Consider the following 72,089-nt stretch of genomic DNA (forward strand, 5'->3'; position numbering starts at 1 on the left):
TTTTCATCGACAGTTTCCATCTCATCCCCTTCTACACTGTCCTCTTCTTCCCCATCACTGCTCGTCTGAATTCTGATTCCATCGTTCGAACACATAATCGAACATCCCAATTTGCACAATAGGTCTCTCCCTAACAGTGCTATCGGGCTTGAGTCACATACCACAAATTTAAGTGACCCTTGATAGTTACCAATTGCGACTGGTACTGGATCTGTTATTTGGTTCGTCAGGTGCCTGTTTGCTACTCCCACCACTTGAACTGTCCTCCCTGAGAGTGGCAAACTTGGTACTTCAATGCTCCTAACAGTTGAACGTGTGGCTCCTGTGTCAACCAAGAATGAAACACTATGACCCATAACTCTTCCCTCCACATATGGACCCTTTTGATCAACTTCCAAGGATGCCGCAAGCACACAATTTCCCTCCTCATCTGAACTTTCACTCTCCCATACATTGTTTATTGCATTCTCACTGTGTAATGGGAACTGTTGTACGGTGCCATTTGTATTCATTACCTGACCCGAGACCTGTGGAGGAACCATCACTTGCTGCTGACTCACTGGTGCCAAAGGTATTTGCATTTGCTGATTAGGTACCATGGGAAACTGCTGTTGCATTGGCTGCATTTGCGTCATCTGCATACGGGGCATCTGCATCTGCTGCGGCTGCATGGGCTGTAATCCCTGCAGCTGATTTATGGTCTGAAAATTTGGGTTTGGACCTCTCATTTTCGGTCCCCTCATTGTCTGGAATGCATTGACATCATTGTTTTGCTGACCAACACCTGCACCTACCTGCACCACCATCGGGCACTCGCGTTTCCAATGACCGACGATTCCGCACACGTGACACGGCATCACCCTTTTCATTGCCTGCACACCATTCGGAATTACAACAGTGTTCAAATCCGGACCATTACTCCCAAAACCTCCTCTGCCTCTGCCTCTCGCCTGTGGCTGAAATACCATATTTCCCTGCGGCTGCGGTATCTGCTGTTGGAACCCTTGCAACCCTTGCAGACCTGTCTGAGCTGCTTTAAGTTGCATCATCATCACTTTCTCTTTCAACCTTTTCTGTTTCACTTCAATTTCGTCGCTACAGTATTTCGCGTAATTCAACACCTCATCAATAGGTTTCGACTGCCAACAAATCAAATGCGTCTTTATCATCTGACTTATCTCTGGTCTCAGCCCTTCTACAAATCTAAACACAAAATGAAGCATGTCCTTCGCCTCTATTGTTTCCGTGCCACTGTAGTTCTTGAACGCATTCAACAACCTCTCATAGTAACCATGAATCGACTCTTTAGCCTCTTGGGCAGTTCGATCGATCTTCTGCCAATACACATTTTTCGAAGCAACTTTCGTCTTCAAATGCTCAATCACCTTATAGTACAAGCTCATCACCATAGGTGATGGTGCATCCGTATCCCTGTCTCTCTCTGGTTCACTTGTCGGCCAACCTACAGCCCTTTTGCAGTCTTCCCACAAATCTGCCGGAACCACAATCTCAAAGAGGGTGTTCAGGTCTTCCCAGAGACATTTTGCAAGCTTCACAAACCTATCAGTCAGTTGATACCATTCTATTGGTTTCTCTCTCAGTTTGGGAAAATCATCCGTAAAAGACTGAATGTCGCTCCTGTGCCACGGTACATGTATTAATTTTCCCCCTGCTGTCTCCCTCATTGGTAACATGGTTATTGCATCACTACTCTGTGGTCTTTTCTCGTTGTGCTCTGGGACACTGTCTTTCCTCTTTTCCTTTCTCTTTACCCATCTGCTTTCCCATTTGTCTAAGCACCTCCACACTTGCGCACTCTGCAGCAATTCTCTAAGGTGTGTCTTCATGCCTGCTGACCTCATGTGTTCAAAGTCTGTGGTCCCGAAATCCAATCTATAGCTCCTGCTCAAGTGTTTTGTCTTGTCTATCTCCACCCCGTTTTTGTCAGCTATTTCTTGCAACCTTCTATGTACCTTGTTCACTTCTCTCGTAATCCTAGGACATAGATACCTCAGCTCTTCTTCCGAGTAGGACTCTAACCTATTCACACCCATAGTCCCTTCCACCAATTCTACTGCTTCCATGTTCAACCTGACCCTATTCAGATAGTCTTCTCCCTTCCCACTGGCTGAGCTTTGTGTGGAATTCAGACTGTTGAACCACTGTGTCAGCTGTTGCGCATTCAACCCCATCAGTGTAGCATTCACATCGACTGCCATTGATGGTTGTGGCAACTTTTCAGTGTTCGATGATAGCGGTATCATCAGTGGGGGACTCGACCTCACCATTGTTGACTGAGCACATATGGGACTAAACTCCATCAAGGGCCCAGATCCAGTTGGCAGAGCCGCTATCGGAGTTGTCTCTGGAGTGTTTTGAATGCACCTCCTTTCCATCCCACTCTGCACCATTGATCCTTGACCGCTCATACCTGAGTTAGGCTGAATGTACAAAGGTACCGGTGGACCTACAGTAATGGGTAGGGATATCGCATCTGCGTTCTGTCCATTCCCAATGTTCTGAGGCATGTTCATTCCCACACTATGGGTCATCATTGCCGGCATGCCCGTCTGACTCCCCGTCATCTGAGCATGTGCGGTTCCCCCCTGCATCTGCTTTTGAGGCATCAAAAGCAGAGTTGATTCAGCTTGTGCCAATGTTGGGTTGCGACCATTCTGTACTCCCATTACGGTTGGATCTAGGGTCATTCCCGTACTGTTGTCACTGCTGTAGTACCTTGGGACCTGCGGCTGATAATTTTCTGCTGTTTTCAGTATAGGCACATCTGGATATATTCTCCTAACCTGCGGTACAGTATATGCGGGGTGAACAGTAAACTCGGGTCCTTAGATCTCGATGGCGTTCCTGAACTCGGGGTTTAATTATTCTGTACCGGTGCCTGAGGGGCAGAACTGGTACTTGGACCTCGTCCACTCTCTGCATAAGGTGGCAGACGGTCGTTCAGCAATTGCATGATTAACTCCTCATCCTCTAACTCCTCTTCTCTCCTTAACTTTTCCTCGTCCTCTCTATCTTTGGAACACCTCCTGTTTGTCTTACAGGTAACTTTCTTGCCTGTCGCCTCTTCTTCCTTAGTAATTGCGGGAAATAATTTTATCCCCTGCAATACATCTGACCTCCACACCTTCTGTGCATTATCCCACCTAGCGTCCGCTAGTGTCTTTTCTACCTTTCTTATCCTGGTCTCAAACTTATTTTGCTGTTGCTGTCTAGCCATTAGTTCCCAAATCGCTAGAGCCTCAAACTGTGCTGGCCTTGGAGGTACCTTCATGTCGTACATCGCGAATCTCAAATTCTCTAGGATCCTTATATTGAATGTCCCATGGATCGGGAACGCTACGCTCCCATGTTTCTCTGTCAGCTTGTGCCATTGCTTTAGCCAATGTAAGCTGGTGTACCTTCGGGCGGCATCTCCTCTCCTACGCTCGCTTTAATGTAAGACTCCCCCTTCATCGCACTTTTTAATGCTTTAAAAAATTTCATTTTCTCGTCTTTTATTTCACAAAGTTTGTAATCAATAAGTGACTTTAATTCCCGGAATACTCTTCGCTTGCCTTTCCCCTTCCAATCGAGCCCCACGGACTGTGTCCAATCCGTGCGCGACCCTTCTTTGCAACCAACCTATCCCAGCGCGGCTCCTAGCGACGTCACACTCACACACACTGCGGCTGAGAAAGCCTCGCGGCTTGTCCTCCTTCACTCAGCTCCTCTCGTAACAACTTCTGGCATGTATCGCGAGCTACCAAAAAAAAAAAAAATAATAATAAAACAGATCTGTCGGTTTACTACAGGAAGGGTAACACAATCGCTTCAGGACCTTAGGGATTTTTCACTAGCCTCAGCAGTTATTCCATCTTTCTCGGTCCCCACTTTCGCAAGCAAATCTGACCCGCAGACTCCGCTCTCAACTTGTCAATGATCTATTCTAGTGCACTTAGAATTTGTCAAAGCCCGAAGTCGAAGTTTTCTTTCACTCCCTTAACACACGTACCGACTCGTTGACCACGCCCGGTCAACCTATTAAACCGACCAGACCACAACATAAGTGTCTCATACACTTTTCAACATACTCCGGAGTCTCTTGACGTCGCAGGGCCCGTCTAAACAACAACAACCACGTGGACCTTTTTCCGCACAAAGCGCCACATGCACATGAAGTTCGACGACTTCCCTACTCTCACACTCGGAGTCGCACCTCTGCTATTTTCTATGAAGTTCGACGACTTCCCTACTCCTACACTCGGAGTCGACCTCCGCTATTCTCTAAAATCCTCGCAACCTTTTCAAACAATCTGCGGCAATAAGCTGTGCAAGCGCAAAATCCTAACTTCACTCATACCGTCACTAGTACCGCCAACGCCGATCTCACACCTCCATTCTCTCCATTCGCAAGCTCCGAGATCCCGGGAAAGTCGCAGGGGACTTAGCCCATCATCATTCTCTCAATCTGTTTTACCCAAGAAAAATCTAATTCAACACCATATACCTTTCGAGTGGGGTCTCAAAAGTCTAAACCGTCCTCTGCTACCATCTACTGATAGAGCGTTCCTCCCTAATAATTTACCTGTAGTTGGACGCTCTTCGGGTCGATGAATCTTTTGACTAAGTGGGACTCTCTTCACCCGAGATCAATCAATTTAATCAAATCAATAATCAATAACGAACATAAGCAATACCCTGATCAACATAACACTTAACAATTAATCCAGAAAACATTTCGACGAACCATGACCTTTCGGCCATGAATAACCACACCAGTTTATTCAAAGTTAATGAATTTATTTCCCTATCTTAACAAAGCTAGCACAATATATATGTGTCTCAACACCAAATGATATATGTAAATGAACATTAATAACTGTCCATAACGGCGGAAAAGATGCAATCTATGCAGCATTTGAATAACAATGCATTAGATAATAGCAATGCAAATCACTAAAACTATAATCTGTAATGAGCTAATTGCATACATTGGTCAGCATAACAAGGTCTCAAATTGCATTGTGCCACAAATGAATCCTCATCTAACCTCAAATTAGCATCTGCATGTGGGACTTCATGCAAAAACAATTTAGCAACATTAATTTAGAAAACTCCTAGCTAGGGCTCTTATCAAAATCAGCAGTTGGTTACCTAAAAGAAACACAATGCAATTGTACAATTTCCTTTCATATTTACCAATTACAATCAGCATTCAAGGAAGTCTTCGTCTCACAGGTACCGGTTTCTCGATCAGCATGGGACGGGGCAAAGGGGCAAGGTGGACAGGGCAATTGCCTCACGGCGGCAAGATAAACTACTACTTCATGCAAAGGGGCAGTTCAAAGTTAAAGTCTCTAGGGCAAGAATTTCTTAAAGTCTCTTTCTCTCGATTAGAGAAAGCATCAAAGTCTCATTCAAAATAGCATCGGACATCAATTGGCATCGTAGAAGATGGCAAAATGACGAAGTCGGCAAGATGGGCCATAATGGCTGCAATGTCTGCAATGGCTATTGTCCAATGTCTAATGGCTGATAGGTAAATGGCTCGTAAAAATGGCTGGTAAATGGCTGCTTTCTTCTCGTGCACCGGGTTTAAATAAACAACAGTTCAAATCCAGTAGGGTCTTCCATTGGAGGGTTCATAGGTTGGCTTCAAATTGTCCAATCAAAAACAACAGTTCTCAAGCTTCTACCTAGGCATACATTATCCTTGGAGACGGGTACGTAAGTTGCAACATATTATACCAATTAACTCACTTTCAGAGCTTCCATTGTCCGCACCAGCAGATTGACCTTGGAGCAAAGAAGAAGATGCCAGGCTGGCACGAAACCTTAAAGATAAGCATGTGAACCGGTCTCACTGGAAAAGTACAGCTTCAAGCAGAAATACACGTTTATTAGCACATTAGAAAAAACACGAGCATCTAAACCGTGAGACCAGGTAACTAGGCCGAAGCCTCCACTAAAGTTATGCTAAGCTAAAACATTTCAAACAAGCAAATCATAGCACACGTTTACGGTTATGTCAGATTCGTACAATTCTAATACATCACGTTATATAAAGCACGCTTATAAATGTTGGCAAACTACTCTGAGGGCACATTTTGTCCCCGTACAATCTTTATTAATTCGGTTAAAGTCACACTTGATTATTGCAGCACTACGTTTATGCGCTAATAAATGTAAAACCTTCATTTCCGCGTCATCACAATCGAAAGAAGAAAACATACAATTAGGAAGGTTCTGTCTTGAGAAAATAGAAACTGTCCTTTCTTCCCCAGGCGTTTTGAGGACTATGCCACAAACTATTACAGTGAATCAATTCATAGCTTCATAAAGTTATAAGAAAATATGCATTTTTCGTGAAACAGGGTGCCTCATAAGGTATGAGACAATGGAAGTATGCATTGTGTCAATTACAGTTGTTCAGCCCCTTTCTGTGTCCATCTTTATTAGGTCTTATGTCATTTTGTAATATCAATGGAAACAACGCATTATCTTTAAAAGCGTATTTCAGAGTAGGGTAAACCAATTCACAGTGCTGGCAAATGAGAACTCAAGCACTGTGAAGAACACTACTCCATAGAAATAAAAGGGTTTTGAATTAACCTCAGTGTTCTGAGCCATAAACCTTATGGTAAATATTGTAGACGCAGAAATGCAACGCAATAACAATAAGATCCTGCAACAATAGAAATGTGGATCATGGCTGCTGACATAACATTGTTTGTTTCCAGGGGCGTAGCTTCGCTGGTAAGATTTGAGGGGGGATGAACTTCAGATTTTCCAACAATAACCCTGACATATCTTGTTAAAACACATTACACATGGGCAGGGCGCATAAGAGGGGCTTAAGGGGCAATTGAAGGAAGAGAAATGCAGATTGATAGGGGAATCAAGTGAGGGAAAAACAGTATTTTATACACACCATCATTTTGAAGCCTTTCAAAACACAAAAAGTGAGCGTGTGTGTGTTTTTGTCCGTGTGTATGTAGAAATTCCTTTTCAAATCCAACAGACACCTCACCATACCTAACTGTAAGCACCTGTACCCAACTATTTACTGGAAAATAAATTTATTAGGGGGATGTAACACCCTAAGCACCCCTCTTGGAGCTACGCCCCCGGTTGTTTTTCCACTTTAGATTCCATCATCATACTCATATTTCATAACTGTATAATTGATCATCCATTTCAAAGCCGGCAGATTTACTCAAAACAATTCTTTAAGGTATTTTAATTTTGATCTCCTAGGATCGATCCAGTTTCAGAAACCGTATGAACTGTAAATTCCACTTTCCAGACAATTAGATTCAAAGACTTGGGACAAAATTTATAGTAATGCGGTTTGTAGTTCGTCAGTCAGGTTGTCAAAAAATATTATGTCTGTCACCCCTTGTGGACTCCCTTCTGCCAAATTTAGAGATCACCAGAAGCCAAGCTGTTATCTCTGCAACTTGAGGGGAACTACAGTCACATCAAATCTGATGAGGGTACCAAAAGTCTGATGATCGGTCACCATCAGTTTTGATGGCCATCCATAAAAACAGTTGTTTTAAAAACACAAACAGCTCCCTAAGTAGAAGTTTATTTTTAAAAACAAAAATAATAATGACACCACTACTGCTGTCGTAGTTTGACTCTTGCGCAAGGCAAGACTGCTGTTTTAAGGATGACCGTTCTTATGTTTGTAGGTGACTAAGCCAATTCTACAACAAGTCGCAGCTGTCACAGCTCACAAGCAGTACCTCACCAAAAACCCAAACAGTAAAAGATGATTTGAAGCAGCCTTTCCGCATGGACTCAAGAGCGCAACATCTCAGGGAGATTGTGGTTAAATGGAGATTACCCTTTCTCACATGAGCAACATATCTCAGTCATACACTGCATTGAAGGAGATGCAGTAAAGTTTTTAATAGGCTTTATTAACAAGATTGAAATCTACAATAAATTGCATGGGCTGCAATGATAAGGATAATGAACAATGCAAGAACCATATCGGAAAAAAACGAGAGTCATGAGTACAAAGACTCCCACCATCTTGCAATAACATGAGATACGTAATAAACACTAATATCCTAGCATAATGAACCTAATCTAAAGAGAGCTAAGTGTGTGTTAGAATTGGCATAGTCTCTCCTAACTTTTTGCCTCTGCTTCCCAGGTTGTTGGTGTGTGTTGGACTCTGTTTTTGCTGTTTCTGATACTCTGGGCACTTTACCACTGCTAACCAGTGCTAAAGTGCAGGTGCTCCTATGTAAAATGTATGTGTAATTGGCTTTTCCATGATTGGCATATTTGATTTACTGGTAAGTCCCTAGTACAATGCACTAGAGGTGCCCAGGGCCTGTAAATCAAATGCTACTAGTGGGCCTGCAGCACTAGTTGTGCCACCCTCATTAGTAGCCCTGTAAACATGGGTCAGACCTGCCACTGCAGTGTCTGTAGGTGCAGTTTTAAACTGCCAATTCAACTTGGCAATTGTACCCACTTGCCAGGCCTAAACCTTCCCATTTTATTAATGTAAGGCACCCCTAAGGTAGGCCGATTGTCAGGATGCAGTGTATGTTAAAGTTGGGACATGTACTTGTGTGGTTTTACATGTCCTAACACAGAAATATTGCTAAATTTGGTTTTCACTGTTGCAAGGCCTATTTCTCTCAGAGGTTAACATGGGGGCTGCCTTTAAATATCCTTAAAGTGCAGATTCCCTTTGAGAGTAGATAGAAAACTGGAGTTTGGAGTCTCAGAACTCACAACTTAAAAGTACATCTTTTAGTGAAGTTGGTTTTTAGATTGGTAGTTTGAAAATGCCACTTTTAGAAAGTAGGCATTTTCTTGCTTAAACCATTCTGTGGTTCTGCCTGTTTGTGGATTCCCTGTCTGGGTCAGTGTAGTGAAAATAAGTATGTTTGACCACTGACTGTGTTTCACTACTGTGCATATTAGCTGTTCAATGTTCACCAGTAGCACATTACATTCTGTATTCAGTTTAGCTGCCTATTGGCTTTATCGTGGCGTAAGATTTTACATTTTGTATTCAGTTTAGCTGCCTATCGGCTTTATCGTGGCGTTAGACATTGCAGTTGAGACATTTCAGATGAGCTGTGTTTTTCCACAAGGTAAACTAAGTTTGTGTTTTCGTATTTTCTCTTTCCCAACACGATAGCATGATAAGGAAGCAGATATTTTGTGTTTTTCTTTAGTGCAGGGAAGGACTCGGCCTTGGGAGAGAGAGCCTTGAAAACTTGGCCAACTTTCAACATTGTTTCTTCCAACTCTGACCTACAGTAGCCAGCATGTTTTGAATATTCTATAAAAGGTGTCCCTGGGCAGCAGCGAGAGGGAATTTTCCGAGATTGCAGTCAGGAGTGGACGTCAACTGCCTGACCTCCCATGAGGGTGGAAAAACTCTTTCTCGCAGTTGAACAGGGGTCATCAACTTGCAGGCATGAGAAAGATGAAGAGCAGTGATGAATTTTGACTTTACTCTTTTTTTTTGCAGTTAAGCTATAATATAATCATATATATTTGCTGTGTACATTGCAGTTGAGAATCACTTTGATATATTTTCCTTTCATTACTGTGACTATTTATAAACGTGTGCCTCCAACCTACTAATCTCCTCTCTCAGGAACCTCGTGGTGAAGTAATAATAAATGTCTTCTTTAAACTAAGAAGTGCATTCCAGAGATTTTTGTCAGTTCAGTCATTAGTGAAAGCAAAACAGTCAGTTTGACAGTTGGGCTGTTTGTGAATCCCGTCTAGACAGTGAGACAAAGGGAGCTGGGGTGTAGTCTGCATATCCTAATGAGCCATCTGAGCTAGAGTAGAGGGATGAATGGTCACTTACAACTGAATGGGCTGTGCCTGCCCTCTCACAATGCAGTCTCCAACCCCCTGGTGTGTGTCTGGGGCCTGGCCTGGGCAAGCATGGTCTTGCAAACAAGAGAGACTTCCCTTTTAAGTTTACCAACTCCAAAGGCAGAAAGGGGTATAAGTATTGGACCCAGAACCCCTGAAATCTAGATCACTTCTGGAACCAAGAGGAACCTCTGCCAAGGAGATGAGCTGAAGAGATGAGGAGAAGTGCTGCCCCTGCCTATAACCGGGCTTTGTTAGGCTATCCTGCAGTTGCTGCTTCTGCCTGTGAAAGGGGACAAAGACTGGTCTTTGTGGTTTTCCTGTTTGTTAAGACTCTCCAAGGGCTTGAACTGAGCTTACCTCCTGTTTTTAAGTCTCAGGGCCAACAAAGACTTCCTCTGCCAGCACCTGGACTCTCTGCTGAGACTCCTGCTCTGCCAAGTAGTGCCCTATCCAGTCCCTGGGCCCTTAAAAGGTGAAGTTGGCAGCTGAAAATCCACGCACAGAATGCCGTGCAGGGGAACTTTTGACACACCATCTGCAATGTGGCTGATAAACGATGCTTCGCTGGCTTTGCAGCTGAAATCGACACTGTACCTGCAATGTGGCTGGGAGATCAACGCATTGCGGCTGGAGAAACTACACGAAACACCCGCTTGCAGCTGCTGATAATGAAGCAAACCCCAAGCAGCATGGCTTTGTAGCGCTGTGCGACTGGATTTTCCACGCGTCATCCCTGGGCGTCAAAATCATCTTGAACCTGTGCAGATCTGAGGTGCCCTGTCCGGAAATCAACCCATCGCTCCCTTGTGAGAGAGAAAAATGACACACCGCTGACCCAACCAGAGAAGAAATGACACATCCTCCCTTGTGAGGAAGGAATTGACGCTTCGCTGCCTTTTCTGACACACGCTCACCTGTGTGGCTTTATTTGTGATGCTAACCAGGTACTTTGTGTAAAATCATTGTTTCCATTGTTTTTTATGGAGTGAAACTCTTATGTTGGATTTTTGTCATTTTGTTCTTGTTTGATTTAAATAACTATTACCTATTTTTCTAAACTGGTGTGGTGTCCATTTTGTAGTGTTTTCACTGTATTACTGTGTGTGTTGGTACAAATACTTTACACATTGCTCCTGAGTTAAGCCTGCCTGCTTGTGCCAAGCTACCAAGGAGGTGAGTGGGGGTTAACCAGGTGTGTTTCTCCTTTGTCCTGCCTAGAGTGAGGGTCCTTGCTTGGACAAGGGGTAACCTAACTGCAAACCAAAGACCCCATTTCTAAAAGTGTGATAAACCTAATCTGCCAGTACCATGTCCATGAGAAGAGCCCCCTAACCTTCATTACCTTGGAATGAGGTCTCTAGATCAGACTCCGTGGGGACACGAAGGCTGGGTCTATATCAAGGCAACGTGTAGCATAGTTAGTGTTGATGACATCTGGTAGGAATCTCTCCGATTATCTTGTCTGTGTGAGATGTATTTATACAGATCTGTTAGGACCCCTGATGCAGGTATGTTCCCAAACAATTAATAAAATGGCATTCTTAGGGTGGCAATTATATAAACAATTCCCTGAAAAGGTACATTATCGTACTCTCACATGAAAGTGTGAAAGTACATGATGTGAATACCTACGTATTTCATTTATCTTTGGCGCTGATAGTGACGCCTTTACAGAGTGGTACTGATAACTTAAAACTAAAACATCTTCCTAACTATAAGCATGGCAGCCATGTTGGAAAAAGAATCCTGATTCCCATTAAAACTAAATAGGATCCACTACACCTTCCCCATTGTCGCAACAAGTATGACGTCATAACGATGATGCCAGAAAAAGTGAATGAACCCAAGCTAAAATGCTCTGGACTCAAACAAGGTAAATTCACGTTAAAACATACCTAAAAGCTAAAACATACAAAGAGACACAATGTGGATCATGACAAGCACAACAGATCCATGCTAAAGGCAATTTTGGCAAACTTTTAAAACTTTAGAATGGGCCAATGGTCAAATTTATTTAACAGTAGTCATGATCTTGAAGAATGTCTTTGAAGCCATCGAAAGAAAGGGCATTCAGGAAAGAGGCCACATTGTCAGAAGTTAGAACATTGACAGGTTTGGCAGATGGATCCATGGAGCAGTAGTGAGCAGTATCTTCAGACAGAGGATCTCCTGCAATGGCAGCACCATCCAAAATGCCCAAAGGAGCCAGACAGTCCACCAAGGCAGCTCGTAGTTGGCCTCACGAATCAGCATCAGTCTCATGGGGCACAGCTGTGAATGAACCCCCATCGGGAACATCAGGAGTTCTTTGCCTACAGGAGGCACAGGCAAAGCAGCATGGCACAACAAAGGTAGATGTTCAAAGCGGCACCACGTGCAGTGAAAGACTGGTTGCACACACCATAGGACTGGTCGGAATGACAGTGACCAATCATGCTCCAATTCTTCCAGCAATGGAGCAACAAAGAACTGTACCATGCAATCATGGTACAGCTGGGCTGGTGGTAGTAGCTCCATCACTCTGCTTAGCTGAGAAGGCACAACCACTGTGTATCAAGAACAGCAGCAGTAGTATCCCACCAATGAATGCCAATTCACAGGGAAGCGGCCAAACACACTGGAAAAGAGTGAATGGATGGTTGAAGGAAGGACTCCTAAGACAGTCAGGAAGATAGACACAAATCCAGACCCAACAGCCTTAAAGAAGTGCACAATCCCTGTAATGCTCAAAGCATTGAAAATTCTGGGTACCAGCTCTCCATAATCTTTGGGGAAGTTGGTATTTAATAGGAATTGTATTTTGGCTGATGATCTTGCTATCTGTAGAGCATTTGGAGAGCAGCACCTTTAGTCTACTCAGGTTGTCATAATTACATTAGTAGTATCATTGTGAGGCCACATTTCTGCTACCCTTCTCTCTTTTGTGGGAGGGAATAAAACAATGTCGCAACACATTACGACCTTAGAGAATTAAATTGTTTAGTCAATTCCTGGTCGCATACCACAACAGCTTTGTTGTTCTTTCAGCACCACATAACTTCCATTTGAAGTACACGAAAGGCAGGATGGATCAAAGGGACAAGAGTATCCTTCAGAAAACAGGCCAAGTTTGTGACCCCCGCATTGCAAAGGCCATAAAGGGACACCTGTTTGCAAATCATTGAATGACTAACAGAAGTCTCACCTTCGCTTCCGCTAAGAAAGACCTCTGTTTTGCCATTCAGACATTGATATTCAAAGGGCACCTACCCACTCTTCTGTAATATAGCTATCGTCTAGCTGCTCATATCTGCCCACAGCAAGATATTTCAAGCATCTCAAAAAATGAAAAGTGGAAATGGGCAGGTTGATAATGCCATGTACTAGCCATACTATTGATGGACTTTCTGAAACTGCGAAAGGCAACTTTTCTATTTAAAGCATAGTGAAACTCGCTTCCCTTTTAGCCATTGTCTGTTGTTCCCTGGATAAATTAAAAAGCAGCAAACAAGTTATTACTGTTAATATACTTCCATGGAAGGCAGACATTTTTCAAAATCTATAGCGTCCAACCTAACTGCATTATGGAATGCAGCTGACTTTGTCCATGGTGTAAAAAGGACATGTCATTCTGAATGATGTCAATCTCAGATGACGCTATGTTTTTAAGGGAACAGATCCTGTTGGACAGAGAGTTCATGTCCATTGTCGACAACAGCTAAAGCCTTTTCCAAATTCTCTTCATCTAAGTGCATCAGTTTCCATTTGAGAAAGCTTCCAGATCTCATTGTGTATGGCATAGATAAATCTCTTTGAGCATGGCCTACGTGGACCCAACAAGAAGTCCTGTAAGTCCATATCTTCAGAAAGAGTATTAAGATGTTCCTTAACTGCTGCTAAGTTATTAGTCTGTAACCACTGTTGGCACAGTTTACCCACACTGTATGTAGTAACTATACCAGAGTTGACTCGAAACAAAAGCGAGGGTCCGACCGGCTAATCTTGAAACCCCCTGAGCAATTCACAAAACGCACCTGACACCTATTTGTGTCAATTGGCCACAGTAACCGCCCATCGGGACTGGAAAGTGAAGAATTATAGGTACCTGCCTGAACCATTGTATCTAATTCTTCCTCAGTGGTGTTGAGGAAAGACTGCCAATTGGTGAATTTTGCCAGTGTGGGGATACTGGGCGCATTTACTTCCTTCATGTTTGCTAACCCTAGACAGGATGTCTGCTGAATTGTGTCATTTAAAAAGATAATTTGCAAAGTAAAAAGGCACGCTCTAAATAAGGCCTCCCTACCCTGAGTTTGCCAGTCTTGTGTTCCCCATAAACTCTTTACATCAATAGTGTTTTTCCAATATTCGTAGCCTTCAACTGCAAGTCAAGAAACAAAGGAATCTGAATGATAGGTTTTGTGTTAGCAAAATTTTCCTAACTTTAGACAGTGGTAACTTAAAATAGTATGTTTCTGCATTTTTAATGTCATGCCCAGAAAAATATGTGAATTTATCTTAATAATGTTTTGGGCTGCCCACAGGTGAAGTTGAACAGTGTTTTCACTGTGTGTAACTGCATACTGATCTGTGTCTAGTTGCACGGTGCAGGTAGTGATGTCCATTGTTATTATAGCACAACATTTCCCCATAATTCTTTGTTAGTGCATACATCATCACTTTCAAATACAGTGTTATCCTTCATTTCAGCTAACATGGAATCAACTGTTTGATCATCCCAGTCATCGGAAACACCAGATGTAATTAGATTTAAGTGTTTGTCAATTCTCACAATTACAAAGCATTGCTGATTTGGAGAGAAGAAAGCAACCTAAAATCAATGTCAATGCATTAATTAGTCATAAAATATTCAGCAATATGCTCTCCTGGTACAAAATAAGTACGTTTAATCATAGGCTATAAAGTTGGTGACAAGAAAAACGATATAAGAATGTGAATTGAATAAGTGTTGTTTTATTATGCACATTCTAATTTGCAGTTACTCTTACACTACTCCTTATTCAAGACGGAATTAACATTCTAACCTTTTATTATTGTAAAAATTACACTGGTTGCCTGTACATCCAAATGTAATATAAAACTCTAAAAATGAGATTGGATTTCTCAAAATTGCCATTATTTTACCTCCTCATCTTTTTAAATACTTCTTTAAAACAACTATAAAATTGAGAGGCATATTCTCACATATTTGCTTAAGAAACAACAAGAGCTGCGAGGAATGTCACAATGTGGGGGAGTGATGAGGTATCCCCTTCATCAAGCCTGCAAATCCTTCATTATAATTGGAGTCAGAGAGCCAGATCCAGCAAGAGCCAGTGGAAACCTTTGACCAATGGCCCAATTGGCCCTGAGCCGTTCGACCGAGTACCTCAGATCATATGCCCTATTTAGGATGGATGTTGTGACATATTTCTTGTTTGGGACTACTGGGTGAGCACATAAATGACCCCAATATACTTGAAGAAACCTCCCACCGTGTCAAAAACATTTCATTTTTGTTGTTTAAAAACAAACTTCTGAAAATTTGTTTTCAAAAAGCAAAAAACTGTGTGGTGTGGGTGCATTGAACATTGCTCCCACATAGAAAGGCTTCAGGGCCAGATGTACGTAGCTTTAGATTTGAGATTTCCCAACAGATTATTTGGGATTCACTATTAGGAAATCGCAAACTGCTATGTACTACAGTGTGTTTAACACTGTTTGCGATTCTTAAATGGGTCACAGGGGATCATTAATATTCATGAAGCAGGTCACAATTTGCGACCTATGGGGAATTGCAGGCTCCACAGGGATGGTGACGTGCTGGGTTCAGCAGACCACCATGTCTGAATACTTTAAATACAGCATTTCTTTTGCAATGTAGCCTTTTTTCCTAAAAGGAAAATGGTATGCATTTAAAACAATGAAAAGGCTTTTTCATTTTTTAGAGTGGGCAGTGGTCTGTGGGTCCACTGCCTGCTCTGAATAAATCTTGGCTTTCCATTCACAAAGGGGAAGGAGTCCTGTGGGACCCCTTACCGTTTGCAAATGGCTTACCACCAATTTGAACTTGAAACTTCACACATCTTGCCCTCAGTCATTTAAATTTTAAAGGCATTTGGAATTTGAATGACCTCAGTAAGCCCGTATATATAAAATGGAACTTTATCCAACACAATCCCATCAGGAATCGGTACCGCTGAAATGTTTACAATGGACAATTCTCTTTGGACCATATGCGAGGGAAGATATGGAGTTAGGACTTCATCCACAGGCTCAACAGAGGAGCATTCAAGAAGGTAATGACCATTTAAAAACAAGAAAAAAACAGTCACAAAACCAATCATAGAAAAAATGCAAGCAATGTCAGAGATAACCACAGATAGTTCCATGGATAAATTAGTTATTTTTAAGCCATATGTACAGCTTATGTGTCCTTGAAACAGTTTCAGTAGAAGGTGCGGATGAAGTCAACAAAAAGTCATCAGGGTTGATGAAGGAACTGGAAGCAGTTTCTGCAAACACAGGAGCCGGTGGAAGGATCCACTTCGTAGTAGAGGATGTCATCAGTTTGTGTAGTATTGGAATAGAAGATAGCCACATATATGATGGGTGATGTTGAAGTGGTAACAGGAATCAACAAAAGCTAATTTTTCTCCCTCCCCATGCTCAAGGAGGCATTTGTAGCATTGTTGGACATGCTTGTGTAGTCAGAAGTGTTTTTGTTCCTTCTTTTAAAAGGTATGTCTTGTTGGGAAGTGAGCAGGGACCGGGAACTACACAAGGGACCTCTGGGTCTACTGTGCAGCATCAGCCACATGGTGAAGTTTAATGTTGTCAATGAAGATGAATCTGTGTGCTTTGGAGCCAGGCAGCGGCAGTAGGATGACAGTTCTGGTAACTTGTATTCCCAGGACTTGGACCGGTGCTCTGTAGAATGGGCAGAATTTCTTCTTCACAGCAATCTTCTCACGAACCAGATCCCTGACTTTAGGAATCCAGCCTGTAGAAGTTGTTGGCAAATCCTTTATTCCTAAGGTGGCAGCACTAGTGGATGATTTATCCTCACAACATTGCTGAAGCTCCTGTAAAACAATGAGATGTTCATTTGTATCAAAAAGTGTATCTGCTGACACAAACCAGGGCCATCTAGATCTAGGACATTCTTCGGTATCCCAAAGAGAACCTCATAGGGAGTGTTTCCCCCAAGGACCTTCTTGACAGATTATTATGTGCTCTCTGGACCCCATATAGGTGATGAAGCCAGCTGCAGCTGGAACCAAATACTCTAGCTGTTAAGGACTGCTTTCGATCTCGACTCCTCTACAACCAAACTACCCTTGGGATGGTAGGATGAGGAGTAATGCAGTTCAACACCCATCATCCCCATGGTGTCCTTGAATGCCTTAGAGGCAAAGGCAGGGCCCTGGTCTGAATGGAATGCTGCAACCGCAAATATACCAATAAAGATCAGCAAGTCTTTCATAACAGCTCAAGCGTCAGCTGACCACTGAGGCCCTACCAACAGGAATCTCGAACAAGAATCTACAGTGACTAAGATGTATTTGTATACACCATCAGGTTGTAAGGGACCACAATGGTCCAGGTACACACTGTCGCATAGGCTCTCATTCTAATGAGACTACTGGATTTTGAGTGGCAGAATCGCCCGTGGTGTGGGAGACTAAGTCTAACCCACTGCGGGTAACACCTGTTGCTCCACTCTGGGTTTTGCACCAGCTAACTAGCAGTGCCTCATCTCTACCCAAAGATAGAGATGACTGGGCAGCCGAGCGCATGACATACTTGGCTTCTCAGGGAAGTCGTGGTCACTCAGGTCTCATCCATTTCTCTCATTTACAATTCAGTCTCATATATAAATGACAAACGGAAGCAGTATATGTTTCAATAATGAGTTGAATAAAACAACGGCATCTTATATAGCAAAGCGTGAGCTGCAATAACCAGGATGACACAACATGACAGTATTAAAATTGTGATGAGAATAGTGAAGCATAAGAACAACGCTATCAAATTGTCTCTGTAGTCAATGGACTAGCTCCTACCTAGGCTATAATAGAGCACAGCATGTTAAGCTCTAATTCTGCCGTTCAGGTTCCTCTGGGAAGACATCATCCCCCATACCTGAGCAAAGGCCTGCGGTCTACGTTAGCATCTGCAGCAAAGCATTCAGCAATCAGCATACAGTTGTGATTCTCTGGCTGGAATCTCCCTCTAACATATAAGGGACAAGGAAATGTTTTTATAACAGCAGATGTTCTGGGAAAATGTCCCAACATAAGATGTATTTTCTACAAATGTTGCAGACTAAACTTCTATCACATTCACTGGCAATGTACTGTGCTGTAGCCTTGGAAAAAGCAAAGAGTGATTAAGAATATCTTGTTTGAGAACAGAGTGCTGGCCTAGGCAAAAACAGTTAGATAAACAGAAAACACCACAAGACCGTAAAAGTGGCTATTGTAACAATAATAAAATGAAGCCGATTAAAATATATCTAGGTTAAGGTGCACAGCGGTTTGGCCTAGTGTGTTAAAATAACGTGCATGGAGCTATGGCTAAAATGGCTACACAACAACACATTGTAGTGGACTGTTAGACACTAAGAGGGATGTTTGCGGGGGGCATTTGATGTTTGATCTCTTTATATGCTGGCAAATGTCACAACAGAGGACATAATGCTTGGTCTGTTTGTATAGACCTGGCCACCAGAAGCATTTCTGTAAGAGTGTTATTGTGGCCACAACACCAGCATGTGCAGAGGTGACACCCTTATGCACTGCTTTTACTAGATCTAATCTCTGGTCTTGGTTGGGGATCACTCAATCTCCAACCCCAGGAAGTGTTGCACAGTCAACATTCTGTGCACTGATGTGGTAAGAGCATTTTGTAGGGTATTCTTTTGGGAGAGGCTTGCCTTCAGCCGAGGCTTTCACAGCAGCCGAAATGTAATTATCCAGTCTCGTCTGAGAACGAGTCAATGCAGCAACAGAAGCCATAGCTATTGCTGATTTGGTTGCTTCATCAGTCAAAGTGTTGCCAATAAGGTGCACTGCTACATGTTGGTGGCCTGATGTATGGACTACATGAGCACTCAGTAGCTTATTGTTAAGGCCAGCCACCCTCCCCCACAGAGTTCGGTGCTTTTAGGTGTTCCCCTTTGACTCTCTAAACCTGTTCAAGCACCAATGATTAACGTAATCTTTGTAGGACTGGACACAGTAGTATGAATCACAGACAATTAACATGAGCTGTCCTGGATCCGTATGTTCCAGCAATAAGACAAGGGCTTTAAGTTCAGCCAGCTATGCTGTGCAGTCCCCCAGGGTATGCGTGAAGGTATTGTGAGGGTAGAATACACCATCCTTCATCACTCTGCTCATAGCTGCTCAAGCGGCTGAGTATTGATGTTTGATGCCTACAGCTGGTTGTGTTGAACCATCAGTGTAAATGACTGTATGGTATCTGTCAAGTGGCAAGATGTCACGAGGTGCGGGGTGCTCCTGTTCATTTTGGAGAAATTCTTGTCTGAAGTTTCGGATCAAAAATGTAATCAACTTCGGTGGCAGTCAGGGAGGTTGCCCATTGAATCTAGCCTGGATGTAATGCTTTAGCGTTAGGAACACTTGCTTTGGTGACAGCCTGTAAGACCGGCACCGGGTTAAAGACAACAATGCGTTTCCCTTGGGCAATTGGCCTCTCCTTGATGACAGCCCTCTGAACTGCAGTTAGAATTTTTTCTGTGGGTGCAAAGCGTTGTTCTGAATTGGAGTAGAAGTGGGATTTATAAGCTATGGGCACCATATCACCTTCCTTAAAGGTGACATAGGTAAAACCAATGGCACCAGCAATTATTCTGATGACCAAATTTGTTTTGTTGTCACAAGTGTGTAAGTGTTTTGCTTCTAGCATGTCCTGTTGTAATCCTCTAAGGATGCAACTGTGTTCTACTGCCCAGAGTGCGATAGAAAAATCAGGGCGTATTAAGCCATAGAATGGCTTGCTACGTTGTGGACAGTCAGGAATGTACGTTATGTCAAAATTAAAGAAACCTAGTAAAGACTAGTTTCTTGATACAATTTGGTGGCTGGAGTTGAGCACACTTCTCTTAAAAGTGCGGGGCCAGGCTCTTGCCCTTGTTTAATAGCTCATATCCCGGGAACAATACACTGAGAAAGGCTATTTTAGTTTCCTAAAATTACATTTGTAACCAAGGGCTGCGAATACTAGAACGGTCCGATCGACCCTGGCAAGATAAATGTTGAGGTTGTCATCTGTGAGATAGATGTCATCCACATAAGACCACGCCTCCGGGTCAATCTCATGCAATATTGATGTTACACAGGCTGAGAACAGCCCTGGGCTGTTCTCGTAGCCTTGGGGCAAACAGCAGAAGCATTTTTGTGAGCCAAATGAGAATGCACTAAGGTCCCGACTTTCGTGAGGTAAGTTCTGGCACAAAAAAACATTGGAGATATCCAAGGTTGTTTTGTATTTTTTACGCATTATGTTGTTAATTAGTGCTGTGTGAATTTTGTTTTGCGTATGTGACTGTTTAAGTGCCTGTAATCTAGGACTGTTCTATATGAATGGTCGGGTTTTGCAATGGGGAATAACGGATTATTCATTGAAGAGACACAGGGCTCAATAACTCCCTGGTACTTGAGCTGAGTGAGAATCTTCCTCACTGGAGCTTTAGCTTCATGTTTAACAGGATATTGTGGCTGAGGCTGGGGTGTAGACCTAATAGGTATTACATGGCAAGGTGAATCCTTGTCCCAACCTACATGGTTCCAGTATAGTACAGGTGCCTGCACTAAAGCCCATTTGACACCGTAAGCTTTTATATGCTCTCTATTTCTGAGATTATATCTCCTGTTGGAGTTCTCCGGATGCGGAGAATCTGCTCTCTGACCTCTTCTGTCTTTAATTTATTTTTGTTTATCCCAGCACTTTTTAGAATCCTCCTGTGATTGTTTAGTACCTTCCTTAAGGGTAGTACTTTGTATTTCAGGCTTTTTTGGGTTGGCTCCCAAACTATCCTGTCCTATACTGGTATAGGTGTCAAAAAATATTTTCGGTAGCTGTTTCTCATGTTCCAAGTGTGGAATTTCTCAGAGCCGCTGGTATTTAGCCAATTTTACAGCTTCCCCTTTAATATTACTAAGTATTATTAAGGAGACTGCATCAAAGTTACGCATTAACTTCATCCCCAAGTCTAGGGCTGGTGCAGCCCCATGTTAATTCTGAATCTGCTTTAACACTTCCGGTAAATTGGCAAGTGTCGGGTGCCATGTGTGGTACGATAAATCACAGCAAAGACTGGCACATGACCATGTAGCTCAGTCATCCACCGAGGGAACCATCCCAATGGGCATGCACATTGTAAGAATTATATTTTTTTCTTGTGGAGTCGTATGGGGAAACACAGCTTCCAGTTGATTTGTTTTCTGGGCTATCCAGAATGGGATCTTCTCATTCTGTGGGCACTTTGCCCATGATACAATGCACTGTTTTGGGGATTAATTTCAATAGTAGCCAATTGGTAACCAGCAGGTGCTGGCGTTGCTGGATACGCTGGTGTTGTGTTCAGAGTTTGCATTACCAACTGAACAAGGCGTCCATACAGTGTTACAAGCTCAATGTAAAGATTGCGCAGATCAGTTGCCTGCATGCTTTGTACACCGAGGTGAGGTGTATATGTGGCAAACATAGGCCAGGTTGGTCCTTCATTACCAAAGGGACCTAATCTCATGGATCGTATTATGTGTGGTAGGGCACCATTAAATAATTTCTGATGTTCTTGATAAGTAATTGGGATTTCAAGATACCGGTATGCCGGGTACCGTTGTGGTACATTTGTTATTCTGTATGTGTGGAACATGTATGATCTCTTGTCTTCAAGAGGAAAGGTGATCCAGGAGTAGAATGTTTCAGTTTGGTAAGCTTCACTAGCTTCTACGATGAATGTGACATCCTGTTCATCTGTTAAGCCATGCGCTACTAGGTGTAGTGTTAATGCTTGTCTAGCATTCTGAGGAATGCCTATGCGTTAGCCACATTGTGAAATGGGTAAAGAGATGGAACACCAAGTGCGGAGAAAAGTCCTTTTAATAGTTCAAGATCGAACAACCTACAGCCGAGTTAGGTGCTCCCTGTTCAGCTGAGGAGGATCTTCCCCAAGACCACAAACATGTCCGTATAGTGATAGTCAGGGTATCCGTAAATTAGTGCCTGAACACTATCTTTGGTGGTGCCATGTCATAGTTTGATTCTTGTTCTAGGGAAGATTGCTGGTTTAAGGATGACAGTACTTATGTTTGTAGGTGACTAAGCCTATCCTACAACAAGTCACAACTGTCGTCCCAAACCTCACAAGCAGTACCTCACCAAAAACCCAAACAGTAAAAGGTGATTTGTGGCAGCTTTTACGCATGGACTCAAGTGTGTGACATCTCAGGGAGGTCCTTGTTAAACAGAGATTACCATTTCTCACTGTAACCGGGCCTCTGTCGCCATGGTTATGCATCGGAACGCCGATCCCGATAGCGCATACCCCAGGGGTACAACTGCGAGGAGCACTGACCCAGAAGAGACGTCCCACCCGGAAATCGGAAGAAAAAGGCGACAGACGAGATCGACAGGAGTGACGGGACGCAAAGCGGAGCCTGGAGAGCGAGGAGATGAGTCGGAGACAGATTCGGAGACCGAGGAGGAAGAAGCCGGGAAACCCAAGGAACCCTTACTACGCCGCCACGTCCCAGGAGGGGGGTGGCTCTCACAGGAACGAGCGTACCTAACAGTAAAAATCCTACCGACTGAATGCGGGTAGATAAAGGGGAAGGTGAAAGACGGGGAACAAGGAAGGGGACGGGCGGAGGCCGAATTAAATTAAAGGGATTCTAACCGCACGTCAGGAGGGGGTGAAGTAAACCACCCTCCTGTAGTATAAAGGAAAGAGAATAAATATTCACGGGAAGGTGAACCACAAAATGTTTAATAAAACGGCTACCCCCCCACCTATCCACACCCTGTCCTCACCTTCCCACTAACCTATATAGAAATTATTTATCAAAACCCCAACGTCTACACTTTCCTGTATTTTCTTTTCATCTTTCTTCTGGGGAACACCGCCTCCCTTCTCGAGATTGGGATCAAGACAAACGCCGGGAATCCCTAAAAAAAAAAAAAGAAGAGAGACATTTCATCATCTTGACTAACGGAGAAGAAGACAATAACTGAGATACGGGTCACGAAGGACCCCGAACCAAATTTAAAAACCCCTCCAATCCCCATCACAATAAAAGAACGTTAGCACTGTACAAGGTGTTTCCATAGTCTTTTTAAATCCGTAGCACAAGAACCCATTACACTCACATGAGCAACATGTCTCAGTCATACACAGGCAATGAAAGAGATGCAGTAAAGCTTTATTAACAAGATTGCAATCTATGATGAATTGCAAGGGCTGCAATGATTAGGATAATGAACAATGCAATAAACAGAATTGTAAAAAGGAGAGTCATGAATAGAAAGACCCCCATCATCTTGCAATAACATGATATGTAATAAGCACTAATATCCTAGCATAATGAACCTAATCCCCAACCTAAAGAGAGCTAGGTGTGATAAACCTAACCTACCAGTATCATGTCCATGAGAAGAGCCCCCAACCCTTGTTACCTTAGAATGAGGTCTCTAGATCGAATTGCATGGGAACACAAAGTCTGGGTCTGCATCAAGGTGATGTGTAGCATAGATAGCGTTGATGGCATCTGGTAGGAATCCCTCTGATTATCTTGCCTGTGTGAGATGTATTTATACAGATCTGGTAGGACCCCTGACACAGGTATGTTCCCAAACATTAGATAAGATGGCATGCTTGGGGCAGTTACATAAACAATTCCCTGAAAAGGTACATTATGTTACTGTCACATGAAAGTGTGAAAGTACATGATGTGAATACCCATGTATCTCATTTATCTTTGACGCCGATAGTGATGCCTTTACAGAGTGGCAATGATAATGTGAAACTAAAACATTTTCCTAGCTATAAACATGGCAGCCATGTTGACAGAAATAGTTAAATAAATGTGCTAAAACAGAGCAAGCTAAGTAGGTTAGAAGTCACTAGGTGACGGGGACACAGGCCTGCAAGCCAGAAGGCTAAGCTAACTCCTGATTCCCATTAAAACTAAAAAGGATCCACTATAGTATGTCTTTATTTTTTTCAGAGTCTGTAGAGACCCTTCTGATTGAAGGAAGAAGCAAGGGTAAGGTGACTGCACACATCACACACACACACACCAGCAATTTTGCTGGCAACATATCTGCCTTCTACGTAGGCTAGTGCTTGAGAGGGACAGTTTAGCCTGTTGCAGATATGGCCTATCATTGGAAAACTGCTGCTGAAGCCGTAACTCTGGTTATGGTGGACAGCTCTGAGGCAGGATCAGAGACTGAAACAGTAGATACTGAGACAGCATCTGAGTAGAGGACAATGGAGCATAATCTGGGAGAGATTGTTCAGTCAGCGGAATCCCATCCGAGCACACCTCTCCCAGTGATTGTGAGGGAGACAATGAGGACAGTCATGCTGTCCTTTGGCAAACAGTCTGTGTAGCGGCAAACAGCGGTTTTGCCCAACCCAAAGAGCAGGTGTGTGCTGTGGCAAGTATAGACAGAGTGCTCTCTTGGCAGCCTCCAATTTAGTTCAGCCTCAAATTCAACCTTTTACTGGTGACACTGGAAGTAAAGTCAATATGGGCAACTTTTTGCCAGTTGACTATATCCATCTCTTTTTGGATGTTGACTTCCCTCAGAGAATTGTGAAGCAAACAAATTTGAGTGCAGAACAATTTCTGAGGGATCAGGGAGGCACTCTAGGACCCCGTTGTAGGGCATGCCAGTGGACTCCCACTTCCCCGGTGGTGTTGAAGATATTTTTGGGTCTTATGCTCAAAATGGGGTTAGTGCAGAAACCTACCTTGCAGTCCTACTGGACAAGGCGCACGGTTTGGGTGGCCCCCATCTTTGCACCATATATGAGTATAGATCTTTTTTTGCTATTGCAGCACATGCTGCATTTTAATGAAATGTCTGCTGCATTACCCTGGGACCATCCAGACCAGAATTTGCTGTTCAAAATTTGGCCTGTCATGGAACATTTGTCTGCCAGGTTTCTGGAGATCTATACACCTGGAAAGAATACAGCAGTCGATGAGTCCTTGATCCTGTACAAAGATCAGACAGTATATTGTAAGCAAAAAGACTTGCTATGGCATCAAGCTGCACATGCTATGTTACACCTCTTCTGGCTATGTGTACAGCTTGAGAGTGTATACAAGGAAGGGCTCCACGCTAAACCCTGTAGGTTGCCCTCCCATGTTAGGGATCAAAAGGAAGATTGCATAAAAGCTTGTCCAGCCACTCCTTCACAAAGGTTATAACCTTTATCTGGACAATTTCTATTCAGGAGTAGAGCTGTTCAGTGAGCTCTACAAATCTGGCACTGTGGCCTGCCGGTAAAGTTTGTTCTAACTGCAAAGGATTCCCACAGGTGGGTGTTTGCAGGAAGCTCCAGAAATCTCAGAGAACTGAGTTGCGTTCCAATGGATTGCTAGCAGACAAGTTGTCAGATAGGCGTGATGCATATGCGCTCACTACAATTCATGATGAGTGTACTTCCTCCATCACGGTTTGAGGTCAGCTGGCCAAAGTCCACAAGCCCACCTATGTACTTGATTACCATAAGTACATGGGTGGGGTGGACAAGAACAACCGGGTTCTTCAACCATGCAATGTGTGTTGTAAAATTTGCACTTGGCACAAGAAACTGTTTACCCAACTGATACAGATGGCAACATACAATGCATATGTTTTTTACTGTCAGACAACCACAGGACTCATGTCTTTCCTTGGCTTCCAGTTGTCTGTGATTGAAAGCCTCATTGCTGCTACCGAAGCAGCAGTCTTCCCGTTTTATGTTCTGGAGGATGTGGTAAGGCATCAGGAGTGACACTTTGTTGATCACATTCATAAACATGGATGATCCAAAAAGGATCTTACATGTTCTCGCTGTAGTGTGCTAGAAGCATGGAAAGCAGCAGGAGAGTCATTGTTACTGTCCCCGGTGCCAATCTCAGCCAGGCCTCTGTTTCCATACTGGCTTTATCTTGTATCATACTAAATCAAAGTTCTGGAAAATTGACTGAGGTGGAGATGCCGTTGAGTAAACCTTTCAGTGGCTGTGCATGGATACCGCACGTCCATGGGCCACTGCTTCGTTAGGCAAGCAGCCACAGAATTTTAGTTCATCTACTTCCGGAAATCATGGACTTCCTGATGGCCTGCTTGACACCTTTATCCACCATCAGAACATGGTAAGTGTTATATTCAATTTAACGTGCATTATAGTCCCCACACTGCACATACTAGTGGACAAAACATATGCCACATTGTCACCGAGTACCCTGTGTGACAAGATGTTAAAGGCATGACCGACTTTTGAAGTGCTTGTTAGGGAACTTATGTATGCTACACAACGACCACCCTGAGAACTAGAGTAAGTATAATAAGTCAAACCTGTGGGACATATTCACCAACATTTCTACTTGTTTGAAAGTGTGCAAACTCAATTTGTAGCTTCACTTTCAAAGCAAAAGTAGAAGTGTTGGTGAATGAGTCCCACAGTATATTTGTTTGACTTTTTACTTTAGGGACCTTCTGTAGTATTCATCATCATGTCTGCCTTAGTTTGAAAGGTAAATATGCTCGCTCAGTTCAAAGAATAGGCTTCACAAGGCATACCCTGACACTCCCAAACTGGAAAGAGTTAGATTTAGCCTAGCAACTGCGCTGATGGTGCATGAAATACTTGTTTCCTTGAGCTTTAAGTAGCTAATGACAGAAGGCATTAGTATAGGTTAATTTGGCAACTATGCAGGATTATTCAGGATTAGGACAGAGATTAGGACAGAGAAATGAACGGGTAAGAAAAGCTTATTCTAGGTGTGCTTTTCAAGGGATATTGCACATGGAGAAAGGAAGATAGTAAAGGCAGTACAGATGCACATCATCTACACCTGTGGATTCAAACCCATTGGTGGCACGCTGGCACTGAAAGATTCTGACATGTAGAAGTTAATATTTGACCTGCTTGCCATGTTCCTCCTCCGTCAGAACTTAGTGGATGTGCAATTTGCTGTAGGATAAGTGCATTACAGTTACAGCACTGCACATAACGTTCTCATGGACTACCCTGTGTGCTAAACACTACCCTTCTTAGATTATGACGTTCTCTTTAGAGAACTTTGTGAAATTTCCCTAGCATGTCTGCCTTAGTTTCAAAGGTAGATATGCTCGCTCAGTTTGAGGCATAGGCCTCACAAAGCATAATTGGAAACCACCAACTTGCATCCACAAACTCAAAGGAGTTGGATTTAGCACAGTGAGTGCACTAAACGTCCATGAAAAACATGTCTTCCTGAGCCTAATGTGGCTGTCATGGGAGCCATTAGTAAGGTTCCTTATGCATGCCTTCATATTCATGATTTGAAACCATAATTTCTAGAGGTGCTAAAACCAACCAGTGTGAGCGGTGCTTAACTTTAAGACACTAGTACCAGGGGAGTCCAAAGATGCAGGACGTGTGTGGCTCCTTCACCCAGAATCTACTTGAAATCACAAACTTTGCTTATAAAAAAACATTTCCCTTGCATTTCTGTGAGAGAAAGACCTGGAATCTGCAGGCAACCACAAACTTCCTACCACCAAGCATTCCCCTAAGTCTCCAGAGAAAAACGTTGCCTCACTTGTGTGGGTGGACAAGTGACTGCAACAGGGAAGGGCCGAAAACGTATTGTGAGGACATCAAAATTGCCTATCACAAAACAGCCTGGTTTTATAAGACTATCACCTGTGTCTTTGGTCCTGGGTTTGGCAGCCATATAGGGAAACCTACCAAACCCAGACAGAGGTGTGGCGTGTGTGGATTCCACAAAGTTTTCTTATCCATAATACCCTGCAAAGGTGAAACATTGATTCAAACCACTATTTTTCCTTGCTTTTCTGTCACTTAAAGTACAAGAATTTGCAGGGATCCACAAAATTCCTATCATCCAGTGTTTCCCCACTTGTACTGATAAAAACACAACCCCACTTGGGTGCCTGTGCCTAGTGCCTGTGTCAGGAATGGACGCAAGGACTACCATTGACCCTTGTGTGATCTATTCCTATCACAGCCACTAGGCCCGGGCACATCAGTGGGGTAACATTTTTATCTGGACAAGTTGGGGTATGCTACATGGTAAGATGTTTGTGGATCCATGCATATTCCTGTAGGTTACTTCACTGAAAAGCAAGGAAAAATTGTATTTGTATTCAACGTTTTACCTTTGCAGGGCATTCTGAGTAAAAAACACATTTGAGGAATCCACACAAGCCACACCTCCATGGATTCCCCTGGGTGCCTATTTTTTGGAAATGTCTGGGTTTGGTAGGTTTCCCTAAATGGTTCCAGGTCTCAGGACTAATTAGTACACTCACCTCAGTACGTTTTGGGCCCTTACGTGTTGCAGGCAATTGGCCTACACACATAAGTGAGGTACCATTTTTATCTGGAGACTTATGGGAATGCTGGGTGGAAGGAAGTTTATGGCTCCCCTCAGAATCCAGAAATTTGCATTGCTGAAATGTGAGGAAAATTAGTTTTTTTAGACACATTTTGAGGTATACATAGGATTCTTGGTGACAGAACCTGGTGAGAGCCCCACAAGTCACCCCATTCTGGAGTACCCTAAGCATCTAGTTTTCAAAAAATTATAGGTTTGCTAGGTTTCCCTAGGTGCCCGCTGAGCTGGAGGCCCCAATCCAGAGCTAAACACTCTTAAAAAAATGTGTCCGCTTTCATTGGAAAAAAGTTATTTGGAGCGTTTCCTGTCGTAGGCACTAGGCCTACCCACTTAAGTGAGGTACAATTTTTATTGGGATTCTTGGGGGAATGCTTGGTGGTAGGACGTTTGTGGCTCCCCTCAAATTCCAAAACTTTGCATTGCTGAAATGTGAGGAAAATGTGTTTGTTAGACAAATTTTGAAGTTTGCAAAGGGTTCTGGGTGACAGAACCTGGTGAGAGCCACAAGTCACTCCATTCTGGATTTCCCTAGGTGGCTAGTTTTCAACCTTGTATGGGTTTGCTAGGTTTCTCTAGGTGGTGGCTGAGCTAGATGCCAAAACACACAGGTAGGCACTTTGCAAAAAACAAGTCGGTTTTCAATGGAAAAATGTGATGAGTCAATGTTGCGTTTTGGGGTGTTTCCTGTCGTGAGCACTAGGTCTGTCCACACAAGTGATGTACCATTTTTATCGGGAGACTTGGAGGAACACATATTAGAAGAAAAAGTGTTATTGCCAATTGTCTTTCTTTACATTTGTGCCTTCCTAATGTAAGACAGTGTGTAAGAAAGAAGTCATTTTGAGAAATGCCTTGTAATTCACTTGCTAGTATGGGTACCCCCGAATTCAGAGATGTGCAGATAACCATTGCTTCTGAACTCCAGATCTTGTGCCCATTTCAGAAATACATCAGTTTCTTTGCTACCTATTTTTCACACTTTATATTTGTAGGAGAGTGTCAGAAATCGAGGAGCACGCTTGTCTTCGTTATGATTTATTCAAGTAAAGTAAAGCTTTACAGTTTCATCTTTGTTTTTTTCTTGGTGTGTCTTGGCTCTTTGTGGTCTTTGCCTTCTCCTTTAATCTTCTCATCTTGTTAATCTTCTCTTGTCCAGGGACAACTCAGGAGGAGCATGTAAGGGAAAAGGGAGAACACTGGGTTTGGTAAGTATGTTCTCTTTTTGTTATATGTTTCATCTCTTTCCTTGTCATTTCTTTATTTTTTCTCTCTACCTTTTTCTTTCTGGTGCTGGTCTTTCTTTGCTTTCCTCTCTGCTCCCCTTCTATTTCTATGCTTCTTAACTTCCTGTTTCTTCGCTTTCTCTCCTTCTACGCTTATCTTTGTCTCACTTTTGTTATCCTGTCTTTTACTATCTTTCCCTGTTCTGCTCGTTATTGTTCGTCTTTTTAACCATCTCCAATGCATACAAACTGATTTGTGTCTCTGAATAAAGATAATAACCCACTGTTTCCGTTGATTTCCTAATTATTTCCTGGCATTCGATTGTGGGCTGCTCTATGAATATATACTACATCTCAATCCAAATAAACACAACCTTCTGGTTAAACAAATAAAAACAACAAATAAAGAAACCAATTCAGATTCTGTTCCGGTCTCTCTTCTCTGAGGCCGGTTGGAGTGGTAAAATAATGAATAAAAAAACTAAAGCGCAAGAAAACTAAAAATTCCCTTTTCCGCTCGCCCCCCTTCCCGTACCTGATTTAGGCCACGCTCTCCCAGAGCGTGGCCAGCTTCAGCATTTTGCTGCCTCCGAGTGGTCCAGCCTGCTGTGCCTTGCTCGTGAGGAATCTTCGTCGTCACGGTCGGCTCGTCCCTCGTCTTCGGCTTCCCTGGTGACAGTGTCAGCTGTGGCGGCACCTTACCGTGATCTCCCGGGCTTTTTAAGAGCCTATCCGTATGTGGCGCTTCCTCTTTGTCGTCCCCCTGATCTGCTTGTTCCTGAAAGATGGTGATTTTAGCACTGCAAACCCTTTGTTGATCCCATTTGCAGGGGGGGAAAAACAGATCCCTCTTTTGCAGCACTTTTTTCCCATTTCTCCCCCAAAAATCACACATTTTATTGTACTTTGGCTATTTTCTAAGGCTCCACCAGGGGAACCCACAAACTCTGGGTACCTTTATAATCCCCACAATGTTGGAAACAAATAACACAAATTTGGCGTGGATAGCTTATGTGGACAAAAAGGTATGGGGGCCTAAGCGCAAACTACTCCAAATATCCCCAAAAGGGCTCAGCACTGGGGGGATAAGGCCCAGCAGCTAAGGAGTTAAGAATACCTATATAACTTACAGGTTCTACGTGTGTTCAGTCACAAAAGTCCAGTTACACCACTAACATTACAGTAGAACAACATCTATGGGAATTCTTTTAACGTATAATGTCATTAAATAAAGAAAACTAGTTAAAAACTCGCATCTGCATGCACATCTTTGCCAACAGGCAGAGAAATACTGCCAACCATAGGCAGTAGAAACTAATTTCCAACATTCGTCCTAGAAAAAAAGACATCCAACCAGACAATTCAATCGTTCTTCTATGTTAATCCTATTGCTCACAAAACCCCAGGGCCCAAATTTAAGAAAGGTGGTGCTGCATCCACTTTTCTTGCACCCATCAGTGCACCCCTAACGCCACCATGTGTGCTCAGTTATAAATACACAGTGCACCATGGTGCAGGTTAGGCACAATAGCATTAAAAATATTGATGCTATTGTAATACATGTCAGGATTAGCACCAAAACTGTCAGCGCTAGATAGAGTGACATGGCAGAGCATCATAGAATATTGTTGAGAAACTTGACATACAATAAGAAATACATGCAATATGAGGCTAAAGCGAACTGTTTGAGGCTCACACCGACAAGAAAAAAGTAGTGATCTTTAGCAAGAACATTGCCATGGGCCTCAAACGGTTAGGCTGCCAAACTCAGACCACACCCCCTTCAAACACCTGTGCCAGGTACCTCAGAATTATCATCAATAGAGTACTGGATATGACAGCACAGGGCAACACCATCACTGGATTTTGCTACTACAGGCTGAAGATGCTGAGGAAGAATTTCAAATGGCTCCCAAGAAATACAAGAAAAACACCATTCATGCATTGGTCACCAGCAATTTGGACTACCGTAACACCCTCTGTGGTAAGAGGTCCAGGCAAATCATCAGAAGTGTACTAACCATTTAGAACTTGGCAGCCAGACTCAACCTCAAGCTTCCACACACAACATGCATCACACCATATGTCAGGGAGATCCACTGGCTCCTGATACAGAAACATGCTCATTTTACAGCTCCTCACACATACATTCAGGAAACTACACAACTTAGGCCCCACCTACCTCAGTCATATCGCCTTTTACCAGCCACCAAGACACCTACTTTCCACAGGATTTCTACTCACACACATCTCAAGCATACCCAGAACCAGCCCAGGAGGGTGGACATTCTCAAGCATCACTCCTAAACCATAGAACATCCTCCCACTCTACATCAGAGCCTCCACCTCTCTTAAATTCTGCAAGAAGCAGAAGACCTGGCTTTTCAATTAACCACCCTACCATAGGCGTACAGACCTTCACAGTTACAGGATTCATTTACTTGTGATAGTGCAATTTACAAGTACACAACATGAAAAGTGAAGAAACCTTCCTATAAAACATGTTTGTTTTTTCCATTTAGCCCTAAAATTTGATTGGCAAAGTTGTTTATGGTTTTGAGCACATTTGAAACCCATTTGTGAGTTAGGCTGAATGCTTTTGCTTACTGATGGATTGTTATACAGAATATAGCAATGCTTTTTTTGGATTTTTCTAATATGGCTACCATTAAAGAAGCTGGTAGTAAAAAAATACAGTTTCTTTAGTTGTGGTTTTGTCTATTTTCTGTCATCTGTGACTAATTTTAGAAGGTTTTGTGTTTTCAGGTTCTTTTTCAGTCTTTATAACGTAGTTTGTGTTCTACCCTCTAAGAGTAAGTAATAAACAGATTTCCTGTGATTATTTTTACATGGCTACTTTGATTGCTGCAGATTCGTTTTGCACCGAGAAATTCCCCACTTAGGGATTATCAGCATAATGTTATTTGGGTGGCAACTATCAACATGTTACATGGAGTTCTCAGCTAAACTTACATTTAAAAAAATATATATAATAGATATAATTAAAAGTCATTTATGCATGACAAGTTTGTTTTGCAAGACAGTTGTAAGTCAATTGTTTAGTTAAAATTTGCTGCTTAGCATAGTTATCATGTAATGACCTACATTTTTACAGCCATGATTAATTGGAAGTTAGTGTACCGGATACAATCAACATTGTAGTTAATTTATTTCTTATAACTTATTTTATTCCATTGTATTTAAATGCAGACACGTGCACATGCATACTTAACGCAGTTATACAGTTGATTATGATGTATCACACTCACCCATGAGTGCTTAAAAAATTAATGAGTGAACAAGATATGCAGGAGCAAGTTACACATGTGTGAGGAAGATGAACATTGTAAGTTATTTAAGTGAACACAATGTGTGCGGAAAACTTTGTTGACAAACTCAAGTTGTTAAAAAATGAGGTATTACACAGTGTTATCCAATGGACACACCCGATTTTCATGGGTAATACTGGGGGGATAATGCAAAAGACAAGGATGTGCATTTTTTGTGTTAAATTTTTAGGTAACACTCCCAATTTTATAAAGTTAATCCAATACACATATATTCTTAAACCCATTCCTTTAGGTTCAGGTCACTGCCCCTAGATGGTTATGGGTCACCAATGTCCCACAAATCTTTTTAGAGGCAAAATTCAGGAAAGATTGGGCACATATAGCCTGCCACTGCACCAGAGACTGGCTCATCTTAGCAATAAAGACTGCCAAACGACTGTCAAAGACAATGCTAATAGAGATTCAAACTAGTGAAAAACATCTGATGACTGTCACAGCAGATATGAAAGGACGATGAAATATGTAAGGAAATGACTGAATAAAAAGGGTTTTAACACAATAGAAAATTCCGAAATTTCAGACAGTGATCATGTGCAGTACTTGTGCCACTAATGTAAGCTAGTGTGTGAGGGTTCTTTTACATAAAATACAGGAACCCCTTCTCAATCCGGGAGACAACAGAGGATAAACTTATCTACAAATTCTCTCTCCTGTCGTATTTGAGCATGAGCTAGATTGGAAGTGTAGTGAACCTGTGTACTTCTTACTCCTTTCTATGATTTTCAGATTAGTATTAATGACCCCATTTAACTTACTTACACATCCCTAGTATATGGTGTAGAAAATGCACCCATGGTGCCATCCACAGAGGTGACCCACAAGGTATGGCTTCAGGCCTATCATTGTAGCCTGACTATTGTAGTGTAAAACTTGCAGAGTGTCCTTTTAAAATAACTCTTTCTGACAAGCAGAGACTTCCCTTTAAATATTAATGTCACATCATTAGAGGCCTTGTAGCCCATAATGTGGAGTGCATAGTATTTAAAAGATATACAGAAAATTAATGTCACCATCTCTGCAGTGACAAAGCCCCAAAAGCGATTTTCACTATAGTAGGCCTGGCTGTCTTATAGATAAAACAAGAGTACAGAATAAAATGTTGCTAGCTTGGGTTTGGGACTAGCTAGAAAAAATAATTGAACCACTATTTAATAGTTTTTACAAATCCAATTGTGACAGTGGATTTCTAATAAATATTAAGGAATAGTAACTTTTAGGAAAATGCCTTTACGCTGCCTGAAGCCCCAGGGGGGCTAATTTGCACTAACTGTTTACCAGCAGCACAGCATGTACTTAGCATGTTAGTGAAGTGTGAGATTCCTCCCAGGAGCCACACAATTAGCCATTTTGAATGACAGGTCGACCTGAATACCAGGGATGATTCCTCTGAGCTCAACTGAATGTTCAAGGTGGGGGCTGCTGCCCCTCCCCCTGTTGTAACATCCTGATTGAAAGACCTGTTGGCACATATAAAACTTTTGCACTCCTGAAAGGGATCAAACAGGATCAGATTACAATTCTTTTGCATCTGGTGTCTGGTTGCTGAAAAACCCAGCTTTGTCTTACCAAACTTCAGTCTAATTTTTTGATGTGGGTCGTAGGTCTATCCTAAACTGGATGTTAGTGTTAAGTGTGGGAAGACACTAGTAATTTCTTTAGCATTCTTCCCTACACACCTTCAGCTCTCAAGGCCCAAGTTTAATTCTGCTGAAGACTGGCCATCTTGGAATTTTCCAGAAACATTGCATCTTGGGCCTGTTTGAATTAAGACAAACAGGAACTACTGCAAAAGTAGGGAGTCCAACTGGCTGCAGAGTGCCCAGGAATCACCCCCCACCCATAAGCAGGTGCCACGGATAAATGTGGCATCCCAAGGCATCTTCCTCCAGAACACTTTCTGGACCTGTAGTAATTAAGAAGAGACTGGACCTGCTGTCTGTGATCTGAGGAGCCCTGGAGGGCTTGAACTGTTCTCGGGTTGACTGGTAGGAACATTGTAATACGTATTCCCTCCAGGCTGACCGGCAGGGACAGTTTTAGGATATTCAGCTCTCTCTGAATGCGCACTGTCTGCAAAGCAGGAAGTGCGCATTCCGTGGTGCTCGGCAGTGGGCCCTCTGCACTGGGCACTGCAGGAGCCCCCCGAGGCCCCCAGCACTTCCTTTCTGCCAGCCTTTTCACGGTGGGCTCCCCACCATGAAAAGGCTGGCAGAAAGAGGGGTTGCAACCAGCTAGCACACAACGTGTGTGGGGGAAGGCAAGAACAGGCCTCTTGTAGCCTATTTAGGCTAAGAGTATGCCAGTTAGGTGATCGCCTTCACAGGCAAGAAAGTGGCAGTTAGGAGTGTGAGGGAGTTCCCTTTAAAAACTAGGTGGTCACACACACATAGTGTAATGCTTCATCATATGACCACCTAGCCCCACCCAGGTAGGATAATACTGCCTGGGCGGACTCAACCACGTTGTTAAATGAACTCTGAGGGAGTGCTGAAATGTTATCTTCCTGGATAAAACAAGGGATCCAGTTGAAAGGTGGAAAATATATGAAATTACCTTACAAATCACCTGTTAGATATAGTATTTTAATGGAGGTGTTTATAGGTAAGATTAAAAGAATAGGGACACATTAGAATACAATGATTCAAAGTGTCTTAGAAAAATGGGGACCAACATGTTTCTGCCCTCTCTAAGAGCCTAAGCAGTCTGGGGCATTCTTCAGGGTCACGGATCCATAATATATGAGGGGCTAGATAAATATACTAGCCAGTGAGAAGATTAATTTTAAAATGCACACAGGGCCTACCTGAATACACAATAAAGGTGTGGCCTATGAGGAGAAAAAGTAGATAAGGAATCAAACAGTGAAATATATTGTATATGTGCCACATCACTCCACATCACTGCACACTAAAGTGTTAAAATCATGCAGTGGTTCATGCACACTTTCATGCAAATATTACCAAAGCATTTGAAATGGACTATTGGTCCGGTCATACGAGGGGGACGAAAAGGACAAGGGGGTGGATTTCTTACCCTATGAAGACAAGGCGGTTTGCCTCAAGTCTGGGAACATGCTGAGGAGAGTTGCCCCTTATAGTCACACTCTACAGGAGACTAGTGATTAACAGTAAGCAGAAGGTAATATAAGATAAAGTAAGGAGTTGTAGTTGAGGGTCATAAATAATTTGTTTAGATGGTGGAGCTCAAAGTCTACATAATTGGTCAGAACATACTCATAGGTTGTCACTTAAGGGTGAAAGTTGCTTAGATGAGAGTTAAGAGTCAGAAACACAGAATAGATAATACACAGACATAAAAGATGACTTATCTTTTGTTGGATCTGCTGTGCTCCCGAGGGGGGTGAGGAAAAAATGAGGGGCGGGCAGACTTACTACTCCAAAGGCGCCATCTCGTCTTTAAACCAAAGTGTTCTGCGTCCCAAGAATGAAGGGCTGTGGAAAAAGATTGTTGGTGATTATTGAGGAAGAGTATTCAAACACGGTAAACCATTTGATCTCATCATTGAGTCTTGAGATGTGGGTGTGTAATCTCCAGACCCATCTCTGTATATAGAATAACAGTTTTTGTTTCATATTTGTTGTTGAGTTGTTTATTTTGTCTATGACAACCCATTCCATATCGTCGGGGGAGTGGTTGCTTCGAATGTAGTCGTCTGTTAGTCTGGTTGAGTCCTGTCGGCATCTAATGGGGCTTCTATGTTCACATATGGGTGTGCCTAGTCTCCTAGTGGTCATGCCAATGTACATGAGCTGACAGGGGCATTTGATCATATAGATCAGATTCTTGCTGTTGCAATTAGAGAGTGTTCTCAAATCCCATGGAGTTTGTAGACCAAGTTTCAGTGTAGTGGCTTTTTGTAAACCGGCAAACACTACAGTTGCCACAAGGCAAATGTCCAGTAGGGGGTGGTATCTGCCACAGTGTAGTTTGTTTGTTCACAGGAGTCCCAGTGCGTGGGTGCGTATGAACTACCAGGTCACAGATACTTTTAGCTTTTTTGAAAGCATTGAGTGGAGGATCCAAAGGGAGTCCTACAGAAGTCAACATTTTCCAGTCGTCCTTTGTTATCTTTTGTACTTTATTAGTTAGTTGGTTGAAGATAGTTACGCAGATTAGGTTGTCCTTTTCGGTTCATTGGGACAATTCTAACAACTGGTCCCTATGCCCTTTTCTCTGCTCTTTTAATATGGTAGGCAGGGTATCCTTTTGCATCAAGTTTGTTGGTGAGTTTTTTTGCATGTTTGTGTAATCGGACACTTCAGAACAATTGCAGCGTAGGCGGCGAAATTGGCCCACTGGCAAATTCTCCTTCAGAGAAAATAGGTGAAAGTTCCGAAATTGAAAGAGGTTGTTCCGGTCTGTAGGTTTGTAGAAGACTTCAGTCTTCAAGAGACCGTCCTTTTCAGATATGATGAGATCTAAAAACAGGAGTTCTGTGCCACCTTTAGTTGAACTAAATCTCAGGTAGGGATTTAGGGCATTTAGCCAATCCACAAATATTGCTGCTTCATCTCTTGTTCCTGTCCAGATCAGGAGGATGTCGTCAATGTATCATTTCCATAGTTTGATATGCTCGAAGTATGGGTTTTCTTCATGCAAGACATATTGCACTCTCGAAATTATCTACATAGACAGGCCAGACTAGGGGCAAATGTGCTGGCCATTGATGTTCCGTGCACTTGTAGGTAGTAATTGTTATTGAATTCGAAAAAAATTCTCGTTAGTGCTGTATGGGCAAGGACAAGTATGAACTCAGGAGGTGTTCTTGAGTTCCATATACTGTTGAACAGTTCACAGAACCTCAAGGGTTGCTTCCTGTGGTATATTAGAATACAGAGACTCTACATCCAGGGTTATCAGACACTCAGGCCCTCATTCCGACCCTGGCGGTTTGAAACCACCAGGGTGGAGGGCAACGGAAGCACCGCCAACAGGCTGGCGGTGCTTCCAGGGCTATTCTGACCGCGGCGGTAAAGCCACGGTCAGAAAAGGGGAACCGGCGGTTTCCCGACGGTTTTCCCCTGGCCCAGGGAATCTGGGGATTCCGACCCCCTTCCCGCCAGCCTGTTCCTGGCGGTAAAACCCGCCAGGAACAGGATGGCGGGAACGGGTGTCGTGGGGCCCCTGGGGGCCCCTGCACTGCCCATGCCACTGGCATGGGCAGTGCAGGGGCCCCCTAACAGGGCCCCACCATGATTTTCACTGTCTGCTATGCAGACAGTGAAAATCGCGACGGGTGCTACTGCACCCGTCGCACCCCTGCAACTCCGCCGGCTCCATTCGGAGCCGGCTGCCTCGTTGCAAGGGCTTTCCCGCTGGGCGGGCGGGCGATCTTCTGGAGATCGCCCACCGGCCCAGCAGGAAAGTCAAAATGACCCCGCGGTCATTTGACCGCGGTGCGGTCTTTGGGCGGTTTCCGCCCGGCGGGCGGTGCCCGCCGGACTCGGAATAAGCCCCTCATTTTCCTTATCAAAGTCCAACCCATTGAGTAAGTTGAATACATCTTTCATGTCTTTCAAATAGGTCGGTATCTCCTTTACAAAGGGTTGGAGAAATGTGTCGCAAAATTGTGACAGGGGCTCTAAGATAGACCCTATCCTGGATATTATTGGTCTCCTTGGAGGAGGATGTTTGCTTTTGTGTATTTTTGCCAGAATGTAGAAGTAGGATGTTTCAGGATTTGCTTGCTTCAAAAAAGTTGCCTCATGTTTAGTGATCCACCCATTGTCTTGTCCTTCGGATCTTAAGAAGACAATTTTTTCTTGGATCTCAGGGGTAGGATATCTGGAAAGTTTTTTTATTGTGATGGTTGTTCCCAAGTAGGCATAAACATTTCTAATTATACATTGTTGTGGGCATTATCACCATGGCTCCACCTTTGTCTGCTGGCTTGATAGTTATTGTGGTGTTTGAGGTGAGTCCCCGTAGTGCTGCTAGTTCCTGGGTGCTAATATTTTGGAAATTCTCTAAGGGAGCCACTCTTAGGGAGTCAATTTTACGATTGACTGATTTTTTCAAAGGCTAAAACCTCAGGTGGCATTTGGTTGCTGGAGGGGGTGAACTTGGACCTAGGTCGTAGACCGGTATTTTTGTCTGATCCTATATTGGTGATAGGATGTTCATGGAAGAATGTCTTGAGTCTTACCTTCCGGAAGAACTCCGCTAGCTCAATTCTCAGTTTAAAGATATCTAATTTAGGGGTAGGGACGAAACCAAGACCCTTCTCTATGGCTCTCATCTCATTTTCATTTAGATTTCTCTCACTCAGGTTAATAACTGTTTAACCTGTTGGTCAGTTCTTGCTTGTGCTGGGGGTGTTTTCTTTTTGAGTCTCAGTCTCTACTGATTCTTCTCTTGATCTCCAACTGACTATCTTATTATTCCCCTCTCCCTCTTCCGTGGCCTCTTTCTAAAAAAGGAGCATTTGGATAAGCCCAGGGTGCAGGGGGGAGGGTACATTGGTGTCTGGAAGTGAGTGGGAGGCCGAAAGTGAAGGGTCCATCCCCATGGTTGATTGTTCATTGCCGGGAACTGAGGCATCATTTGTGGATAGTTCCATCAACTCCTTTGCAAGCCACGGCGTTCAGGTCTAGGACGGGACGTTTGGGCAGCGTGAATATCCGAGTCGGACCTAGTGCAACCTCCTGAGGATGTGTCTGAGGGAATGGAAGATTTGGGGACTTTGGTGGTCATTAAAACATTGGTGGTAAAAGCCGCTTACCGCCGTGCAGAAGAACGCTAACACCGCCACAGCCACGGAATTCCGCCACAGTCATTATGACCCAAAGGCCGGAATCCGGCAAATTTCACGGTATTCCATTGGCGGTACACACCACAGCGCTCAAAATACACACACACTTACAAAACACAACCACATTGGACAATTCAAAATAAACACACCTGATACACACACCACTCCCACACACACACCACTATAAAACACACACCCACATCACCCACAAACCCCTATGACCACAATTGCGACTGAAGGCCAGAGAGACGCCACCATCAACACTAGCATCCACAGGCACTCAACATTATCACTCACATAACATTCACGCACCTCAAAAAACACCTCTAAATATCACCTCACACATCACAACACACACCACACATCACCCACACCACCCCATGGCCCGCAAAGACACCCCAGGTTCTCTGAGGAGGAGCTCAGGGTCATGGTGGAGGAAATCATCCGGGTAGAGCCACAGCTATTCGGATCACAGGTGCAGCACACCTCCATAGCTAGGAAGATGGAGCTATGGCGCAGAATCGTAGACCGGGTCAACGCAGTGGGACAGCATCCAAGAACACGGGATGACATCAGGAAGAGGTGGAACGAACTAGGGGGGAAGGTACGTTCCGTGGTCTCAAGACACCACATCGCGGTAGAGAGGACTGGCGGAGGACCACCACCTCCTCCCCCACAACTAAAAACAATTGGCTATACTGCATCCTGAGGGCCTCGCAGGAGTAGCTGGAGGAATGGACTCTGGTAAGTCAAATCTTAACTATTACATCCCCCACCCTACCTGCATGCCATCACATACCCCCACCCTCGACCTCTTCCCCATCACTCCAACTCCTCACACATGTCCCAATATCACAAAACACACATCCCAAGCCCTGCATGCAACACCAAAGCATGGACACCCATCACCAAAGCATGACCACTGCACATACCCATATACCCCCCTAAACCATTATCACACAAGGTCCTACACCGTAATGCAAGCACTGGGGTACACGGTCACCCACCCATTGCACACCATGGCACACACAGATGTAATAATCATTCCTTTACACCCCTGCAGGACCCCTACCCAACGTCACCGGACAGGAGGGTCCAGAAAGGTCCACTCCGCCCACAGAAGAGGCCCACAGTGATGACAACAGCTCTGTCCAACTGGATCTAGACAACCAGCTGGGCCCATCTGGGAATTCGGGACAGTTGGATCCCCTCACACTGGCACAAGCCACTACAGACCTTCCCCCCTCTGGAAACACCAGCACAGCACCCACCCAGTGGGCCCATACCTCTGTCCCCAGGACACGTCAAGCAGCAGTGTGTCCACCACTACAGGGAACCCAGGCTACCCCAACAACAACAGGGTCCTGGGGGCAGTGGCAGTGGGCATACGGTTCAGGGGACAGAGGCCCAGGAACACAGGGGAACTGGAAGGGCTGCTGTGCGACAGGGGGAGGACAGGCCCAGGGAACCCACTCTCCATGATGCCCTCTCCAACATCATGGGAGCCTACCACCATTCCCAGGAGATGATGGCAACGGTACTGGCCAAGATTCAGGAGACCCAGCGGCTGCAGGAGGAACAGTATTTGGGCTTTAGGGAGGAACTCAAATCCATCAATTCCACCCTGGGCACCATTGTAGGGGTGCTGAAGGAACTCGTGAACACCAGGAGGGACACTGTGGCACAACAAGGGGCCCCTGACACTAGTCTGGACGATGAACTGCCCACCACCTCCACCGCCGCTAGTGGACAGGAGGCACCGCCACAGGACCACCACACCAGCACCCCACCCCCTGCACAGGGAAAACCACCCCACAAACTGTCCCTGAGATCCAGGACAAAGACAGAACGAGGCCAAGACCCCCGCCAAAAAATGAGAATGCCCTGATTGTCATCCATTTGTCCCACCTTGTTACCCTGTCCATCCTTAAACTGCCCCAGCTCTACTTCCTTTGCCCCTTTGGACAATGCACCTGTGAGACTAATAGACTTGACTCTGCCATGGACATTCCTGCACCATCACCCCTCACCATTTTACAATCCCCCCCAATATTGAGCACTTAAATAAACACCCTTAAAGCACAAAACAATCAGGAGTCTGTCTGTGATTTTGAAATAGTGTATTAGCAATTACAGTGGCAAAATGCTCTTTCAAATGTAATGTCAACATACCTATGTCACACAGCTCAAGTCCATGAGGAAACAAAGCAGATGTCACACAGTGGGACCCACATCTGTGATATCATAAGGGAAAGTGACAACTCAGTGACCTTACACTGGGTGAACATGACAGACAGTAGAGAGGTAGTAGATTTAAATTAGATGTAGCAGGCAGTGTTGTCTTCTTACCTGTGTCTCACTGGAAGTATTGCAGGACCACTGAGTTCCTGTTGTCGATGTCCTCTTCTTCTGCTTCCTCGTCTTCACTGTCCACAGGCTCCACAGCTGCCACAACACCTCCATCTGGACCATCCTCCTGCAGAAAAGACACCTATTGTTGCAAAGCCAAGTTGTGAAGCATACAGCAGGGCACGATGATCTGGCATATCTTTGGTGAGTAGAATAGGGAACCACCAGTCATATGCAGGCACCGGAACCTAGCCTTCAGGAGGCCAAAGGTCCGCTCTATAATCCTCCTAGTTTACCCATGGGCCTCATTGTAGGGTTCCTCTGCCCTTGTCCTGGGATTCCTCACTGGGGTCAGTAGACATAACAGGTTGGGGTAACCAGAGTCACCTGCAAATGTCGAGGGACAACGGTTAGACACACACTAACTCATAAGGACATCCACAGACCTGGACAACTATTCCCACTGTATTAGGACCGTGTGCTCACCTAATAGCCACATCTGGTGCCTCTGGAGTTGCCCCATCACATAAGGGATGCTGCTATTCTGCAGGATGTAAGCGTCATGCACTGAGCCAGGGAATTTTGCATTAACATGGGAGATGTACTGGTCTGCCAAAGACACCATCTGCACATTCATGGAATGGTAACTCTTCCGGTTTCTGTACACCTGTTCACTCCTGTAGGGGTGGGGGGGACCAATGCCACATGTGTCCCATCAATGGCACCTCCGATATTGGGGATATGTCCCAGGGCATAGAAATCACCTTTCACTGTACGCAAATCCTCCACCTGAGGGAAAACGATGATGTAGCTCCGCATGTGTTTCAGTAGGGTAGACAACACTCTGGACAACACGTTGGAAAACATAGGCTGGGACATCCCTGATGCTGTGGCCACTGTAGTTTGAAAAGACCCACTTGCTAGGAAATGGAGTACCGACGGCACCTGCACTTGAGGGGGTATTCCTGAGGGATGGCGGATAGCTGACATCAGGTCTAGCTCCAACTGGGCACACAGTTCTAGGATTGTGGCACGATCAAGCCTGTAGGTGATGATCACATGTCGCTCCTCCATTGTCGACAGGTCCACCAGCAGTCTGTACACCAGAGGATGCCACCATCTCCTCAAATGCCCCAGCGGACGGTGCCTATGGAGGAGAACAGCGAGCAGAGAGTCAACCAACTCTGAGGTACGTAAACACAGCTTACTCTGAAAATATTAGCAATTCGACACTTGCCTGTATGAGTGTTTAGGCAAGGCCTAGGTATGTGTGACGCAGTCAAAAATAATGCCATGTGGACCCATGAAATGGCGGCTGCCTGACCTGTAAAGTGGAACAATGGGATACGAGGTAACTGCGCTGGCGTTGTACACCCTCCCGGTAGGCGGTCGAAGACCGCGGCGCAATTCTGCATTGGTTAACATTGGACCCTATGGGTCCCAGGAGCAAATGACGATGTACGCCAGCGGTGACGGTACGCACCGCTGCGGACGTGACCGCCATTTTCTATCTGTTCAATCACTCGATACCTGATCTTCGACAAGAGAGGACCTACACTGCAAGTGCTGCTGTGACCTCAGTCTGGAAGAGACAATGGCTTGTGTATCTGGGGAAAGGGCCCCTGCCTTCAGCACAGAGGAGTTGGACAAACTCGTATATGGGGTCCTCCCCCAGTACACGCTACTCTACAGTCCTCCAGACAAACAGGTAAGTACACTATGAACATGCTGTACGGGCAATGCCTGTGTGGAGTAGGGTGGATGAAAGATTAGGGGGGGTGAGAATGAGGCGTGCATGAAACAACAGTGAGTGCATGTGTGTCATGGCAAGGGTAGGGATGCGGGCCAATGACTGACGGTGCAGTTGGTAATTACTTCTCTTTTTCCCCTGTACAATTCCTATAGGTCAGCGACCACCAGAAGAAGGACATTTGGCGTGCCAACGCCAAGGAAGTCCGGACCCTGGGGGTCAACCACAGACAGAGCACCCACTGCCGGAAAAGATGGGAGCACGTTCGCCACTGGAGCAAGAAGTTGGCGGAGGCCCAGCTGGGGATGGCCTCCCAACGTGGGAGGTGTGCCAGTCACACCATGAACACCCTGATGTTCAGGATCCTGGCGGTGGCATACCTGGAGTTGGATGGGCGCTTGAGGGCATCACAGCAGCAACAAGGGGGTGAGTACACTCATTCTGCTTATTCATTGTGCATTGAAAGTGTCTGGGTGGGGGAGGTGGGATGTGGGTTCCCCTAGGCCAGGGCAAGTTTAATAGTTAAGCTCCCTTCTTCAGGCAGGCCCTGTGGCACCGAACCCCACCTGTGTACAGTGCCAACTACACCTAGTCAGGCTCCTGTGACATCCATGTGTGCAGAAATCGGCCATACCCTTGTAAGCCATGTCCCAGGGATTTTTATGGTGGACCCCAAGTGTGTCTGTTGTGTCCGCAAACGGTAGCGGTATTGCATGCACTCAACATGTCTTTCTTCTGTCTCCCCCCCTTTTTGTGGTCTCCCTGTTCTTGTGTGCATTAGCATCATCAGGTGGAGGAGCAGTGGCACCGGAGTAGGAGGGAGCTGCATCCCACATGGCCCTGGAGGGCGACACTACGGAGTCTGAAGTCCCCAGTGGGACGGAGTGTGAGGGGAGCTCCACAGCGGGGACAGGAGCTGACACCAGCGATACAGACTCCTCCTCTGATGGGAGCTCCCTTGCTGTGGCGGTCCCATCTGTGCCCCCTGCATCTACAGGTACAGCCGCCACCCCCCCCACCAGCATTGCCCTCCCCGCAGCCCCTCAGCGTTTGCCCCATGCCCGCTCACCCAGGAGGGTGGGCATCACCTTTGCCCCAGACACCTCATGCCCTGCCCCAGTCACCCCTGCTGCCCTCAGTGAGGAGACCATTGACCTCCTCAGGTCCCTCACTGTTGGGCAGTCTACCATTTTGAATGCCATCCAGGGGTGTAGAGAGGCAGTTGCAACAGACCTATGCATACCTGGAGGGCATTCACTCTGGTCAGGGAGCCGTTCAGTGAGCTTTTCAGACTCTGGCCTCAGCACTGATGGCAGCCATTGTCCCTGTCTCTAGCCTCCCCCCTCCAACTTCCTCCACCCAGACCCACACCCCTATACCTCAGCCTATCCCAAGTACACCATCAGACCAGCATGCACACACCTCAACACACAAGGGAAGCTCTGGCAAACAAGCACCACACATCCCACAGGCACTCACGCAAGCATCACACACATGCAGACACACCAACATCTGCTGCCTCCACTGTGTCCCTCTCCTCTCCCTCCCTGTCTCCTCTCACACCTGCATGCACTACATCCTCAGCCACTACGTCCATCACCAGCACACCCACCACGACACCCCGCTCACGTGCAGTCACCACCCCCACTACCATTCACACATCCCGTGTCCTCTCCCAGTGTGTCTGTGAGGCCACCTCCCAAGGTACACAAACGCAGCCACACACCCACCCAACAGCCATCCACCTCACGACAGCCTACAGCCCATGCACCTTCACCCAAAGTCACCAAACATACACCTCCTACAACCACAACCTCTTCCTCCACTCCCAAACCCCCTCCAGCTAGCCGTCCCAGTGTTCCTAAGAAACTTTTCCTGGCCAGCCTTGACCTCTTTCCCTCACCTCCCCCACCCCTTCAGTGTCCTAGGGCCCGACTCTCCAGGTCCCAACCTAGCACCTCAGCCACAACATTGGCTGGACCAGTGGTGCCAGTAGTCACCGGATTATGGAGTGCACCAGGCAGCAGGGCAGCCAGTGTGGCAAGGAGCCACAGCACGGACAGTCCCCCACCAGTCAAGCATAAAAAGTTGGGCAGTGCCCGGCGGGAGAGGGGAAAGAAATCAGCCACCAAAGCCGCTCCCAGGGGTACAGTTGGGAGTGTGGAGACAGCTGCGACATCATCCAAGGTGGGGAAGGGGCACATTAAAACCGGCAAGTCTGGGAAGATCAGCACGGCGGAGAAGACCGCCAGCAGCAGCCCCGCTGCCCAGGAGAGGACCGCCAGCAGCAGCCCCGCTGCCCAGGAGAGGACCGCCAGCAGCAGCCCCGCTGCCCAAGACAGGACCGCCAGCAGCAGCCCCGCTGCCCAAGACAGGACCGCCAGCAGCAGCCCCGCTGCCCAAGACAGGACCGCCAGCAGCAGCCCCGCTGCCCAAGACAGGACCGCCAGCAGCAGCCCCGCTGCCCAAGACAGGACCGCCAGCAGCAGCCCCGCTGCCCAGGAGAAGACCGCCAGCAGCAGCCCCGCTGCCCTGGAGAAGACCACCAGCAGCAGCCCCGCTGCCCTGGAGAAGACCACCAGCAGCAGCCCCGCTGCCCTGGAGAAGACCACCAGCAGCAGCCCCACTGCCCAAGACAGGACCGCCAGCAGCATCGCAGGCCGGAAGAAGACTGCCAGCAGCAGCCCCGCTGCCCAAGACAGGACTGCCAGCAGCACCGCAGGCCAGGACAACACCGCCACCAGCAGAACCGCTGCCCAGGAGACCGCCACCAGCAGCACCGCAGGCCAGGCCAAGACCGCCACCAGCAGAACTGCTGCCCAGGACACCGCCGCCTGCAGCACCGCAGGCCAGTGAGCGCCAATGATTCCGACACTACTGACGCCGCCACTGGCAGGATGAAGCACTCTGGGCTCAAAGCCCCCTCCAGAACCAGTGGAGAGTTACCTCCACTACCTCTGTCCTTGGCAGGATGAAGCACTCTGGGCACACAGCCCCCTCCAGAACCAGTGGAAAGTTACCTCCACTACCTCTGTCCTTGTCAGGATGAAGCACTCTGGGCACAAAGCCCCCTCCAGAACCAGTGGAGAGTTACATCCACTACCTCAGTCTTTGGCAGGATCAAGCACTCTGGGCACAAAGCCCCCTCCAGAACCAGTGGAGAGTTACATCCACTTGAGAGACTGTGGCTTTGCACTCCTCAGGATTGATCAGTGGGCAACCCACCCACTGTATAGACTTGAGACTGTGGCTTTGCACTCCCCAGGATTGATCAGTGGGAAAACCACCCACTGTATAGACTTGAGACTGTGGCTTTGCACTCCCCAGGATTGATCAGTGGGAAAACCACCCACTGTAGACTTGAGAGACTGTGGCTTTGCACTCCCCAGGATTGAATAGTGGGCATGGAGCCCCCTTGTGGATCTGGCGTTGTGTACTCAACCGGCTGAGGTACCCCCCCCTTCCCTTCCCCCTGAGGTGCCTGTTTCATTTCTATCTGATGCCCCTGCAGTGTTACCTCCGTCTTGTTCAGGTATTGAGTGTGGGCCTAGCCCATGCCTTTTGGGCCCAGTGATCCACGGACTGATGGTGGAATCCCTTAGACTTGTGTTCTTGGTGTATATAATTGTCTATAGTATAAATGTATATATTTGGAAATATTTTTGATTTATGTAATTGAATATATCACAATTATTCAACTCATTTCCTTTTCTGGGGGGGGTCAGGGGGTGTAACTAATGTATCAACATGTATTAGTGTGTGTGTTGTAGTGGGTGAGGGTGGGGATGTTGCATGTTGCATGTGCGTGTTCCCCCCCCACGTGTCGTAGGTGCAGTACTCACCATGGTCTTCTCCGCCGGCGTTCGTGCTCCTGGTAGAGGACCAGGAAGATAAAGGCTGGGAGTATCTTAAGTTCCTGTTCCATGGCGTCCTGGTTCCTCGTGGGGTGTGTAGAGGTGAGCGTTTTCCCTTCGAAGTCCTGTTTCCGCCGTGTTTTTGTTTGCGGTGAATCCGCCCCGTAAAACGTGGCGGATTGGTGGGTTGTAATTGTGTGGGCGGTACATTGTCCTCCCCCTGTCTGTTGGCGGTTACCGCCGCAGTGTTTGTACCACCGTGGCAGTCGGAGTGTTAAATTAGCTGTCTATGTTGGCGGTTTCCACCACGGTCGTGATCCCATTTTTTTTACCGCCGGCCTGTTGCCAGTTTTACCACCACTTTATCACCGACCGCCCGGGTTGTAATGACCACCAAATTCTCCCTGGTACATGGGTCTATTTTCTCAAGTGAGAATATTTGCAGGTCCTTCCGAAATTTTGAAATTTTTCGTTGTGTTAAATATTCTTTACATTCGTTGATGGTCTTATTTGTTTCTTCTAACTTTAAAAAAAAGATAATGTCAGTCCTGTTTTTAGATTATTTTCAGCTGTGTTTATCTGGATTACTAGGGCTTCAGATAGTCTGGTGGCTGTCTTAATAGTTAAGACCAACCAGTCTCTTGTACGTTTCCAGGCAATCATATACCAGTCTTTTCTGAACTCCGGATCTTCTAAGAAGATCCGTGGTTCGGTAATAACAATTAGTCTATTGGGCACTGAATTGTCACGCAGATATTCTGTCAGGACTGCTCCATGAAGGATAGTTTTAACTTGTGTCCTTTTTAATTCTACTAAGGTGTCCCAATCGCCCATTTGGGCCATTATTTTGGATATTGTGGAGTCTCCTAACAGGGACGGTGCTGATAGGATAGCCAAGATTTCTTCTTCATCATGAGCAATCCCTTCGGCCATGATTAAACCAGTTCTTCCTATATTATTGTTTGTTTTCTCTGTTAACTAGGTGTGCGTGTAGAGGTGAATTGTATATAACAGTAACTCTCACAGCTCACTGCCGTTCTAAATAATTAAAACACAAAAAGAGAGTATTGGGAGTTTTTCAACCCCACACTTACTCCTGATCCCAAGGAACTAGCACACAAGGTGTGCGGGGGATGGCAAAGACAGGCCTCTTATAGCCTATTTGGGCTATGAGTACGCCAGTTAGGCGATTGCCTTCACAGGCAAGAAAGTGGCAGTTAGGAGTGTGAGGGAGTTCCCTTTGTAGACTAGGTGGTCTCATACACAGTGTCATGATTCATCATATGACCACCTAGCCCGACCCAGGTAAGATAATACTGCCTGGGCGGACTCCACCTCATTGTTAAATGAACTCTGAAGGAGTGCTGAAATTTCATCTTCCTGAATAAAACAAGGGATCCAGTTCAAAGGTGGAAAATATAATATATAATTACCTTACAAATCATGTGTTAGATGTAGTATTTTAATGGAGGTGTTTGTTGGTAAGATTAAAAGAACAGTAGGGACACATTCAAATATGATGATTCAAAGGGCCAGATGTAGCAAAGGTTTTTACCCATTCTGTGTCTATGGGAAAAAGTGTTCGTACATATGGCCCAAAGTGTCTGAGAAAAATGGGGACCAACATGTTTCTAACCTCTCTAAGAGCCTAAGCAGTCTGGGGCATGTGTCAGGGTAACGGATCCCTAATATATGAGGGGCTAGATAAACATATTAGCCAGTGAGTAGATACTTTTAAAATGCACTTAGGGCCTACCTGAATATACGATAAAGGTATGGCCTAGGAGGAAAAAAGTAGATAAGGAATTAAACAGTGAAATATATTGTGTATGTGCCACATCACTGCACATTAAAGTGTTAAAATCATGCAGTGGATCATGCACACTTTCATGCAAATATTACTATAGCATTTGAAGTGGACTATTGGTCAAGGTTCTGTTGGCCGATCTCCTGTGTAGACAACAATCTGCAACAGGCCTTTTCCCTGAAGTGACTATCTGACCAGTGGCAACTGAACCTAGATTTGACTTTGCTATTAGCCTCTGTCCAACACCCTGAGACTCTCTCATTGCCTTCCCCTGAAGGCCTTACAAGTGTGCAACTGTTTTCTGCTCAAAACCTTTCCTCCAGAGAACAAGAGTTTCATCTGGACCAGCAGGTAAATTTATCCGACCTTCGGTTCTAAAGCGTTGGTTTGAATTTTAGCTTGGACCCACAAAGCAACCTCTGGAGCTTTGCACCTTTGAAAAAATAAAAAATAAAGTCCCATCCTCAGTTGGAACTTAGAAAGTTTTCAGCAAGAAATCTGCAATGCTTCAGAGCACCAGCATGACTAACCTGCTATGGCCACCCTCATACTCTGATCAAGAGGAGAACCACCTAAACCCCCAACACAAAGATGCTGCTAAGAGGCCGCACAGACATCGTGCAGTGACACCAGGGGATTCTGTTTGGATAAATGGGTGAATCCTTTGGCACCTCCAGATTGATGCTGAGGCTCCAGGGACCCTGAAATGGGTGTGTTTGGTTCTGAAATCATCTCAGGCATGCATTTGGTGCCTTCAGGAAGAGAATGTTGTGGCATCGTGTTTGATGAGAGCCTACGGGCCCAAGAGTGGCCCCTTTGGTCATGTGTGGGGCTTAGCATGGGCATGATGGGTGAAAGAACTGCCCTGAAAAGGAGCCTCTCATCCCCCACACTGGAGGATCATGACATTGCACTGTTGCTTACAGCAAGCGGTGGCCTGAAGACAGATGTGGCACTGATGCCCAGGACCAAACCACGCTACTACATCCTACTGAATCACCCTCATGATCGAAGGGGTGGAGAAAGAAGTGGGCTGCCCCCTATCCTCTGGAGACTCAGAGTAGTCATGGGTGGTGCAGAGCAGTATTACTCTTCTGCTGTCTCTTTGGAAGAAGCAAAGGACCTGAAGTCAGCAGATGTTCTGGGGACATATATCGGAGACCTCACAGAGTTTGAATCTGTACCATGGATCTATGGAAATGCAACTGGGAGAAGCCCCACCATGTGAACAATGCTTAGTTCACTAATCTGCCTAGTCACATAGTGAACATAGCTGACTGACACCCTGTCACCCTATCAAAAGTAGGTGGAGAAGCTTTCCTACAGGGAGCATTGCAGGTTCTGGTACGAATGTCAGCTGAAGGATACATAAGGTGGCCACTTTTGGTATGGCAGAATTCATATCAGTCTCCTAGAAGGCTGATGGCTGCAGCTAGAACACCTTCGAGAGATAACTTGTGGAGGGGCTACTGGCTGCACCTAGAACACCTAATACAGAGACCAATCAGAGGAAGATCATATCCTGTAGCCAGCAACCACAGTAGTCCTGTACAGTATCTGCAATATAGCAAAATAAAAGGCAGGAACGTTCTTTCAAGTGAACAAGAAAGTGAAGTTCATGATGTTTCAGGGAGTTGCTAACTTAGTGGATTGCCCTCCACCTGCTCAGGCACCAACCAAGATCCATGAGCCTATGCCAGCTGACTTACTGAAAGCTATCAAAGAATCACATCATGTACTTGAGAGCCAGCTTGGTAAAGTCTCCATGGAAATAATGCTGATAAGGGTGGATACATGAAAACTGGCAGATCTCATTAAAGTAACAGAGGAGAATTTACAGAGTCTTATTAGTAAGTTTCCCGAATAAACTTCAGCAGACAACATGAATGTTGGAGGAAATGGTGGACACAGAAGGGTAATAACTTCTGATTCCTAGGACTTCCTGAGAGAGCAAAAGGACAATCCATTGGTCTTTTCCTGGGGAATACCATGCTGCATACTATAAAACCGCAGCTGCGTTGAAAAAACATTTCCACCAGGAGAGAACACAGGTTCACTCTCCCACCAGAAACCTATTGCTCCACCTTGGCAAAGATATGTAGATACAGGGATTGGTTCTCCAGTGAGCCGGAGTGTATCATAGCAATATGAGGTCCAGATCTTTCCAGACTACACACCCAAACTGTAATGCATCCAAAACGCTTTCAAAGCAGTGAAGCATCTACTCCATGGACGTCATATAGGGGTCATCAGGGGTCACAGCTGCTACCTCTAGCTTGCTCCTTGCAACACCTGGCACTGCCTTTTGAACCCTGGCCTCAGATTGCAAAGGCAATGGCACCAACAGAAGAAAACCTGAGCTCACATGAGCTGTGTATGCTTTCTGTTCAAGCAGGAAAGTGATGTTTTCATTCATTTGAGATGGTTTTCCACTTCAGAATGGTATCATTTTACAAATAAAAACATTCTGAAGTGCACGTAATACACCCTCAAATGAATTAAAATGTTGCTTTCATGCAGGCTTATTACAAAAGCTCAATTCAATTTCAAGGTTGCTAACAGCTTCAGAGTTCCTTTAACTTTCTCTTTTGTTGCTGAGTTTTACATGTGTCTTTTCAGGACATCTCCCTCTAAGAGACAAGTGAAGAAAAACAAATACGAGGGATGAATTGCAGGGTGTAGCTGCATTTGACTGGCTTATGGTGAGCCATTTGGCTGACTGTCTTTATACCGCTGCTACCCATATGATTGATACTTAGGGTCTGATTATGATGTTCGCAGTCTTGAGACCGTGGCCTCGTGGTGGTGGCCAGGACCACCACTGCTGTGGCGGTCAGTCCGTCACGTTACGACCCTGGCGGTCAGACCACCAGGGTACTGCAGTCTCCGTGGAGATGGGTGATGGAGGTCGGAGTCAGCCAGGGCGGCGTTGAATGCTGCTCTGCCCTACTAATTGCGACCTGGTGCTCTGCCAACCATTTCATGGAGGTATCACTGCCATGAAAAGGTTGGTGGAGAACAGGTGCAGTGGGCCACGGGGGGCCCATGCACTGCCCATGCACTTGGCATCCCTGCCCAGCACTCTCACACTGCCCACTGTCTGCTGTGTGGTGGTACAACCGGGGAGTCCGCATTGCCGCCGGCTCGATTATGACTTGGCAACCATGCTGCTGCCACTTTCCCACTGGGCTGACGGGTGGAAACCTTGGTTTTTGCCGATCAGCCCAGCCAGAAAGATGCAATGGACCCAGCAGGGAGGTAGCTAGCATGGTGGTACCCTCCCCATCGCAAGTTCAGCGGACAAGTTATCCCGAACGTAAAACTCGTAATGAGGCCCATAGTGAGTATGGATACTTGAAATAATGGTTGAACCATTCATTTGAGGCTGTGTCAAAAAGCCAAAGACTGTCTTAGCATTGGATGATTTGTTTGGCCCTTGGCTGGGTATGGGCACTTTCAGATGTGTCTTGAAACATATCAAAGCATCACAAATAGATTTCTTTAGTATTATCAGTGTCAAAGGTTTATGTGATATCACTTACTGTGATGTCACCAGTGATCCGTCACACCTGGCATTCTGGCAAATTGACATCTACATCCTACTCTTAGATGAAGCTCACAGTAATGAAGGACAATAAACTGTACTTTTTGTGGCTCTCCAAAATCAGGTTGGGGCTGGTTGTACAGTTGACAATAGTGAAGAGATCTCACCTGATGTGTAATAGGCCGGTCAAGGGAAGGGGCTCTGACTGAAGTAGATCCTATATATCTGGAGAATTAAATAAGATAAGCAGGGCCTGTTAATTGATCAACATATGAATGGAGGTGGCTAGAGGCCATGAACAATGCGAAGTGGCAGAGGAGTTTGTAACTGGAGATATCCACCTCCCAGTTTCATAATTGGGATTATGTTGGATACTAACTCAAACAGAGCACAGATGCTAAATCAGGTGCCATCACTGGGGACCTGGAGTGGTACTGTTCCACAATAGTTACAATTTTAAGGTTCTAGTCTTTTGGTGATTTGTTTTATGAGGTTATTGATTTGGAGGTGGGAGAATTAGACCTGGAAGCACAGGGACAGTATGCAGTTGCAGGTGATGGTTCATGCCAGGGTTACTCCTACCTAGGCAGAGATAAAGGAACTTAAAGGAGGATCATACACCTGCAGTGCTCTATAAATAACAATTGCTTACCCGAGAATCTAGGAGTAGGAATATGAATCAGGTTTGCTTTGTTATTGAAAATTGAAGGGCAAGACGTGTTTCAATAAGAATGAGTGAAAATTGGATTAAGCAAGTTGTGAGAGTGGACCTGATATGCATAGAGGTTTTGAGAGTTTGAGATACATGGTCTCTTAAAAGGATCACATGGAATGTCAGGGAGTGAAAAACTATTCTCAGCATTCCAGTTCTTTCATTAAAAACAGCATTTCAAAATGGCATTTGTGAAGAAAACTCACATCACACCAGTATACTTAAATAGCCAATTACAGGAGTGAAGTGTCTGTATAGATTTTTGGAAGGGTGATGGAAGGGTGTAGTATTGGAAATCCTTGATACAAAGTGATCCCGAAGGGCAGTACATTGTGATGTATTGACAATTACATGGTAGTGAAATGTGGCCTATAGTGGAAGACTCTTAACCCCAAGATTTTAGACATGCTACCTTCTCACAAGGAATTCCAATTATATAGTGGGTGATTTTAATTAGGGCCTAAATGGACTCACTTTACAACTGACTGACAAAATACATAGGCTGCACATGGTAGATGCATGGTGCACCAGACACTAAAATGAGTTAGCTTATTCCTATTCACCTTCATATGGATACTAGAGCAGGGTATTTTTTTTTTTATCAGCCATAACCTATATCATGGATGCATGGGCAAAGATTATATGGGTGAGATTCTCTTGGACCTCTCCCTGCTGATTTAGATATGCACATTATGGTCAACGCTGCCATGGATTCCAATATGCTCATAAATCTTGGGACTGAAAGGCGAGGTATATACTGTGACAAGATACTCTAACCTTAATTGGGGACCGATGAAAACTACTGGGAAGCAATGAAGATAGTGCTGAGGGGCATAGCTATTGGCAAATTGACAGGTGAGAGCACAACTTTAGAAGGTCATGCAAAATGAAGACATAACTAAAACTCTGGATTAGCATATAACTCATGGAAATGAGGGTGCCCAAAAACTACTGGCTGAAAAGTGTCTGGTAGTAGTGCTAGTCAATAGACTGGCTCAATATACCTACAAATCATATTGTTAGATTACACAGAGAGGGAGATATATCAGGTAGAATACTGGCATTGGTGTAATCAGAGTTGAACTGAGCTAGAATCTAGGCAGTACATGCTGAGAACTGTCAACTTCCATTGACACAGGATTCTATTATTGACATCTTCTGAAAAAACCTTTGTAGAAATACACTCTGGTAGGGCCATTAAACCATGGCCAAGTGGAAGTGTATTAAGGAGGACCAGCCTCCTGAGACCATCCCTCAAGGCTAGAGACAAAATGGACAACATTTATTGAAGTGGGCAGGGGAGGAAGTGCAAAATGACAAAACCTGAGGAACGGATTGACTGCCCCTGAATTCTATGAAATAGCACCTGTTTTTCTCATGCATAATCTGTTGGAAGTAGGGGAAAGGATACAGATAAGGTGAGGAAAGCACTGTCCGTAATAATTAAAAAGGCAGAGACGTCAAGGATATACAATCCTATTGTATGTTGTCAATAATCAATGCAGACACCTAAACTCTCAACAAGGGATGGCCCGGAGAATGTTGATAGTAATCTCTACATTAGTCCACCCGACCAGTTAGAATTTATGTCTCTGAGAAATATGATGCATAACCTGTGTCAATTCACACACACAAAATATTACCTTGAGTCTGATAGACAGGGCTACGCACTGGTGTTCTCTGATATTGAAAAAGCTTTTGATACAATGGGATGGGAGTTCATGTTCATGATTCTGGAAGCAATTAACTTTTGCCCATGCAACAGATAATGACTATATGGCCAGGGTGAAAACGGGTGATGCGATCTCTGGGTGTGGGAAATGGGTAGCACAAGACAGATCTCCTCTGTCACCTCTTCTGTTCACTATTGTTATGTAACACCTAGCCAACATTCTAAAAATGGAAATTGTAGATAAGAACATCAAGTTTAGTAACATGCCACAAGTCTAATTATTAAATATGATAAACTGAGTAGACATGGTCTCACACTTAATCTGAGTGGATGAATGATGGAACCATGCATGCTGGAAACAGTGCATGCCTTAACAACGTGGTCAGAACCATAACCACATTTTTCCATGAATGTCTTTACTACGCATGCCTTTACAACAAATTTTGTTGTAAAAGTGTGCCTGGTAAAGGCATGTGTGGAAACGGCATGCAAAATGACATGTGTGGTTCTTTCATGCAACCTCCCACCTGCCCTGAGGCCCAAAACTACCCTACCCCTAATACCTAAACTACCCCAACCCCTCACCCACTCTGAGCCCTAAAAAAACAAATATCCCAATCTCCCCAACCTTCCCCTATAAACTAAAGTACCCCAAGACCACCCACCCGGCCTGAGCCCAAAAAATAACTACTCGACCCCCCGCCCCTGCTCCTAAAAACTAAACTACCCCGACACCCCCACCCACCCTGAGCCCTAAAACCTTCCTCAATGAGCAAACTACCCCAACACCCCACCCACCCTAAGCCCTAACAAAAAAAATAAAAAAATACCCCAACCCCCACCCTGCCCCAAAAAAACGAAATAACCCTGACCCCCACCCGCCCTGATCCCTAAAAAGAAATAACTACCCCCACCCCATCCCTAAAAACTAAAGTACCCTGACACCCCCAAGCTCTAAATCCACCCCACCACTAAAATCAACTCACCAACCCTGCCCCACCCCCCACTTACCTCACCGCGTCCTCTCCCGCTCCTTCCTCCTCTCTCCTTCCGCCCTTCAGTAAACCTTCCCCATCCCTTTAAAAATAAAATAGCCCACCACCCACCCTAATCCCTAAATAAAAAAATACCCAAACCCCCCACTTCCACCCCTAAAAAATAAAATAGCCCAATCCCCCACCTAAGCCCTAAAAAAAAAAAATCCCCCATTCCCATCCCTAAAAAAAAGACAAAATCCGACCCCCCACCCACCCCATTCCAAATCCCTTAATCCACCCCACCCCTGCCCCACTTACCTCACTGCATCCTCCACATCCTTTCCTGAACATCACATGGCTTTTTCTGTGTCTGAACCATGCATATGCGTAGTTTGGTACATGCGAGGTTGAGGCATGGAAAAAGCCATGTATTGTTAAAGCAAGTGTGGTTATGCGTGCATTGGAAACGTACACATTGTTTACAATGCGTGGTTAGTGACGATTCACAATCGGAGTCCTCGACAAATATAGGGGGCTTTCATGTCTGCGAATGAATATCTATCAATCAATTAATACTTGTAGAGCGTGGCTAATCACCCGTTAGGGTCTCAAGGTGCGGCCGGAGGGGAAGTGGTGAGTGAAGGTCAGAGGAGATCAGCTGAAGAGCCAAGTTTTTAGGTTCTTTCTGAATTGGGAAAGCTTGGGCGATCTTCTCAGGTGGGTCGGGAGGGAGTTTCAGGTCTTGGCGGCGAGGTGGTAGAAGGACCTTCTTCCTGCTGTGGCCTTCTGGATGTGTGGGACAGTGGCGAGTGCAAGGTCGGCGAAGCGGAGGTGCCTGGTGGACGTGTAGAAGTGGAGTCTTTTTTTGAGGTATTCTTGTCCGGTGTTGTGGAGGGCTTTGTATGCATGTGTGAAAAGTTTGAAAGTAACTCTTGTCTATTGGGAGCCAGTGCAGGTCTCAGTAGGGCAAAGGTGTGGCTGTGTTTGGGGGCGTTGTTGATGAGACAGGGGGAAACGTTCTGGATGCGTTGTGGTCTTTTTTGTACCTTGGTGGTAGTTCCGGCGTAGAGTGCGTTGCCGTAGTCCAAGCGGCTGCTGAAGAAGGCTGGGTGACTGTTCTTTTGGTTTTGGTAGGGATTCATTTGAAGGTCTTCCTAAGCATGCGCATGGTGTTGAAACAGGCAGAGGAGACTGCGCTGACTTGACTGTTCATCGAGAGTGATGAGTCCAGAATGCATCTGAGTTTGCGGGCCTGGTCGGTGGGCCCTGGAGCGCTTCCGAGGGCTGTGGGCCACCAGGAGATGTCCCACGCTGAGGGGTTGTTGCTGATGACGAGGACTTCTGTTTTTTAGGTATTTAGCTTGAGGCAGCTCTCCTCTATCCATGCGGCGACTGCCTTTATTCCTTTATGGAAGTTGGCTTTGGCTGTGTGTGGGTGGTTGGTGAGAGAGATTATTAGCTGTGTGTCATTGGTGTATGAGATAATGTTGAGTGAGTAGTGCCTGGCGATGGTAGCTCGGGGTCCATGTAGAGGTTGAAGAGAGTAAGGCTCTGAGAGGAACCTTCCTGGATGCCGTAGAGGATCTTGGTGGCCTCTGAGTAGAAGGGGGGAGTTGGACTCTTTGGGTTCTGTCGGAGAGGAAGGTGGTGATCCATTCTACAGCCTTGTCTCGGATGCCGGCGTCGTGGAGATGAGTCCGTAGGGTTCAGTGGGAAATGGTGTTGAAGGCGGTGGACAGGTCAAGGAGGATGAGGTCCGTGGTCTCACCCCTGTCTAAGCAATCTGTGGAGGTGAGGAGGGGGGTCTTGGAGCTGTGGTTACTCTGGAAGCCAGACTGAGAGGGGTCAAGAATGTTGTAGAGTTTGATGTGTTTGGTGAGTTGACTGTTCACAGTCTTTTCGATTACCTTGGTTGGGAAGGGGAGTAGAGAGATGGGCAGAAGTTCTTGAGGTCATCTGGGTCTGCGGTTGGTTTCTTCAGTAAGGGCTTGATTTCGGCGTGTTTCCAGATTTCTGGGAAGGTGGCGGTTTCGAAGGAGCGGTTGATGATGTGCCGAAGCTTGGGTGCGATTGTGCTACTTGCTTTATTGAAGATGTGGTGGGGGCAGGGATCGGAGAGAGGACCGGAGTGGATGAAGTTCATGATGTTGAGGGTTTCCTCGTCGGAGATGTTGGACCAGCAGAGCAGGTGGTGGGGGTCTGGTGGAGCTTCGGTGGAGGCATTAATGGTGTTGGGCGTGGGATGGTCCTGGATCAGAAAACTGTCGTAGATGTCTGTTATCTTGCAGTAGGAGTAGGTGAGAGGTTGTTGCAGAATTCTTGTGATGGGTGGATGTCTGTGGTGTTCGTTCTGGGGTTGGTCAGTTCTCTAATGATCATTAAGAGTGCTTTGCAGTTGTACAACTACCCTTCAATTCTTTCCATTGGGCGCTTTGATCCACCATCTGGTTGAGTACGTCCCTGACCTGGGAATGTTTTGGTAAACTACACCTCTAAAGTATTTGGAGATTCATATTGCACGTTTACGCTGGAACGAGTATAGACAATCTCCTTCAGGTAATGGATCACTCCCTGCTTGTTAAGAAGAAATTGTCTCCAGACTTGTATATGTGTCCATGGGGTGATGAGGTTATTAACCAGAAAAATGTTTACGTTTCAAAAGATAGACCGAAGGCTGAGAAATCTGAACTAAATATTAAATACAACACTGCCCTACAGGGGGACAAAACATTAATTTACATATCATAAAGCAACATAGGTGAAAATACAACAAACTTTTTATTCAGATACATCTACATATTAAAAAACATTTTCCTATGTACATCCCATAGGAACAACCCATCTCCTAATCATAAAAACCAGAAGGACAAACCAGTGTAGGAAAAGGTGCTCGTGATAGATAATCGAAAGAAGAAGAATAAATATCCCAATGAATCCAAGAACTGTATAAAAATAAAAGAAGTCGGTTGGTTCTTGTTTACTTCATTGAGTCCATTCCAAATGATCGAAGAATATAAATCTCTTCTTTCTGTCCTTCTTTAATATCATATGCAGTCACCAATCCGAACTAAAACATGTACGTCAACGTTTCGACCCCTTAACATCCTGGGCCAAATCAATGCTCCACAATGGGTCTTCGTCAGGACTATCTGATGGGAGTCCCTAAAACATCGCCAAAGACTCAATCAGAATACAAAACCTTCTACCCTTATCACCTATGCTGACTTACAATATCAAACTATACTTACCTTATTGAATCCTCTGACTCCGTCACTTGTTACATATTTCTACCTGCCAAGCAATTAAATCTGAAAAAGTTAACCAAATAAAACCATTCAGACATTCCACACCTATTTTATCTTTCAAACTAATACCCTTAGGTATGAGAAGACTTACCTTCAATCCAAGCAACTCACCTATTTCTGTTTTTTCAAAATGTCTCCCAAATACACCATCTCAACCTTTACTGCCACGCAATCTAAAAATACCAATTACAATACATTACCACTGGCCAATCAATAAATGTTAGCCACTCTTAGTATCCTCTTAGTATCTTCATTACAGAATACTCTAAGACTCCAGCACACTAATAAAATAGCCTTATGTCACGCCTTTATTGCTCTCCTGCCCTTCAATTATAACATATAAACACCCCTTATTTCAATATTGAAAACAGCAAACTTCCACATTCTACAACCCAGGGCCTCCATCTCAAATCAAACAAACAACTTCAAAATACAAATAAATGTCTCACCTAGTTTAATATCTTCCATACACAAATAAAAAAATGAAAAAAGAACAAAGGAAAACCCTTAATGTTATTTTAGCCTTAGAAAGAGCAGACAACCATCTTAAACAACCACACAAAACGTATATACTCCAATTCAATCACCATAGATCCTACCTTCGGTCATGTGTATGCCCTCATATCATCGATCACTGTTTGAGCAAACCGCAGTGTTTCAAAACTCGCGCTTTTATAACTCCCAAACCTTCGTCCCTCACGTGCTCCACGCAATCACTTTGAAAGATGCAAACCAGCTGTCAGCGTAATTAGTAAAGCCCGGTTTCAGAATGAGGCCGCTTGCAAGCTGAAAGTGAAAACGGCCTAACACTCAGGCAGCACTCTATTTACAAACCCCAGCCAGTGCTCACCATTGTACGCTGTTACACAAACAGAACCATTGAGTACAGAACCATCTCGTCTCAAAAACAAAAACACAGTGCACATATTCCCAAAACTTCACATGACATAGTTATTTCAAACAGCCATCACCCAAACAACACCCTATTTACAAAGCTCAGCCAACACTCGCCGTTATGCACTGTTACAAAGACGAAAACACTACGTGCATAAACTTCTCATCTCAAAAACAAAAAACACAGCACACCTATTCCCAAAACTTCACATGGCATAGTTATTTCAATATTTAAACCAACATTACAGCAGTACACGTTCTCTTTCACGAAAGTGTCATTTAACCATCGATCTCAGAACACTACAACCCCAGAATCCATTTCCAAAAACAAGGCACCTCAGCCATCATCCCAAAAGGAAATTCAAACAAGCATATGTATCAAATCTGTTATGGACCTAAAACAAACCCATTTATTTTCGGATCACAGTTCAAGGATAACCAAACAAAACATACCCCATTCTATCTTACCTCTGTATCTCAATATTCTCAGCCAAAAACACAAAGGAGACCAATCTTAAAGGTATGTAGAATCTTAACAAAACAAATCATATTAAAAAAGATGTTACTGCTCACTCCCATTCTCAAAGTTAATTTATCAACATATTCCCAACACTTAGCATGAGGCATATCCTATTTATTGTGATAATATTGAAAATTACTGCTCATTCCAGAATAACGCCCAAAAATATTCTACAACAAATTCAGCCATTGGCCAAGTTAGCCGTTTGTCTAGAAATTTCCTCATACTCGTTCAAACCCTTTTCCACTGTATTCAAAGAGTGGATCCACGTACATTCTCTCAAATTCAGAGCCCTCGTTACATCACCTCCTCGAGAATTCTGGCAAATCTGAACTGGGCAGGTGCTAGGCCTATGATAAAGCTAGGGACTCAAACTTCTAAACAATCAAGGAAGGGTGGCATTTCCCGATTTAGAGATCTACTATCTGACATCTCAGTTTCAACACTCAGTCCAGCAGCATGGGAATGTCCAGTGCCAAGGTGGGAGTGGCTCCTAGGGTGCTTCCTGGAGACACTGCTACATACTACTCACGATACCTAGGCAAGCTTGGTGAGACAGCCGATATGTGCTTGGGTGGGTGTCACAGATTTGGGAACAAACGTTGTAAACAATTATGAAACAGGTCCCATTTAACTCGGAAGTGGAAATTTGGATATACCCAATCGTCTATAAGCGTAAACAGGTAGTGAAAGACATAGGGTGAACTGGGTAGAACGAGTGCATAAAACATTAGGGGACCTTTACAAGGGAGATATCGGTATAACTTTTGAAAATACTAGATAGAATCCACACGTGAGCCGGAAGAATTCTTTCTGTTGGCTCAAATCACAAAGAAGGCAAGACTTACTTGTGAAGGTTTTCCAGGATACCCACCGAATCATTCATAATGATTACTATTAGCAATCTGTTGCTGGGGAGGCTAACAACATTAACCAAAGAGCACTCCTACGTGAACCCTTGCTTGCAACACAAGTGAGGTGGAAAAATGGTGTCTACTAAAACATGATTCTGCCTCACTCAAAACAGGTGCTTAAACGATTCCATTGCACATGCTTAACACAGAAATTATTTCCTAAAATGTACAGCTAGATTGCAGAAATTCCCAAGATGTCACACTAAAGATGACTGAGGTGATGAAGACTTGCAATACAGCAGCTGAAAGCAATATTATAGATTAGTAGTACACAGTATATTACAGTTATATCCTAAACAGAAGAAAGGGAACATTATTTGTGCACCTCTCATACTCCTGTTCCACTAGTTTCATCCAACAAGCCCTATCCTGGCATTGTAGAGGAGAGTTACAACTGAATGCATGCTGGTAGAAGGGATCTGCATGCCCTTAGTTATGAAAAATTAGCAGGTTTAGGATGATGATCTCAGGGCATCGTGTGAGATGACTGATAAACTGAATGTTGAGGAGAGTGATGTATTCCAATATACCCTCCCCCGAGTGCTGTGAATCGAGGTGATATCATCGAGCTTAGTACTTGGTTCTCTGGTAAAGGATATAAAAATGCAGCGAGTGGAGAGCAATGTAGAGTACAAATGAATAATACCGATGCTCGGACTGTTGGCCATATTCTTCCCTGTGCAAGGTTGCAATGTGTTCTACTAAATTATTAAACTAATAAAATGGGTTTTAAAAAGAGTGTGAGTTTCAAATTAGAGATCTTGTAGAGCAATAGAAAGACTTGGATAAAACTGTATTTTCAATAGAAGCAAGGAGCAATATGAAACAAGCTATGACAAAGTAAATAAGACTGGAAATGACTGCCGAACGTTTGACTTTGCCAATGCTGATTTTGTTTGTGAATATTATTCACACACAAGCAGCGTGGTAGCATTGTTGGTATAGCTGCAGGCCCTTCGCCTAAGTAAAAGAAACAAAAACCCAAAATTTATATATTGTTTGTAATTTAATAACCCAACTTGGATCGGCAGTCCCGGGCACTGGCACTGAATAGAATTAGTTATTGTCTGCATGTGCACACTAGGCAAGATCAGAATCCCATCACCAGGGGCGTAGCTTCATCAGTAAGAAAGCACGTTTCCCATACAAGGGATGTGGATCTAGTGTCTAAGGTTCAGAAAGGGTCCCCAGGCACAGACGTTTGTGCAAAATGATTGTTTTCATGGCAAACAGCAACAGGGTTGGCACCAAACTGGAGTACCAAAAGGATTTCTCTATATCTATCTAACCTGAGCCTTCCTGAAGCAGGAAACAGAGACAGACAAAAGGTGTGGTCCTTCTTAGAAATTTCCTCACCTTGAGCAACGCGAACAACAGAAACTGCAGTCCTACGTTTCATCCCCACCATCTACCAAAATAAGGAAGAACGGGAAACATAATCTACCACATAGCCATTTCCATGCATGCCTTTACTACACATACCTATACCATGCAGATTGCAATTGTAAATTTATTTACATATATTACTTCTGTGAAAAATTGCGTTGTTGGTTGACTGGGGTGTGAACCAAGGTCAAGCAAAAAGTCACAAAAGAAGCCTGTGCTTAACCCTGGGTAGCTTGGCACAAAAAGCAGTCAGGTTCAACTTAAAGGCAATGTGTAAAGTATTCATGCAGTACACAAACAGTGATAAAGTGAATAAACAACATACTAAAAATCCAAAACCAATTTAGAAAAATAGAGAAAATGCTAATAAACTGTTTGTCAACAAAACCATAAAAATCCAGTGAGTAGAACTGGAGTTATGAATTAATTGTGTGATTCAAAATAGTGCTTAAAAGCAAAAAGCTTCAACCCCGGACATCTGGTCGCAATAGACTGGGGCAAAGTCAAAAGTTAAGGCTGACCAAGATGGATCGCGGTTCACATATACAAAATGGATTGGCCCTGGGCAGCGCTTACCTTTGAACTTGGAAAATATTTGAAGAAAAAGTCTCTGAGAAGGTAGAAGTTCAGCGGGGGAAACCACCGGAGTGTCTAAGGAGAGAGTGTTGTTGTCGGGTAGCCGTGGAGCATAGCTGTGGTGAAGATTTATCCCTTCAGACTAAGCCGTCGAAGTCGAAACTTTTCTGTTCGTGATGAAGCAGAAGGCTGTAACTGAAGACATTTCAAAATGGTCAGATACCCCTTTCGCAAAGGACCGCTGAAATGGATTTGCTGCCATGGAGAAGAACATAGCAGGAAAAGCCACGAAGTCATTCAGACAAATCCAAAATTTGTCTAAGTCCTCCATTTTAGAAATTGGCCATCTGGGTACATTTAGCACTACAACCAAGGGTCCAGGAGTGGATGGAGAATCATTGGGGATTCAGGAGACACTCGGGCTGGGTCCAGGTGTGGGTTCAAGATGGTGGGAACCTGTTATGTCCCTGTGGCTCTGAATAGGAAGCCATCAAACTAGGTATTGGAGTCACTTCTGGAAGTCCTGGGTGCAGGTGAGGATGCAGGGCTCAACAGCAATGCTGGCCTTTGAAGGTTTAAAGCAGGCTCTAGGCAGCAAAGCAGTCCTTCCAGGTAAGCAGCAGGCTGGCAGAGGGCACAGCAGGTCACAGCATCAGGCAGTCCTCTGAGAGTCCTTCCATAGGTCCAGTAGTGAAATGAAGAGTAGGTCTGAGAGCTCTGTTTTTATACCCTGGTGCTCTGCTCCTAGAAGGTGGGAGCAGTTTTTAGAAAGGCGCTTTAAAATTCCAGGAGTTCCCTGATCCTCCTGCCCTGACTCCAAGCTGGCTGCACTGACAATACATGGTTGTTAAGCCTATTGTGCGGTGGCAGAGCACACATTATTCAGGTGCAAGTGGAGTTGTGATCAGCTCCATCCTCCACCTTGCCCGGGAAAAGGCCATTTAGGCTCTGCTAACCTCACTATTCCGTGACTGTCTGGGGTGAATTCACAAAGTCGAAACTGTCAGTTACACATAGTCCTGTGACCTAAGGCAGGCTGTAGGCACGGAGGTCTAAGGGCAGGAATATACCAACTTTCTAAAAGTGGCATTATCAAACTTCTAATGATTAATTCAGCTCTACCATTAAAGAGTGTTTATATTGCCACATACCCATCATCACAGTCTTTAGCAGAATTATCGGGAGGACATGGCGGGCTGCGTTAGGGCCGTCACGGCTGCAGCTCACTAGACGTGACGTCTGCCGTACCTGGGGGGCGTGGTACACACGCGGAGAGGATCGGCCGAATGTGTTGGGAGGAAGCGCCATTCCCGGAGAGCCGCTCGCGCTGTAATCCGGACGAGGCACTCGGCGGGAGACTCCGGCACTGGGGACGTGCCGCACTGGAGCTCCGCCGAGCGCGCAGAGGATCGGCAAGGATTCCCCTTCGGGGGAATCCTGGAAACGCCAGCACCGGCAAGGCTCCCGGGAAGACACCCCGGGAGCTTGGTAGCGCGGTTATACGCGCTTCTTTGGACGTACCGAGAAGAGCCAGCGAGAAAGTAGCTGGTGCTGGAGCCTCAGGCAAGGCTCGAGAGGAGGAGAAGAGCTCCGCCCCACCCCAGCCCTCCTTCAGCTTATGGCAGGTAGGGGGGCAGGAGTTGGAGATAACTGGGGACAGAAGGGATCCGGTGGCCAGTAAAAGCCTAGGGAAGCTGAAGGGAAAGGGAAAAACCCCGGCTCTATCGAACTGCTCAAAAAAAAAAAGAGAAGGGATTGAAGGAAGAACAAAAATAAAACATAGACTGACACCCTCTTTAAGGTCTTACTTTAGGGCTGGGCCAGAGGATATTGTGCTAGTGCCTGGGCAAGGGAAAATGGATACTTTTGTGATTAAAGACCTTGGAAGTGCTATAGTTGCTAGTAAGGAGGTCGGAGAAGGTTTCTCTCCCTTATTTGCAAATTCAACCTTGTACGAGAATACACAAGCTGGCATGGGTGCTGATATGATATGTCAAGGTGATATGTTGCCAACGTCACAACAAGAAGAATTAGGCCAAGTAGTACAAGTCGTTAGTCCCCCCCCAGATCTGAGGCATACTCCCTCTATGGAGGAAGTAATCCTCTCCATATCGGAGGATATAAAGAAAGGGTTCGCAAGTTCGGAGTGCAATCAAGGCGAAATTTGAGAAGCTTGCGAGGCATTGGAAAAAAAATTCGATAACTTGGTGGAGAGGATCCAGACTTTAGAGGAAACAGTGGGGGGGATAAAGGAGGAGTTGAAGCTCCACAAGGATGAAATTCGAGGCCTGAGTGAAAAAGAACAAGGCTTACAAGTGAGGATCGAGCATCTGGAAAACCACTCACGTAGGAACAACTTAAAATTGTTAAAAGTTCCGGAAGGAGCAGAAGGAGTAAATCTTAAGTCATACGTTGTTTCACTAATCAAATCGGTTTGTGAGCTGGAGGAAAGTAATGAAGAGATCGAAAGAGACATTCAGAGAGTCCACCGGGATCCCTTCACGAGGCGGCCCAATAGTACAAGACCAAGGAAAATTTTAGTTAATTTCTTAACTTATCATCTAAAGGAGAAAATTTTGACCAAGGCGTTACAACAGAAGGCATTAAAGATGGATAATGTGACTTTTGAGATCAGATCTGACTTATCTAAAATCACTATGGACAGGCAGTGGGAGCTGCGAAAAAGGCTAGATGAATTCAAAAAACTTGGAGCCACGGCTCAATTGAAATTCCCAGCTTTTTTACGAATAATGCATAATAACAAAATGTATAATATAAGAGAGATAGGTAAGGCAGAGGAATTGTTAGATGCTATGAGGAACGAACAGGCTGATCATGTGTAATATTTGCAATAAGTCCTTGAATTTTGTGCCTCCCAGGTAGGCAGGGCACTCTAAAATCAGGCCCATGGTGGCTGACATAGTGGGGGGTTCTCCTTGGGAGGGGTAAGGGAGGGGGGATTACAAAGGGGTGAGTTTTTTGGGATAAGGTCAGAAATTGTTTCTCGTTCACCTAGGCGGTGGGGTGGTGGGTTAATTTTAAATGACTAAAATCGGCATGGGCCAGGGGGAGGGTAAGCTTATGATAAAACTTCTCTCGTGGAATATTAATGGGTTGAGAACTAAGTCGAGACGAAACAGAATTCTTCAATATTTAAAGGATTCCCCGGCGCAAATTTTAATTTTGCAGGAAACACATTTGGCGGAGGACGAGTGTAAAGAGCTATTCAGCACTCAAAAGTGGGTGCAAATGTGTTTTTGCACCTCCCACAATTTCCATACAAGGGGGGTAGCCATCTTAATTAAGCAAGGATTTCAAGTCAGGCCAGACATTTTCGAAATAAAGACAGACCAAGCTGGTCGGTGGATTATAGTAAAAGTACAGGTGAACGAAATGTCCTTAGTTCTGGCTGGCTTTACGGCCCAAACTGCGACGATAGCGGACCTTTAAAGAAAGTATTCTCCCAGCTTATTGGATTCTCAGATTCAGTTATTATGGCGGGTGACTTTAACGTGGTTCTGGACAATAGATTGGATAGGTCTGACTCTTGTAGGTCTTTGGGTACACCCAAAGCGCAATGTTTTTTAAAGAGAATGATGAAAGACCAAGGTCTGTGTGATATTTGGCGGAAGAAGAAAGGGGAGGCTAGAGCCTTCTCCTTTTTTAATAAGAAATATAGCCACGCGTCACGTATCGATTATTTCCTAGTGGATGAAAGGTTGTTGGAAAACATTGAAGAAGTCGAATATCTGCCGCCACATTTGTCGGACCATGCAGCAGTAATCCTGCATTTGTCTGCTCCACAGAGAAGGCAGGTTAGAAGATGGACATTGGAGCGTGCACTATTATTAGAGGAAGACGTCTTGCTGTATGTACGAAGGGAATCCGAGGCCTTTTTTAATATTAACATAGGGTCAGCACCATTATCAGTGGTTTGGGATTCTTTTAAGGCGGTAATACGAGGGGTACTCAAAAGTATAGCATGCTACAAATATAAAGTGTTTAGAGATAAAATAAGGGCTTTAGAGCAGGAGATGCTGTTAAAAACCGAAGTGTTGGTTGGTAGAGGGATTGGGTCGCAGGAGGAGGAGACGGGAAGAGTGGAATTGGCTGAGTTACGATTGCAACTGGCTGATATCTTGCAGGCACGCATTTCAAAAAGATGGGAGGTCAGCAAGTTAAGGCACTTTGAATATGGGGAAAATTCAGGGAAGCTGTTAGCTTGGAAAGCCAAATCAGACCTGGTTAGGAGCCAGATTAAGGAAATAATGATCGAGGATACAGGTGAAAAACTGATATATAGGGAGGATATTGAACGTGGGTTTCAAGATTTTTATGTTTCCCTGTATACGGAACATGTGGATGGGCAAGTAAAGCGGATAGAAAACTGGCTAGCTCAAGATACCTTGCCACAGATTTCGCAACAAACTCGGGAATGGTTAAATGGCCCTATTACAGCTGAAGAGGTAAGGGCAGCCCTAGCGGGGGGCAAAGACGGGAAAGCTCCGGGCCCCGACGGTATCCCGGTGGAGGTGTATAAAGCCTTAGGGGACCTTATAAGCCCGATTTTGTTGGAATTATTCGGTAGAATCTTTTTTAATGAGATAGATATGCCTCTCTCTTGGAATGAAGCGGTTATTACGCTGATTTTGAAGCCGGGTAAAAACCTGACTAACCGTGCATCTTACAGACCTATCTCACTTTTGAATAGTGATTATAAGCTATTTTCTAAAATTATAGCGGACAGACTAAATAAAGTTGCAAATAACTTAATACACTCAGATCAGAAGGGCTTTTCAAAAGGTAGATACCTCCACGAGTTGACTTACGAATTGATAGGGGCAATAGACCTTGCGGTATCACTCGACTCCCCTTTGGGGATTATTACAATTGATGCAGCTAAAGCCTTCGATCAAGTAAATTGGGACTATCTAAAGTTTCTGTTAAGGAAGGCTAATCTGGGAACTAATGTGTGTGGGGTAGTAAATCAAATTTATAAGGCCCCCAACGCCAGAATATTAGTGAATGGGAATCTTACCGGCCCAATTGTTATTGCAAGGGGTACTAGACAGGGTTGCCCGTTATCCCCTGTACTGTTTAATTTGTATATGGAGCCTTTTGCAAGAAAGATCCGGCGAAACAGGGTGATTTCCCCTTTCCGTTGTCAGGGCTGGGAGAAAAAATTATCTCTGTACGCAGACGATCTTTTGCTTTTTACTGATAATCTTTCAACGGCATTCCCTGAGGCTATCAGGCTTGCGGAAGAATTTGGCAAGATTTCAGGGTATCAGGTGAATGTAGATAAAACAGAGATAATGGCATGGAATATGGATTATAAATCAGTCCATTGTAAGAAGGAAATCAGATATTTGGGAATTTTGATACCTCAAAATATTGATCAACTAGTAGAGAGAAATCAGGTTAAATTACTGCTGGAATGCAAGGGCCTATTAAAAGGCTGGACCCATCTCCCTTTGTCTATTAAAGGCAGGGTTAACTTGGTAAAAATGGAATTTTTTGTTTTCAACTTCTCCACTCCCTATGCAGAAAAAATATATAGAAAAAATGCAGTGCCTAATAAGCGATTTTATTTGGAACTCTAAGGGGGTTAGAATTTCAAGGAGAAAGCTGAGGCGGCGTAAGCAAAAGGGAGGTTTGGCATTACCGGATTTGCAATATTATGCTTGGGCTTTCCTTTTAAAAAACTATAGAATTTTTTCTACATCGGACTCTACAACAGTTGGTCTAATGTTCAAAATAATGGCCTCTAATATTAAGGATGCGTCAACAAACTTTATTTTTAAATTTGGGGACCCCAAATTCTACAAGAAGATAAGGCTGAAAATTATGCGGGGCCTAGCGGAATGTTGGTATCGGATCAGACGATTAGTAAAACTAACCTACTATAATTCCAATGCACCTATTTGGGATTGCCCGGGTATTCCAGAATGTTTTCAAGATATACTTGCGTTACCGTTAAAACAGGCGGGAGTAGAGCATTGGGGAGAGTTGTTTTTTGAAGGAGACCTGCTTTCATGGGAAGAATTAGTGTTACTAACGAGAGGAGCCCTGTCTAGGTGGAAATATTTGCAAGTTAGAGAATGGGCCAAAGGGATTAAGGAAGGTGTGGGTAAGAACAACCCTTTGGATGTGATTATCCCGTGCCCTTTAATAGGCCCCCACAAAGTGTCAGCCTGGTACTGGGGGATCCTGGAAGGGGTAGATGGGGATTTTGACCTTTCTGCAAAATTGTGGGGAGATTGTTTTTCGGAAGAACTGCTTGAAAGGTGGTGGAAGGAGTCATTAGCGCTGCTCCATGGTACAGTGAAACCCGCTGCGCTAAAGAAAAATCATTATTACACGTTGCATAGAGCCTACATTTCCCCAGATAAATTATCTAAAATGAAAGGAGGCCAGGGGGTGAACTGTTCAAAATGTGGGGTGGCCCAAGCTACTGATATTCATATGTTTTGGGAATGCTTGGATGTTCGTCACTTTTGGGAAGAAGTATGTGGAGCAATTTCGAGTATTCTGAAACAGAGAATAGAGGCCTCCTTAAGGTTGATAATTTTTGGGCAAACCCAGGATTGGTTGGGACGGCCTGTTACGGTGAGAGAGAAAAAGTTAATATTCTATGCAATAGTGTTGGGGAGACGAGAAATATGCAGGAAATGGATGTCGATGGCTCCGCCAGGGTATGCAGAATGGCTTAGAGATATATCAAGTATAGCAGATTTGGATCAAGCTATAGGGGGAAAAGATAAGGTGCGAGTGGATTTCTGGGCACCACTGTTGGATTGGAAAATAGATCACTGAGGGCTGTAATTTTACTTTTATTTTTTATTGTTTGTTGAAATTGATATGGTTTTGTGTTATTGGTCAGATGATTACACACCCTACTCTCAAATCCTTGGGGACTTAAGATAGTCTAAGGATTGGTCGAGAAGAGAGGGTAACCCCTGGCCGAAAGTAACTTCCCATGTGTCGGTTGACAAGCAAAGGGAGCTCTATGCACTGCCTAGGGTGAATGAGGACTAAAAAAAACAAAAAAAAAGAAAGAAAAAAAAAAGAGTGTTTATCATTGCAAGGTCACAGGTACCAAATATGACATAACTACCTCCTCTGGTTTAGAAATTACAGCTTATTAAATGTAATAAGGAATCCCCAATGTTATCCTGTGGGAGAGGTAGGCTTCACAGTAGTGAAAAACAAATCTGTGGATGTTTCACTAATGAGACTTGTAGAACTTAAAAGTACACTCAAAGGCACATGCTCTACCTTTTAATTACACAGCACCCTGCCATATCTGCCACTACTCTGGTGGTGACTTATATGTAATAAAAGGGGAGTTTAAGGCTTGGCAAGGGGTTTTGAGTGTCAAGTCAACATGACAGTGGGACACTGCTTTTGGGCTTCAATGGCAGGCCTGTGCCTTGTTTTGAAGGGCTATTTAAGTGTGTGGCACAATAGGTCTTGCAGGCACACTAATAGCATGTCATTTTTAGGCCATGGGTATAAATTACCCCACACTACAAGGGGCTTACAAGTATATTAAACATGCCAATCAGGTGTGTGCCAATCAAACCATGTTTGGAGGAGTGGGCACAAGTACTTTAGCAGTGGTAAAGTGCACATACTTCTAAGGCCAGTAGAGAAAATAATCCAGAGAAGATACAGGCAAGCAGGCAAAAAAGCTTTGTGGAAATCCACCCTAAGGCTGGCATGTCTAACACATTTCTCCCCAAGCTGAGAGTGGGGAGAACTCCCCAACCTCCTGGGAGCTCTCATCACTAAGGTGGAAAAACCTGGATAGACCATCAGCATTAGTGTGGTCTGATCCGGGTCTATATTCCACTGTAAAGTACATTCCCCGTAGGGAGATAGATCACCTCAACAGTTTTAGATTTTCACCGCTTATTTGCATTAGCCTCCTGAGGGGTGTGTGGTCTGTCTGGATCTTGAAGTAAGTCCCAAAGAGATAT

This window comes from Pleurodeles waltl, chromosome 3_1, assembly GCF_031143425.1.
Source record: "Pleurodeles waltl isolate 20211129_DDA chromosome 3_1, aPleWal1.hap1.20221129, whole genome shotgun sequence".
Classification (NCBI taxonomy): Eukaryota; Metazoa; Chordata; class Amphibia; order Caudata; family Salamandridae; genus Pleurodeles; species Pleurodeles waltl.